The sequence below is a fragment of the Oreochromis aureus genome, linkage group 20 (genome assembly GCF_013358895.1).
Source record: "Oreochromis aureus strain Israel breed Guangdong linkage group 20, ZZ_aureus, whole genome shotgun sequence".
Classification (NCBI taxonomy): Eukaryota; Metazoa; Chordata; class Actinopteri; order Cichliformes; family Cichlidae; genus Oreochromis; species Oreochromis aureus.
In genome coordinates this window covers 4,537,348-4,601,496 of record NC_052961.1, presented here as the reverse complement: position 1 = coordinate 4,601,496, position 64,149 = coordinate 4,537,348, and the positions used below count along the sequence as shown (strand labels likewise).

The window sequence follows — 64,149 nt, the reverse complement described above, 5'->3', positions numbered from 1 at the left end:
CCCAGGAACAAACAGATGGACAGATGTAAAACCTACTCAGCCAATTAACTACATATCCACTCAGGTGAACAAGATAGAGAGCAGGAGAGGAAGAAAACTGGCAAGAAACAGAACAAAAGAAGAGGAGGACAGCGGGAATTACAAAATAAAACACGTCTAATTATAAGCAATAAATCCAGACCCTCATATGTGATACAAGATGGATGGATGAATGGATAAACCATACAGACAAACAGGCAGAGTTTGAAACTATGTGTTGACCGGTGTTTCTCTGTTTGAGGATCTTTTTTATTTCTCTTTAGCATGAAGACGTAGCTACAGACCTGAAGGACATCAGGAACTCTGCAGTCAAAAGCGGAGGAGCAGCCTGCAGGAAGCACACCAGAAGAGCCACGCTTTGAACTGAAGTCCTTACTTAACATTGCTGTGATGAATAAACTTTGTGAAGTATGCGTCACTTTGTGTCAACTTGTGAGTCTCTTTTCTTGTTTCATATCTCTTTGTATCTGTTTGTGTCATCCTTCTGAAGTTTCTTTGATCTTACTTTGTGCAATTTTGTCTCTTAGATGCATCAATTAAATGTGACATCAACACAATCCACAACCATTTATACTCCTAGAGCTGAAACCTACCACTAAATGCAGAAAAAAGGAAACAAAGAGTTTTTACAACGTTTACAGCAGTGCGTTTCTCCAGCTGCTGTATATTCCTCTGTAACGTCTCTGAATCTCTGTCCTCCCGTGCTCATATAGCTGAAAATACACACAGAGGCCGATGCTGCGCTGCATGTGGCAGGTTAATAGAGGTGCACGACAAGCAGTTGTGATGTCATTTTTGGCGCGAGCCTCTGTTCGCAAGGACGACAATGGCGAGGATAAACTGCCTGTTAAGCATTTGAACCCTGTGGGCATAGTCGGGCCCCTGCAGTGTTGCACAGAACTATCAGTTTATAGCTACGGCTCACACACACACACACACACACACACACACACACACACACAGAGAGAGTCATGTCACTGTAACCTCAAACCCAGTGTGAGTACTGAAATGTGATGAATTACATAATGAGGTTTTGGTTTTGTCCCCCAGAGGGAGCCGAGTCCCCACAACGTGAGCACGCAAACCGACTGATGTCCCCACAACATCACTAACACAAGAGCACACACACACATCAACAGTACACACAGATACTCACACTCGCTGATGTCAGCCTATTGCCCCCACCACACCCCCCACACATCACGCAGACTCCTCCCTCTGAAGGTGGAGCTCCCCACCACCACCACCGCCGCCCCTTACACATTATCATCAGACCCTCTTTCCGCTGTGTGTGAGGAGAGAGGGACGGCGGTAGAGAGACATTAACTTGTCATTGCCTTCACAGTGTAGTAAAGCTCCATTAAGCTGGTGCTGCTGCTGCACAGTTACCTGCGGGCATCACACACACACACACTCAGTCATACAGAAAGACACGTGTACGTTGCGCTCACTGTTTCCGTGTAACAGTGTGTGTGTGTGTGTGTGTGTGTGGTCTTCCACCTTTCAGCGCTTTGCATTTTTACCTGCAGTGGAGATCACGCACACGCCCCCCCCCCCTCTCACTCACTCTCTCTCTCTCGGCGCGCACGCTCCTCGCGCATGCACGCAGCAGCAGCAGCGGCAGCAGCACCGAGGGAGCGATCAATACGCTAAAAGCCCGGAGAGGATTTAAACCGGAGCGGAGAACCGGAGGGGGACGCGGCAGGAATTATGAAGGTAACGGAACAGCATAGGGGGGGGTCCCGGTTTGGCTTTTATTTGCTCGGCTCCGGGGCGCGCGCGTGCATGCGTGCGCTCGGCCGTTTTGACCGAGAAACCCGGTTTGTCGGAGCGGTTTCTCTTTTTTTGATTTTGTTCCTCTTGCAGGTACAAACGGCGGTGTCAGCAGATCCACAGCCGACCCATGCAGCCTGCTGTCCGGGCTCAGGGGCAGCGGGCTGTCGGTCACATCCTCCATCAGCACCACGTCTCTGTGTGTGTGTGTGTGTGTGTGTGTGTGTGTGTGTGTGTGGCACTGTGTAAAATCAGAACTGCGAGTGTAAAGTAACAGCTGGTTTGGGATCAGTGTGAGTGGACGGGTGACACCGTGTGTGTGTGTTTACATGGTGGCCAGCAGCTGGGTCTGCGCTATAGAAGCCGCTCTTTGTCTGCTCTGACCGTTTGTCATGAATGGCAGCAGGAGTAAGAGGAGGAGGTATATACATACAGGAGGAGACGGGTACAGTGGGGTGATGAAGAGTACATTAAGGAGGAGGAGGATGAGGAGTTGTCGTGTAAAGCACTCCACACTGCAGAAGGTGTTTTAACCTGAAGCTGATTTACTGCTGAGGATGGAGAGATTAGGAGGAGACCTGAGGGAAAATAACGTTTTGGGTTTGTTTTTTTTATCATTGTAGTGGAGAGGACAGGGTGTGTTGTCAGGGAGGAGGAGCTGGTTGTAGTATCAGATCGTGGGTGATGGTGTGTTTATGTATGTAATGCGTGGAGTGTTGCTGGATGCTGCAGAGCTGTGAGGATGCTTTTAATCTGAGCTGTTCTGATGAAGAGTGATAAAAGGGGGTAAAGTGGGGGGTGTATCTGGCAGCCAGCTCTAGGACACTCTGCTGAAGGAGCAGCTAAACAGAGAAGCAGTTAAGCGTTTCAAACAGCGCAGAATGGAAATGTCTCCACACTGGATAAAACTGCCATCAGTCAGCTCTTTTTCGTTTTCAGTGCTCGCGCTCTGGTCCAAGAAAAGTGTGCTCCAGCGTTTTTCTGTGGGGTCACAGTGTGGAGGGCCTGAGGTTTGGTCCTGGATAAATAACAAAACTGGACTTAAATGTAGGATTAATGGTATTAATGAATCAATCACAGATGCAGATACCAATGCGTTTTCATCCATGATCATCATGTGGTGCTTTTTGGTCAGATGCTTTTGTCGTCTTCGTCCTGGCAGCTCTGCTGCATCGGTCCGCACAGTAACAGTTTCTGAGAGACACAGTTTGAAGGTTTTGAAGCCTAATTTTCATCCTGTTGGCACTGTTGTGTTTTCGCACTTTTTTATTTTTACTCAGCTTTTACTTACACGTCCAGCCACTGGTTCGGTTTAGTGCCTACAAGCAACTCGGTGATTGTGAGGAAAAGGTCATGGTTTGGGTTAAAGGTTGGGCATATGGGCCATAACCTGAGTGTGTACCTGAGCTACACCAGCGGCTTTAATAAAATGGCACTAAGTGATGTCCCAGGAGTGAGTCGTACACTGAGTACTAATCCAAGTCACAGTTTAACTAACACAACATCAGGCTGGACTTAAACTTTGCTTTGTAAAATAAAATTAAAAATGTATTCCCGTTGTTGACATAATTTATTTGCGTTGCTTTGAGTCTTTACTGTATGTTCAGGTGTCTCCTTTACCTGCTTTCGCTGTGTTCACTCCTCACAAACACCCGACTTGAGGCAACTGAAAGTGAAACAATATTAATCAGGGTTACTCTTCCTGCATCCACCCGTCAATTCAGCCCCTCCCACAGTCCAAAGAGATGCACGTTCAGGTTAAGTTTGAAGTGGATGCAGGCATGCGTGATTGTCTCGTTATCCGTCTCTGCAATCAGATAATGCATGGTTCACAGAGGAAGGCTGAGTGACATTTTTCTGCTGAATTTGATTAGTTTGTGTTTTGTGTTGATCTGTTAAGAATGAATGAACAGATCAGCCTGGTCTAGCAATCTGAGCCATGATCAAACTGATATCCAGTCCAAATATACGATTGAATTTCTTATTACTACACTTAATCAAACATGTGATTATAGGCAAGTTCAAGCTAATGAATAAACACAAAAGTATGGGAAACTAATGAAAATGTCGGTCCCCCGGGTAAATGGACAGGGTGTCGGGAAGCGCATCTGGCATAATATTTAGGCCAAATCAAACATGTGGATCATAAATTTTATAAATCAAAATAAAACAAACTAGTAAAGATAAAGGTTTTTCCCGTTATGAAGGAAGGTTTATAGTCCCAGCAGATCAACATGGCTTTGCTCCAGCTGCCGTCATGGAGACAAAGAAATCGGCTTTTATGTCTTACATGAAGTGGAAGTAATTTTGTTTTTGGCACCATGTTGCATTATGCATATGTTTGTTTTCTGAAATGGGCATGTGAGAATGGATGACTAATAAATGAAGCCAAGCCTGAAAAATAAAAATGAAAAACATTACTAAAAATAAAGATTATAGAGACCCCCACACCACCCTCCACTACTGTTCAGGGACACTGGTGACCATCTCTGTCCTGTTTGTTTGAGAGCCGAGGTTTTCAAGTGTCTCTTGAAGCATTCTCTCAGCCTCACATGTTTAATTAATGCCAGTTTCTGAAGTCTTTTGCACACATGACGTCACATGGTCGTGTCCAGAGTGTTATTCTAGAACAATGTTCAACATTTGATCTTTTTTAATATGTAGAAAACAGGAGGAAGTATTCTGATTCGGATGGAAATGCTGCGTATGGTTTAAACGAGGAAGCTGCCTGTGTAAATCACACATAAGGAAGCAGACGTGATGCTTGTTCTGTGCAGCAGACTATTACCTGCTGCTGCTCTTACATTGGTGCAATAGGGACCTGGCAGGTAAAAGAGTCTTTAATGTCCAATCCAACTGCGTCAGGCCTTTTTGTTCTCATTTTCACCTCCATCAGATGATGTCTAGAAGACTTCAGGGCTACAGTGCATGTGTGAAAATGGCTTATAGAGCTGGTTCAGGGATTTTTAGGCTCTGAAAAGGACTCTGAAAAGTCTTTGCAGCCTTTTTATGTGCACTTCAGTAAAAGACGTGACGTACGTCAGAGGTATATTCCTTTCTAGCCTTCAGGAGCTGATGAGGCTTCTCAATAGGAACACCTGTATCCTCAGTAAACCTTTTCTCACAGTTTCCCTCTGTGCTCATCTGTTTTTAGAAACACTTGGGAACCATATCTGATGAGAAATTGATCGATTCATTGAGCTAGCATGTGTCGTGCTTCCTGTCTTTCACAGCAGGATGATGACTAGAGATATTTTCGTGCAGCTCATTATAAACATGGATTTGTGGATTCAAGCTGAAGTTGATGTTTGATCTTCGTCACTGTGCCTCGGTTTCGACCGGGTCACACACAAATATGTTGACGGAGAGGAACCTGTTAATGATGCCAGTTAATTAGGAACAACTCTAGACTTTGCTCCAGAGTTCCTGTCTTGCTTTTTAACAATATCAATCTTTTTTTTTTAAATTATTCCTTTTGTTTGTGCTGAGAGGGTGGAGCTGCAGAAACTCAATGAGAAAGGCAAATCTTTCGCAGTTGCATGAAATTCTCAGAGGCAGAATTTTAAAAACATGCTTGAAACATTTCTCAAAGATTTAGCTCTGTGTTGACGTGACAGAATCATGCAGCTGGTGCAGATTTGTGCACAGCGTCTTTTGCAATGGTCTGTTTGACTGAGATCTGGTGACTGTTGAGGCCATCTGAATCAACTAAACTCACTGTTATGTTCCAGAAACCAGCCCGATGTTGTGTCTGTGCATTTTTTTAAAGAAGCAGCATGGCTTCAGTGTGATAAAATGTAAGAGACCGTCTGCTGCTTCTAAATTTCTCTCCGAGAAATATAAATGCAGCCAAAAATCACAGCTCAGCCTAGGGATGGGCGGTATAAACGGTATACGGTAGAAACGATATGAATTTGGCCAACGGTAGAGATTTTGACCACACCGCTCTACCGCGATAGTGCATGTTGATGGTGTCATCATGCTGCGCCTGTTTTGGTCAAAAGCATCGCAGCGGCTACAAGCAATATCATCTGCAAATTATGCCGAGTGACAGTAATAGCAAAGAGACGAAACATGTTTTGGAATATGAGGAAAGCCAAAAACTGCGCTTCCTCTACTTCCGTACCATTGATTCATTAATGTTGAATTCTATTGCAGCTGCTCTATTCCCATGTTGTTGCAGTATATTAATAACTAACCTCGTATTGTGGATGGATTATCTCAGTTGTTCTCCTGACTGAAGTTTGGTCCATTTACAGCATCCTGCCATGCGATTGCATTTGTCCCTAACCATCGGGAACCCTCATATTAACGAGTGAAAAAAAGTTAGCATTCACCCTCCAGCTTCACTGTGTTTGTTATGCTAACATAGCTGTGTTGCTAGCGATCACGTAGCACATCATTATATCCCAGCTAGCCCAACTTCAGTAACCCTACAAACGTCACTGCTGTTTAGTTTTCTGTCTTCATTTATGTCGGAAGTGATAGCAGAGCTCTATGTTTTATTTTTTTCTGAAATCTCTCAGTCAGAACATGCTATATCATATTTAGGTGAAAACTAGCGAGCTAACTTCCTGCTACTCGCTAACGCCGTTAAATTTAATAAATCCTGTTTTCATGGATGCCTGGATGTTAAACTTAATTGTTACACCTGGTAAAGCAGCAACGCTGATCATTTTATTAAAGATGAGAGAATTTAGACAGTTTTTAACTCTCAGTGATGCCGAGGTGTTCATTTGACTTTGGGACCTGAAGCGGATGGAGTTTAGGACCCAGATTACTCCGCGAGGCTCCTGACTACTGTAGCCGTAATGCTAAGACAATCCATCAAGTGGTGCGGCTTCGTAGCTTACCAAAGTCATACTAAAACATTTTTGACAGATTTTTGAGCGCCATGTACCACATAAAATCAGTTCGAGGTCAGTAAGCACAACCAGAATTCATACATAAGGTGCACCGGATTATAAGGCGCACTGTCGATTTTTGAGAAAATAAAAGGATTTTAAGTGCACCTTATAGTGTGGAAAATACGGTATACAGAAGAAAAGAATATGTCGCGATATATATCGTTACCGCACATGCTTCAAATTATACCGCGATATGGATTTTAGGCCATATCACCCAGCCCTAGCTCAGCCTGTAACTCATGAGATGGGTGGTTCTGTCACATTTAAGACAATCAGTGAAAATTAAAAAAAGGTATGAGGTCCTGGGTTTGAAGCCCCCGACCAGCCAAGGCACTTCTGTGTCAAGCTTCATGTTCTTCTCATGTCTGTGTGGGTCCTCTCCTTCCTCCCACAGTCCAAAGGCTTAGTTTTAAATTGTAGGTGTAAATGATTGCCTGTCTCTATGTGATAGTCTGGCAACGTGTCAAGGGTGTCCCCTGCTTTTCACGCTATGAAAGCTGGGATAGGCTCCAGCTCCAGCAACCTTGATTAGATTGGCAGTATGGATGAAGAAAATGGTTGGAAATGACAAACAGGCTTTGATTATTGACTCTTCTCATGAGTGTTGAAGCCCAAAAACATCTTTCAGCACAGCTCTGTCAGAAATATGACATTCATGTTTACAGCAGTTCTGGGTTCTGGGTTTTGCTGTTTGAGTGGTTGGTTTGGTTGCAGAGGTTGTTTGGTGGTCTTTGCTTGAATGTGCACTCTGCTTTGGGACTTGGATGATGGAGTTTAACTATGGGTGTGCACTCTGCAGATAGATAATGGCATTGATGTGCATGTACGAACGCTGAGTGACATTTTTCTGCTGAATTTGATTAGTGTGTGTTTTTTCTACCCTGGTCTTGTCTTTGCACTCGTGCACAGATATATGCACTAGTGCAAAGACAAGACTCGCTGGTGCAGTATGGTGATATAAAATAAAAAGGAGAAAACACTCTCAGAACTAAATTGAATTCTCTGTTGTGCATGTCATCAGTTTTCTCCCATGCATAGCTCTCTGCGGCTTATTTTATTTATTTTATTGATCGTCAGTCATCCGCATCACAGGTGTTGCTGTACTTTCAATCTTGTACTGAGTTGCAGAAGTCTTTGGTTGCTGGAGTTTCAAATGTTAAATACAGATTATTACTTTTCTTTATTACTTTTCCATAAGTATAGAATATGTAACTTATTATGTAAACTTTGTACAAAAAATAATGTGTATTACTGTGTATTACATATTTTTTTCAGCAGTGTTCATCACTCTGTTTCTCAGTTTTCCCTCTTGCACCATGAAGGACAGTCACAGAATTCCATTGTACTCTGTGCAATGCCAATAAAGGTTCGTTCATTCATATGTTAATGACTCAAGTGTCTGCCTCACCTGAAGTCATTAAACTTTCCGCCAAAAGTATTAAAAGAGGAATGTAAAATGAGGTAGTGGGGTTAAGAGAGAACAGCTTTGTGAAGCCAGCAGAGAAAGAGTGTTTGAAGTGTGTGAGGTGAGAGCAGGCAAGGTGTTGCTCTCGGGTTAATATTTATCCAGGGCTCCAGCAGGTGACAGATTACTGAACTCATGAACAAATGTAGCAGAAATGCAACAGAACAACAGAGCCGAGTCAACACAGAAAACGGCCGAGCAAACAGAGGAGCGGACCGAAGAGCAGTGCCGGCTGTGTTCACAGGATGAAATATTAACACGATTACGATCATCACAGTCCTAATGAAAGTCCGGGGGCTCGACGAGTCTGAGGCTCAAACTTTCATTGTACCAGAGAACTAAACAGCTGAACGGATAATAAATGTCGAGGAAGCTTCGCTGCACAGTGTTTCATTTCACAGCGTGCAGATTAAAGCTGCAGCGGGCAGAAATCTGGAAACACCAGTGAGTCAGTGCAGGAGTTTGATGTATCGCATACTGCAGCCCAGTGTTACTGTAAAGTTTCCAGCTGAAGAACAGCATGCTGAGAATTTTATTGCCATGCTTTTTTCAGAATGTATACAACATGAATGCAGACACTGTGGTTTTGAACATCATCTTTTTAGAACCACGACTCGAAACAAGGGTGGAGAGTAGTGAGGTTATCCGCTAATGTTAGCAAAGCTCAGTTAGCAAGATGCATCCATCTATCGGCTGATGGATAAACAACAGATTAATAAGTCAGCTAAACACAACATTGTAACACAACAACTATTGAGATTTCTCGTGTGTTGTCATGCGTACATTACTTAAAAGTTGTTTGCCATATTGGATGTGGATACAACCACTGGTTGCTAGCAAAAAATGGGTATTCCCCAACTGGTTGGCAGTGGTTCCTGGAGGTTGCTCGGTGAAAGAAGTTGCAAAGAAGCCAAAAATCTCCTAATGATTGCTTTGGTTGCCTGTTGTTTTTCCATGTTTGTCTGAAAGTACTCAACAAGTACCAGAGTAGGAGTAAGAAAAAGTGTAACCCAAAGTGGAAATGGCGAGGATTCGCCTTCAAATTAAAAGTGCCTTAGGGCTGCAGCCAACATGTTTCATAAGGCACAACTTTTACCTTGAAGGAAACCGTCTCTGTGTCCAGTTTGTGTTGCACTTTTCACAGCTCACTACAGCTCAGAGGGTAGCTGGACAGTGTTTGTGGACAAGTCCATCATTTCTATTCAAACTATGACCACAGAGGTTTCTGCCAGCTGATTGGAGGAATACGCATTTTCCCTTAGCGACAGGTGGCTGCCAGATGGTCACTGACCAGTCTCTGAGCTTGTGTAACTGGGGCTTTATTCACTTGATCTTACATTGTCACTATGATTGGGACGCGTCCAAAATGGCAGCCAAGTAAAAGTCACATGATTAGTCACATGTTCATAAAACCTCAATGTACAATATGTAGCCCTAATAAAAGCGTAGCCCACCAAACCAGGATTCCTGCACTTAGTGTTACGATAGATGTTCATCAGTGACTGTCCACTCAGTCTTTTGTCAGTCATTGCATTCCTGAGATATGTGAAGCGCTATAAACTCTGACTTCTCTGTTTTAAAAAAGCGAAATAATTAAAAGATGGTTTTTTTTACTTTTAGTCACTTGCCAGTTTCTTGTTTGCTTGTTTACAGAAAAAAATAAACAAAACCCAACATCTCCAGACTGCTGATTATGCACCCAAAATGTTAACTTGGAAATGAGTTTAACAGCAATTATCCTTCTGCAAATGTGTTTGAATCACAGTATGAGTGAGATGATTCAGACACAGCGCAGATCAAACACATTAACCAAAGAAAGAATCCTAAGATCCAAGATCTGCTGATAACTATTGCAAAGACTGTATTTTCAAAACAGTGTTGAAAAATCTGTGCCTACAGGATTATGGCTGATGGCACCAATGGTATTGTTTGTCAGGTAGTTGCATTCAAATGACTCCAAAAAACGCCAACATCATGAACATGATCAACAGGTTCATGTGTCAGCAAACCTCAAAGCAGCCAGGCTCCTATTTTTAATCCTTACCAGAATTCACATGGCTGAAATACATTAGAAATATAACAGCACAGCTATTATGAATGAGGAAGTATCAACCATATTTTCTTGGACCATTAAAAAGCATTTTAGGTTTTAATTAAAAAGCATTAAAATGCTTTTTATTGCTTTAATGTAGGAATCTGTCTGGATTGATTGAAGTGGCCATCAGAGGAACTGCAGTTGCTACGTGGTCCATCATCCTTTCGTTGCCACGTTTTTCAGTGTTGGGCAGTTGTTGCCACTGCTTAGAGACCACCTTTAGATGCTGGATATTTCACCATTAAAAAGGCTCCCAGCCATTGGGGGGAGGTTAACAGCCAAGAGAGCTGTAATCGGCTAAAGTCTACTCAAGTCGACTCAAGTGTTGAACACAGCAGCTAAATTCTCATGAAATTTATATCACAATGTAGACAGAATACATTTTGCTAGATTTATTATACTTGGATGCCACTAAAACACCATCAGCAATGCAGAATATAATTCAGCGCACAGGATGAGGCGTGGCCAAAAAGTTCAGCTATCGCGCCTATAAAAAGCAAAAAGCTGTACTTGATTTAAATTTGGCTGCCCTTCCCTCTAAGGTCATCTGCAGCGCTCCCAGCACTTCAGTTATGTTTGGATCACTCTATGAAAGTCAGCATAACATAAATAAGGATGGGAGTTTTTTTTGAGCTACTCTAGTGGAGTCTCCGAATAAAAATATAGAGCTGTAAGTCATCAGAACGGGTCTTCTTCAAATTACCAGTGCCTCAGTTTTAACAGCAGCGCGCCTCTATAGGTCTATAGGGCCCACAGTTGTTGAAGTGCACATGCTACTAACTATATTTTTAGTAAAAATTAAGTGTGATTGACGATGTAAGGAGTTAAACTAACAACATGTTACATCAGGTTAGTAAAGGTCTGGAAATTCCTGCACACTTCAGAGTCTCAGCTTGTTTGAGACCACTGAGGAGCTGCGAACATTTTTATATCAGCGTAAATGTAATTGATCAAATGAACATAATTATAAATAGCGAATCCTTTGCAGGCAATGACTCCCAGAAGTCTCTAACCTATCATACAACAGCGTTGCCTTGCTAATGATGACTTGTGCTGCTGCTGCTGTCATCAGGTATCTGTGGCTCTTTGAACAGTTTTTGTCAGTGAAACTAATAAAGCAGGAAATCAAACACATTTTCAGACGTCTCTGAATCAAAGCGTCTGCCAGGTGAACAGCACTCTCCGGAGTCCCCATCACTTCAGTGTGGGGATCCGTCTAATCTCTGCACAGCTCCTGCCTTTTTCCTGGAGTCTGAGCTGATGGTTCTGATTGATAGGTCTGATCTCTGCTGGTTTCTGTTTCAGAATAATCAGCTGTGTTTTCTGGAAACAGTGAGATGGCTGTGCGTTTCAGTAGCAGCAGCGTCTCTGCAGTCTGACTCAGCCGATCTGATCCGACTCCAGCTGATCACTGCAAACAATCAGCTGATTTCCTGGATGTTTCTTCTTCTGGTTTTAGATTTTATGATTTTTGCTTCTGGGTGGATGAAGAGCTGTTGCCCAGTCAGAGCTCTTAGTCAGCATTCATGGTCATCATCCTGCAGAGAGCAGCTGCTACTATCCTTTAACCTGTTGGAGAGGTGGCGTTTGAGTAGGTAGATTCACGTTGGCTGTCTCCACAGCGATGGCCCACTGATGACATCATCCGAAAGGCTGTCCTGTCTTCTATGATGTCATCAGTAGCTGCAGATCCAGAGCGACAGCTGCTGTCAGAGCTGCTCAGCGTCACAGCGCGGGAACTAACAAACATTCCTGCTCCCTGGCGTGCAGCGACCTCTGACCTCTTCCCTGCTGGCTGGATGCAGAAACACATCACTCTGAATGTTTGCGTTCAGTGCAGCTTTAACAGAAACTGTTCTGCTCTCGGCTATTAATTAACTGATTCACGCTGTGAAATCTGATGAGACAGTGTAGCTGTCAGTTTGTCAGAGGTCCAAACGCCCCCAGGTCACTACAAACTATTCTCATACATGAACAGGAACGCTGCATTTCTTAAAATCATTCAAAATGAAAGGTTTTCCGTTGTTTCGGATGGCCTGAATACTATCTTCATGTTTTGTTGTATTAACCAATGCACCGCAGAGCCACAGGGTGTAGTGTTCAGTTGTGTGTCCTTACTGCAGAAGGGTTCTGGGTTCAGACTTGTTGGTCAGTTGGTGGCTTTTGAGTTTGTATGTTCTCAGACAGACATGCTGTTAGGTTAATTGGTGCTTGCTTGTTTTTCTCTCTTCTTCCTGAATGCTGTGCTCTCTGCTGGGCGCGACAGGAACTGCATTGCAGCCGTTTTAGCCACAGTTTGTGGTCAGATTGACTACAACACCTGTCCTCAGTCCTTACCTGCCCTTGATTTACAGTTGGTACCTTTAAAGGGGCAGGAGCTTAAACAGCTGTTAGGGACATCGGGTGAACTGAAAGGGTCCAGTTTAAGATGAATGAGAATTTGAACTGTGAATCATGTAGAACAACTCGAGAAGAGCCCTGGACTAAAAACACAGAGGAAAGCAGCAGAATCGGTCCCCTTTAGGACTGACATAAGCACAGCAGAGAGCTGCTGGTGAAGCTGATGTGCTTGCATGTTACCATGGTTACACAGACACAGCTCATGAACAGAAAGTGGATTTTATTTTCTCTCCCTATATTTGAGAAGTGGCCATTATCAGAAACACTGCATAGCAGAGCTTTTGTTCTCCAGCATGTGATGCAATAAGAAAAGCTTGTGTCCTACTGAGGTCAAACCAGAGTTTGTGCCTGTGTGGCGTTTCTGAGTTTTCTCTCATGGTCCAAATAACTTGTTTAGGTCAACTGATAATTGTAAATTAGTCGTGGGTGTGGGTGAAGGTGGTTGCCAGGGTCTCTTTCTATGAGACACATCATCTGGGATAGGCTACCCTGTGACTCCGAGTTGGATAAACTGATGGATGGTGCTTTCCGGCTTACAGACTGCTGAACATCCATCTATCCATCCATTTTTTACTGTTTATTTGGGGACAGCAGCCCAGACCTCCCCATCCCTTTCCAACATGTCCAGCTCTACTGGCGGGACTCCGAGGCGTATCCAAGCCAGCCGAGAGGTATAATCTCTCCAGCGTGTCCCGAGTCCACCGCTTGTTCTCCCCGCCCAGTTGGACATTCCTCAAACACCTCATGCCCAGTAGGTGTCCTGCTGTGAGTTACTCCCCATATCTTACACCATCCACCCTGTTGGAGGAAGGATGCTCATTTCCAATGCTTTTAACTGCAGTCTAATTCTTTTGGTCACTATTCACCACTCGTGGGCATAGGTGGGATTTAGGATCTTTAGCTTTGTTATGAGGAATTTGTATCTTTAGAAAACTGTTTTTTGCCCTGATGAACTTATGTGAAAACACCAGGTGACACTAAGAACTAAAGGGTTAATTAGTGAACTGATACAATTTAATGCCATTATTATTGCAAGTTTAAATGAGATAAGAAGGGAACAATAATGTTAATTATGGTTTGGGATTTTGAATTTGCATTGAAAAGATGCAGCTGCAATAATTTTAGAACTTCATTTCATCCTGTTATTGTGGGATAATGGGCTAATTTTCCCTATTTGTTGTGAGAACAACGTGTGTTTTTTGTCTAGTTGATTCCAATTATCAGAAAACAGCTGAGATAATGAGATGATTAACTTATCTGAAGCTCACAGGCTGATATAAAATGACAGTAATAACAGCTGTTTTCTAATTCTCCCCAAATCTGGGAGCAGAATGTGGATTTATTTAGTCAGGCTACATAAAAACACCAGCGAGAGGAGGGAAATACGAGCGGAGCTTGTTCTAGCAGCCCAGCGACTTTAACTCTGAGTCTACTGACTAACTGCTCGCTCTGCCCTTTGAAGAAGAGTCTCATTCAGTGCTTGTTATAACTCCAACCCGTTTCCTAGAAGAACTACAGAGCTTTCATGTTAAAGACTACAACTCCCAGTGGAAAACTCTGAGTTATGAATGATGTGTTTGAGATGAGAGCGGAGAGACCTGAGGAGACGCGTTCATCTGAAGCGGAGTCGTCTGTTGCTGATAAGTTGCCCCCACTGAGACAAATCAGTGCGCCGGAGGAGGCAACGCAAAAAAAGAAGAAGAAAACGCTGTGAAACTCAGAGGAAGCCTACACAGCTGCTCTCAAAAGTGATGGCAGGAGAATTTTGCTTTTTAAGGCCAAAACTCTCACCCTGATTTCCTATAAGAAATGCTCCAAAGCCCACCATGAAGTTATTTCATGTCACGGAGCATCTAGTCTCCAAGTCTGAGTAACACGGACTTGGAGACGACTTTGACTTCGATTTTTGTGAGTAAGCAGCAGCGTCTGTTGGTGTCTCTAATGAGGGCCACAAATACAATAGTGAAACACTAACATTGTTCTCCATGCCCCTTGGAGGTGGATGAGGTTGCACCAGAAACTTCTGCTCTTTTTCCTTAATTTTCAGGTTAATGGCTGTTCGTAGGTGTTACTGCTAGTTTTTCAGGACATGATGGGCATAAAAGTGGAATTTCTGGTAAACCCTGGGAGTTCAGCATCCAGCCCCTGGGCCTTAGAGTAGGGGTGGGGAACTCCAGGCCTGAAGTTCTGGTGTCCTGCAGGTTTTAGATGTGTCCTGATCCAACACAGCTGATTTAAATGGCTAAATTACCTGTATGGCCATATCTGGGTTCAGGAGATCTTGGAGCCTGAGGTCACTTTAATTAAGGTTTGTAAAGCTTTCTAGAACAGCTTCAGTGTCACTAAAGGTTTTTTTTGTTTCCGGCACAGGAAAATTTAGATTTCACAGCCTGCAAACAGCTTCTTACTGCCGGGAATCTGTGAGATCTGCAGGCTATCGTGCATTTTTGTTGATGCAGTGCACGTCCCCATTCAGCCCTCGTTTGTAGTTAAAGTGTAATTATGCATAAATTCACAGGGATGTTCCAATTTTGGGGCCTTCAACCAATAGAGGAGGCTTTTTAAAAAAAACTCTTTGCTATTGTTTGTAACTAAAGAAGCACTTTCAGAGTTTGATAATGAAAAACAGTGTTGTCTCTTTCTCCTTCCACCTGTTGGTGACAGGTGATAGAGAGTTGAGCTGATGACTGCTCCTGCAAAAGAGTCTTTCTTTTCTCTGAAGAAGGTCCTGCTGAATTCAAACATGGCTTTGTAAGAACAGTATTTAATGAATTCAATTATTTTTGGAGCCAAAGAGTGTGCAGATATTTCCCCTTTTGCACAAATGCTGTGGATCTTTGAGCTGGCACATTTTTAACTGGATGTGATTTTTTTTTTCTGAGAATGAAAATTGAGCCATTTCTTCTCCTGTTTGAATATTAGGACTGTTTTTCACTGTCATGGCTAGTTTTAAAGTGCAGAGCCAGAAGATCTCCAGCCTCATTAGAGACACTGAAATGTCAGTCAGCATCTACACACACACACACACACACACACACACACACACACACACACACACACACACACACAGACAGACAGGATGAAAATGGGTTACATACAGTTAGACACAAAGAAAAGGAAACGAGGCCACAGTGAAGCGAGCATCCTCACATCCCTGCACTTCAAGGATCTCAGTGAGTGACTGACCTACATATGACCTGCTGAATATTAATCCACTCACACAGAACATCACACTCCGAAACTGCAGGCAGAGGACAGCAGAAGGAATTAAGGATCAAATTAGTAATTTGTTCTCTCAAATGAGTTCCTTCACCACCAGCCTCCACACATCCTCGTTCAGCTCGCACGGAGACAGCGGGCTTTTCGACACACGAGCTGCTTTAAGGATATATCTGAAGCACATGACTCTGACCGTGCTTCAGTTATCAACATGATATTAAACTGACTTGAAGGAAGAAATGCAATAAAATTAATAATCAAACTGATTAATAATTCATGACTGCTTATTAGTTAGTTTCATTGCTGATTGCCAATTCCAATGCCACCCACTCTCCTTCCCACAACACCTACACTTGACCGTTGAGAAAAAGAAGACAAAATCAAATATCTGTGATTTTTTGCTATAAAGTGGATAAAACTTCCAGTTTCTTCTCCTTTAGCCAGCATGACACAGAAAGAGTACACACATCCGATGCTTTCATTTCATGTTTGTAGGATGGTGCTTTGTGTTGATTATCATTTTTTTGCTGACTTGTAATAGAACTATTGTTAGGGTGCCTGGGTCGTCGACCCAGTGTTTTGTGTTTTTGGTTCTTTGATTTTGTTTATTTCATTATGTTCTAATTTTCTTTGTCTAAAGGGTTAAAGGTATATTCTAAGTTTAGGTTCTCTGAGTGGTTTATGTTAGGTTGTTTATTTCTTGCTGTTAGTAATTAAGTTTACCTCCCTCAGAGTCTAGCCGTGTCTTGTGTTTTGTGAATCTCGTCTCGGTTTCATTCCTCCAGTCTCTAGTGTTAAGCTTGCGTGTCTTGAGTTCAGTCTATGTGTTTCCTGTCTTATTTTGATAGTCCCTGTCCTGTGTGCAGTGTGTCTGGTTTTTAAGTTCTTTTTTTTTTTTTTTTAACCTGTCCCGTTTGGTTCTTTTGCCATCAGAATTATTGTCTAAAGGCAAAGAAAGATGCCCAACGGATTTACTTTACCAAAAGGACCATCCCAGCCTTGCCGTAATGGTCCATTTGATTCACCTTTTATTGTTTATTTTATTATTTTATTTTCACTTGCTGAATACGGGACAGACTTGACTGGGGGAAGGAAAGGGGAGAAAGAAAGAGGGAAAGAAAAACAGCTGAGAAGAGGGACGGGGAAAAAGGGCAAAAAACCAAAAACCAACAGAATAAGCAGACAAAAAATACATATATCGATCACCTGGATCACCTGTTGAGAAAGAAAGAAGAAAGCAAGCAGAAGAAAACGAGAGTAATAAACATCATCACAATGATCTATGGGAATATGACAGTAAATACTAAATATTAAACATTATTGTGCAGCACGTAAGATCGACAGCGCACAGTGTGCTTTGAGGTAGGAGCCAAAAAGGGTGTCGTTTGTGTGTGTGATCACCTGTGTGTACACCTGTGAGCATGAGCGCGCTTGTTTTTTTTTTTTTTAAAGGTTCCTTCATGTAATGATCGGCCAGAGGGTGTGGGGGGGCCACTGCCCCGTCCTCCAGGGCATGACGCAGGTATGGAGGAGATCAAAACTCTAGACATCCAGAGGCCCCCAGAACACAAGAGACCAAGGAAGACCAACAGAGGGCAGCTGGCGTCACTATCCCAGAAAGAGCTGAGGAGAGTCCCAGATGAGGGGTCACTCAGCAGCCGCGGAGCAGAAGCCAGGGGGGGTTGCAGTGACGTGCCCGTGAGCTCCGCCGGCAGCCAGCTGTGCCTGAGTGACCGAGCTCCGGGCCGAGAGGCCGAGGGCACCCCGCCTCCGAAGTGGCCCGAGCGAGCCCCAGGCTCCAGGCCCCGATAAGCAGCCGCCAAGGAGTGAGCCGGTGTGTACCTGGGCGCCCACCCCCGGACACACAGAACCACCAACGCACCGATGTCTGAGGGCGTCTGCCACCGGCAGGGAAGTGGTGGGGGAGATGGGCCTCCAAACCTTGGAGGGCCTGAGATGTCCCCAGAGAGGTGGCGTCTGATACCCAACCTGACATATAGACACAGACATACAGGCACACACAGATACAAACATCCATTCCCACCCTCATGCTCTCATAAGCAATTATTCCACACTCAACCAACGCGGAGACAGACATAAAGAGACGCTGTACACACAATCACTCTCCCCAAGCGTATTCTAAGAACCGGGTCTGGGTACCCTTGCCCTGGAGGGGAAACTGCACCCAGACCCAGGTGGTGTTACCCTTTTCCCTGCGGGGGGGGAGAAGCAGAACGCCCCGACTCCAGTAGCAGCAGGAGGCCCCACATTCCAGACCCCAGTCGGACGGCCTACTCCTCCTCCCAGCCCCCCGCTCCAGCAGGCCGCAGAGAACGGGGGTGTGTGAAGACTCCAAACCTCCCTCCACCCGCTCATATGTAGTGTTGATGCATGTGTGTTCTAAGGTGCATTTAAAACCCAGGAGGGCATGGAGCTACCTGCCAGAGCAGCAGGTAAGCGCATAGCCCCTCCTGCTAGCCCTCAATGTCTACATGTATTTAAAATTGAGAGGTGGGCAACGACGCCAGGGGTGAGGTGTACACCCTGATGGTGATTTGGATTCTGTGTGGCGTGCCCACCCCCAAGATCCTATATGTATGTGTAATGAGAGTGTGAGTAATGTGAATGTCTAAGGTGTGGGATAAAATTGAGGCAGAGGCAGCCAGAAGGGGACAGAGGGGGATGCCTCCCTGCACCCTAGTGACACACCCCTACCCCAAGGCCCTGCATGTGTGGGTGATTGTGGTGGAGCGGGAAGAGGGAGGCAGCTGGAGATGGGGAGGAAAGGAAGGGAGGGGCAAGTAACCCGTCCCTGGGGCCAGCTCCCCCGCTGACCCCAGTAGGCACCCCCATACTCTGCAACCCGCCAGGGAAAGGGGGGCCCAGGCCCATCCGGACCGGGGCCCAGCGCGGCAGCGCTGCCCGCCCCACAGAGCCCGGGACAGTCCACCCGACCCCACCACAGAAAACTGCACCCATCCCATCATCCACTCATCTTCCAGACTACACTAGACAATAGACGCCCAGGCTGAGATCTTCCTCCACCTCTCCTGTATCTCCCCCTCCTGCAGAGAGAGTTCCTGAAGAGAGGAAAGCTCCTGCAAGATGTGACAACCTCCCCCACCAGTTGAAGAGCCCCCCAGGTGGCTCGATGCACCGGCGGCACCCTGCGCCAGGGCCGGGCCCCCATACACCCACCCGCCCACAACCCCGGCAACACACCAACCAGGACCCAGCCCCTGAGGCCCGGCCAGGGCCCGGCCCAGAGACGGAGCGCCCCAGAACCTCACGCCCGTCCCGGACCCACCCAGGGGCAGCCAGGCTACCAGGTCAGTAACCCACGTCCGTCAGCACAGACCCTCCCCTAGCCCTGCTGCACACAGCCACGAGGAAACCGTCACCCAAGAGCCAACAGAGCCCTTAATTGGCCATGACCGCTACCCCGGGTTGAGCCCCCCACGGAAGATGCTCCTGGGGAACCCCCCGATGCCCTAAGCCCGTCCCTGCCCCCACACCCATCACCAAACTATGACCCCCCCACCCCCACTAGGTGATGGAGCTGATCAAAGGAGCCCAGAGAAATTGATCTGATGTGGTGGCAGAGGCTGTATCAAGACTAATGTAATCTAATAGATAATTTCTATATTGGTTAGAATTAAGATTATTTTTATTTTTCCAGTTCATGAGGACTGTTTTCTTGGCTATGCATAGTGCAGTGAAAACCATATGGGCTATATTCTTTTCCGTAGTGACATTATCTAAGCTGCCCAACAAACATACTAAAGGGGAAGTTGGAATGTTACATTTCAGACACTTTGACAAGTCTTCACATATCTCGCGCCAAAACTTCTGAACTGGTGGACAGAACCAAAGAGCGTGGATATAATTGTCCGTGAATTGGTTTGGCAGTGTGAGCAGTTGTTGGTAGACGTAAAGCCCATCTTGAACATCCGATGACCTGTATAGTGTACTCTATGTAGTATTTTGTATTGAATTAATTGAAGACTGGGGTTTCTAATTAGATGAAAGGTTTTTAAGCAAATCTGAGACCAGAAGTTTTGGTCTAAGTTAACTGATAAATCCGCTTCCCATTTTGCAATAGGAAGTGATATTGATTCATCTGTTTTAGAAAGCATTCTGTATATTTTGGACAGTAATTTGGGGGTTTTAAGAGTAAGAAATTGAACCACACTTGGTGGTGTTTGTAGTTCAACTTGACCTGGTTTAAATCTCTTTTTTATTATGGCTTTAATTTGTTGATACTCTAAAAATCTTTTCTTGTTGATCCCATATTGTGTAACTAGTCTGTCAAATGAAATAAATTCTGTTCCTTCTAGTATATGTTCTAAATATTTGATTCCTTTACTACTCCAATTTGAAAAGTTTATCATATTATTGTTTTGTAATATGTCAGGGTTGTTCCAGATAGGTGTACGTTTGCATGGGATTAATGAAGACTCTGTCAACTTCAGAAACTCCCACCACGCTGTCAGAGAGGAGCTGATGTTGACGCTTTTGAAGCATTCATGTCGTTGGATGTTTGAGCTGATAAATGGTAGATCTGAAATCTCTAGATTATTGCAAAGTGCTTGTTCTACATCTAGCCAAGGTTCATCTAAGAGGGTATGTTTTGCCATCCTGAGATAAACTGAAGCCTGTTGGCTAAGAAGTAGTGCTGAAAGTTAGGTAGTTCTAATCCTCCTTTATCCTTGGTCTTTTGTAATGTTTTTAAGCTTATACGTGGGGGTTTATTTTTCCAAAGGAATTTGGACATATATGAATCTAGAGATCTGAACCAATCTTGCGGCGGTTTAGTTGGGATCATTGAGAATAAATAATTTATTTTTGGTAATACCATCATTTTTATAGCGGCAACCCTTCCCATGAGTGATATGGGTAGACATTTCCACCTAGCCAGATCGCCTTCTACTTTCTTTAAAAGTGGGATATGGTTTAATTTAGTTAGATCTGCAAGCTTGGGAGAAACATTAATACCTAAATATTTTATATTTCCCGATTGCAGTGGAGTAGAAGAGGAATTATGGAAGGAGCAATTAATCGGAAGGACTGTAGATTTTGACCAGTTAACTGAGTAATCTGATATTCTTGCAAAAGAGTTTATCAGTTCAATCACCCCAGAGATATTGGTTTGTGAATTTTGGAGAAAGAGTAACACATCATCCGCATAAAGGCTGATTTTATGTTCCACGTTCTTGCATTTTATGCCCTTAATTACTGAATTCTGTCTAATTGCTGCTGCTAGTGGTTTGATAAAAATTGCAAACAGTGAAGGGGAGAGTGGGCATCCCTGCCTGGTGCCCCTCAGGAGACAGAAGCTGGAGGATGTCTGGTCATTTGTTCTGACACAAGCTGTTGGGGAATTATATAATATTTTTAACCAGTTGATGAAAGAAGATCCAAAACCAAATTTGTGTAAAGTTGCAAATAGAAATTTCCAGTTAACTCTGTCAAATGCTTTTTCTGCATCTAAAGAAAATATAGTAGTTTCAAGGTTTTTACTGTATGAGTAGTCTATCAAATTAAGTAATCTACGTGTATTTGTTGATGAGTGCCTACCTTTTATGAAACCAGTTTGGTCAGGATGAATTAAGAGGGGGGTTATTTCCTCTAGTCTCTTCGAGAGAGCTTTGCAGATTATTTTAAGGTCTACATTTATAAGGGATATTGGACGATAGCTTGAGGGATATACAGGGTCTTTGTCTGGTTTTAGCAGGAGATTAATGTTTATTCGTATTTGATGGAAGTCTGCCATTTTCTTTGATTTCCAACAACGTTCTGTAAAAAACTGGTGCTAGAATCGTCCAGAATTCTTTGTAGAATTCTGCAGGAAAGCCGTCTGGACCTGGAGCCTTATTATTGGGCATACTTATCAGGGCTTCCTGGAGTTCACCTGATGTCAGTGGCGAATCCAGTGCCAATCCTGGTTTTTAAGTTCGCCTTCTGTTTGTGTACCGTGTAGCAGTAAATCTGAGTTTGAGTTTTTTTTCTGCCTCTGTGAGTCTGCACTTTGGGTCCACCATTCCCGCCTGCCGCACACAGTACATGACAGTTATAGAAGAAGGTTTCTGCTCTGTTAACTGTAACAGGAACCAGCACACATGGTGGAAACCCCGGCATTCTCTCTGTGGTCAAAACTGCAGTCCGACACCAAAAACTGAACTGTAGACGGACGTTTCCATGCAGATTGCAGGCATCAGACAAATGTTTAGTGAGGTCATAAATCAAATGTAGAGTAATTTTCTCTCAGATGACAGAAATTACCTTGGTAAAGATAACCAGCAACAGATAGCAGACATACAGAGTTTGTCCAGTTGTCCAACCAGAATACTGGTGATGGCTTTTCCACATTTAGAGTCATGCAGCACACTGGAGGCAGGGATCAAGCTGAAAAAGATCTTATATTTTATTAAAATATTTCAAATATCCTTTATATTTATAAATATGAATATGAAAATATACAGAGCCCAAAACCAAAGAGCGAACCAGGGAACACACAACCAGATATATAGGCTTGGACACTGGGAATACTGAGGTGGGAACTCTTGGCTAATGCAGACGATTTTCTTTTCCCTGTATTTTTATTTTAGGGTCTTCACCCTTACAATATAAAGCACCATGAGGTAACTGTTGATATGATTTGGTGCTATATAGATACAATTGCATTGAACTGATACAACACTGAACACAGCAGATAATGAAGAGTAAGCTTACAGGTGGGATGCAGAGCTGAAAACTATAAATATAATGAGGCAGGGGGAAGTAATCAGAACAGAAGACACAGATGACAACAATTACCAAAATAAAGCAAGACTGAACCAAGGACACAAGGGAGACAAAAATACAAAGACAAAAGTCAAGAATAGAGGAAGACAAAGGGGAATTTAATAAATAAACACAAGGATCTCCAGAACAGAAGGCATGAAATTATAGCATACAGCACTTATACAAGGTATCTGGCAATAAACATGACACGCAAACACTAAGAAATAACACAACGCTAAATTCCAACACAGCAGACACATAACCCTAATCCAAAGAAAATCAAAAATCCCAAACTAAAGCAACCCTAGAGCCCCGAAACTCAAAACCCTGCCTCTGAAACCAAGGGACGTGACAGAATGCGCTCTTTTCTTTCTTCTCTTTGTTAATTCATTGATATTGTTTTGTATTAAATAAATAATTACAATCAAATCCCCAAAGTTGATTCTGTTCATCTGGATGTAGCGTTTTCAGTGGGAGAAACGTTTCGTCACTCGTCCAAGTGACTTCTTCAGTCTCAGCTGACTGCAGGTTTCCTCAGTCTTATAAACAGTACATTTGCATCTTGATCACTAATATGCAAATTGTCATGGCCATTGATCAACAACCACTGATCAATGGTCATGAGTACCATTCACAGAGAGTTGGGGAATGGCTGCAATCACAGCATTGTAAGATGGTGACAGATGTACCCTTAGGCCCCCTCCTCGATTCAGAGATGGTCTTTCCCTTTTCATGTAGATGGCCTCCTTGACTCCGCGCTCAAACCAGCGTTCCTCCCTGTCCAGGATGTGTACATCCTCATCATTGAAAGAGTGTCCACTGGCCTGTAGGTGTAAATAGACTGCAGAGTCCTGGCCTGATGAGGGAGCTCACAGAGCCAAAAAGTAGATAAAAAGGAAAAAACTTGTTCATATTCTTTTCTTTAAAAAAAAGAAAAACAAATCTAATATGTGTTGGCCCTGCAACACACTGGTGGTCTGTCTGGGGTGTACCCCGCCTCTCGCCCTGTGACTGCTGGGACAGGCTCCAGCCCACCTGTGACTCTGATAAGGATAAACAGAAGATGATGGATGGATAGAAGAAGTTTAAATACATTTAAATAATCGCTTCTTTAACTGCTGCATAAATTTTACAATAGACAAACAAGACAATTATTTAGCTCATGGCAGAATAATTTCCAATGCTTGGGTCAAGGACAGAGAGAAGAGATTCTGTAAGAGACGTTAGAAACAGGGTCATAAATATTTTAACTACTGACAACAGAAAGGTGCTGTTACAGGAAATCAGCATACAGATGTAAGAAAAAATATTACATGTATGTGGGATTTGTAACTAAGGGTGTGTCTTACCCTGATTTACCTTCTTAGAAAACAGTTGAGCGTTCCAACCCAGGAACAATCTCCTAATTATGAATTATTCTCTGAAAAACTGAAACAAAACATTTTGTTTTTGTGACTAAAATAACTACCTGACAAAACTCTGACTGTGAGTAAACTGATACCAAATGCTCGCTTGCATACATCCCAAGTGTCCTACAATAAATCTGTAATAAAAGTACAGTAAATATCCAGCTGCATTATGACTGCTTTATATGGAGGTGTGTTTTGACTGATGTGTGTGTAAACCTGTTATAGTGAGCTGTGGAAAATTTGAGCTTCTCTGAGGCTTTAGCGTGAATAAACGATCAGTGAGGGTTATCTCAAGTGTTTATTACCCCTCGTTGAAGGTCACAAAACTGTTTGCTTGCCTCACCGACGCTTTCTTTAGAAGGACAGACATACACACACACATTCCTGTAAACACATGTACATAAAGCGAGCAATGAGTCCACTCCCTAAACACACTCTGACTTACATCACGCTGTGAACCCTGACCAGGCTTATCAGCGAAAGAGGGCACGGAAGTGAAAACGAGCGAGGGACACAAAGTAGAAGAGGATTAAAGAGGAAAACCAAGGAGCTAAGAGGAGAAAGAGACACCAACACAGTTGCTGAGATAGTCAGAGATGGCAGCTGAACACGCAGCAGCTCACGGTGTTGATTTGTAAAGGTACGCCACACACGCTCGAGTCAAACCATGGAGTGTTGGAAAAGGCTTTTATTTTGTACGACTAAAGCGAAAGAGGTGACAGCCAGGAAGTGAAAGAGAGAGAGGGGAATGGAGTAGGGGGGAGCGAGCATGTGTTAATGATGTGTTAATAGCGGCACATGTCGAGCTCACGCTGCGACGAGTGTCACCGCACATCCTGACAAACACGGCTCAGCCTCCGGATCCATTCACCTCAGCTCTGTGCATCCTCTTCTTTAATTCTCTCCTGCCTTATTTACCTTCTTACCACCTTCTCTAGCACCTTGCTGCCTTCTCTATCTCATCCTTGCCTTCTCTCCTCGCTACCTTGTTTACTTTCTTGTCACTTTATTTACATCCTTACTCTATTCTTTAATTCCTTACGGTCTTATTTATCACCTCACTAGCCTATTTACCTTCTCACTGCCTTCTTTACATCCTCGGTACATTTCTTACCTCTTTATTACATCTCTAACTCTGTGCTGCCTAATATGTCTCCTCACAACCTTCTTTACCTCATCGTTGCCTTCTTCAATTCCTCACTGCCTTTTTTTTTACCTCCTTGCTACTTTATTCACATCCTCATTTCCTTCCTTAACTCCTTCTTTACATTCCCATTACCTTCCTTACTTCATTAACTTCTCCGGCTCCAGTACCACATCCAAAGAGGTTGTGAGTTAGTTCAGGTAGTTTGTGAGTTGTTGTTTCTCTGTGATCCTCTTTTCCCTCCCTCCAGTCAGTCGCAGCAGATGGCTGCCGCTTCATGAGCCTGGTTATGCTGGAGGTTTTCTCCCCTACGCTCACCACATGCTGCTCACTGGGCTTCTCTCTCTAATGTTTTAGGGTCCTTACCTTACGTGATGAAGGTTTATTGAGACGACTGTGGCCATCTATTGTGTTCTGCTTATCCAGTTAAGGGGGCGCTGGAGTATATCCCAGCTGTCATAGGGCTAAAGGTGGGGTGCACCTCGGACTGGTCGCAGTCTATTGCAGACAATATGTTATATACACTTCGCTGTCAGACTGCAGGTTTGTAGGATATTTAAAAGTAGAATGGGAGGCAGAGCCTTCAGCTTTCACGCCCCTCTTCTGTGGAACCGGCTCCCATTCTGTAAGGATTCGTGAGACAGACACCTTCTCTACTGATCTCTACTAATGAACGAGCTGTAATCAAAAAAGTTATATGATTGAGCTTAAAACATCACTTTTTTTGGTCCTTGATGGATCTTCACCACTCGTCCAGAGGTGGCTGAAGTCACAGCAACTGAGAGGTGCAGGCGTCGAGATAGCATCTCAGTGCTCGTTTGTACTTAATGTAAAGTCGCCAGTCTCATCACTGATGGTGCACGAGAGCGCGAATTTCAAAATAACAGATGCTTGACTCCTCACCTTTGGGTGTAGAAAAACTGTGGATCTGAAAACTTCTCGGTTGTAGCTGCAGACACAGCTCTCATCAGCATTGATGAGCCACACGACACCCAGCTCAGGTCCATTTCAGTGTGAGGTCTGTGGTGAATTGTTGAACTGAGCGTCAGGACAGGACGTCGGCTCTGGACTGAAGATGACCTTGAATTGTGAGTGACTAAATTTAAATCAGCCATGGCTTTTTGAATTTTATGCAGCTATCCCTGGAACTTTTTAATCGCACCTTGTAAAAAAAATTGAATTGCATGGGTCGTTTCATATAAACATTTAGCTGAAGGTCTGTCTGTAATAACCTCATTAGAGTAGGTTTGTGGAGCTGCCTACATTCAAACCTCCTTCCATGCTTCCAAGCCAGGAAGCCTCGCTGGCTCCTCGTCTCCTTCTCTCTTTAATCCCTAAAATAAGCCGCCTCATGTCCTCGCTTCCAGGAAATCTTCCTTGCTTGTGTTTTTGTCAGTCAGATAAATTTTGAGGCTCAGATTGTGAATTGCTGCTCAGGGACGACGTTGTTTGTTTCTTCACTGACTCCCACATTCACATATGCTCATCCATATTTAATGTACTACGTCTGGTAGCCTGTGTATGTGACTGCGCGCGTGTGTGTGTGTGTGTGTGTGTGTGTGTGTGTGTGTGTGTGTGTGTGTGTGTGTGTGTGTGTGTGTGTGTGTGTGTTTCCCTGTGGGTATAACTGTGTATAAATGCAACGGTGGCAGTGACGAGTCTGTGTTTGTGCATACGTGAGTGTGTATATGATTGTGTTTAACCCTGTGACTGTGTGTGTGTGTGTGTGTGTGTGTGTGTGTGTGTGTGTGTGTGTGTGTGTGTGTGTGGCTCCCTGCTGTCTGCCACCATCTGCTGTTCCCTCAGACTGGAGCAGCGAGTTGATGAGTCTGTGGAGGAGCTGGTCTCAAACAGGAAGCTGAACTCTACCGATGACATGTTTTTCTGCTGCTCGGGGTCAAAATTAAAATGCGGCAGAACAAAAATGTCTCGCGGTCGGCAGTTTAGAAGTTTTACTGAGCAAGGATGCAAAAAACACAAGGTCTTTCCTTCTAGTAAGGGTATGAGGACGCAGCATCTTCTTCTTCTAAAGAAAACAGAGAAGGAAAGAAGTTTCTTAGACACCTTGTTTGGCCTTTTAAGTGAGGAGGCTAGGAAAGTAAGGGTAAAGAAGTTTCCTAGTCAAATAAATAGAAGAAAATAAGCTTCCTGTAGTAAGGAAATAAGAAGGTAAGTCGTGAATAGAAGGGGGGGAAAGAAGGTTCCTTTCCTATTAAAGATTTCGGATGCATCCTAGTTAGATAGCAAGAAGTTAAAGAATCAAAGTAGGACGCTTGTTAGGGGGTAAGGAAGCTTCCAATATGAGGAAACAACACTTCTGATTTTTCTGCTGGAAGGAAAACGCAAACTTGAGTTTTCCAGAATCAGCTTCTGGTCTGGTCCTTAAAATCCCGAGGCTCTGTAGTGGCTGGATGTCACGAGATGTCAGCTGCAGCACATTTGTAGCTTAAAATTAATAACAAGAAGAATTGGAAAAAGACCGCATCATCGTCCAAGTAAGATTCGAAAGCTATTTTTCCAAATTACTGTCGTCCTCTTCAATCTTTCCGAGTCCTCTCTGGCAGAAAACAGTGACACGGTGATTGATCAGTTAATTGGAAAACTGAATAACCGAATCTGAATTTTAATCCAAGAATGTAAATCTGAGTTGCTGTCAGGGCTGAAGTTAAATTATCAGTTTTTCTTGACGTGTGGAGATCTGCTTCTGCTTCACGGAGCAGCTACAGCTGAACCGCTCACAGAATAGTCATTCTGCCAGCGTTTAGTTCAGATGACCTGTCAGCATGAGCCGATGAAGTCTGCTGCTGGGCTCGCTCAGTGACTTCTTGTGTTCTTGTGTCTGCAGCTCAGCCGCCATGTCTAAAGCGACGGTGAAGAAGCTGCACTGGCGCTCCAAGGTACTGAAACGTGCAACGTCTGCAGTGAAAATGGAGGTGAACCATTTCCTGTGAGAACTTCATCCTCTGTGTCGTCTGCAGGTGCAGGAGAGCTTCGTCCCGCTGGGCGGCGGCACCGGCGGCTCGGGGGAGCTGGGGCTGGCCATCGGAGGCGGGGCTGACTATGGCGAGTTCCCGTTCGTCACGGCCGCCCCTGGGGGCGGGCCCACGGTGGGTGACATCATCCTGGAGATCGGCGGGACACCTGTGTTGGGAATGACCCTCGGTGATGTCAGAGGAGTCCTGAACTCCTGTCCTCATCCAATCAGAATCAAGACTGTCTCACCAGGTGAGAGAAAAGTTTGTTAATGACATTGGGCGATCGTGGCGCAAGAGTTGGCAGTTCGTCTTGTAATTGGAAGGTTGCTGGTTCGAGCCCCAGCTCCGACAGTCTCGGTCGTTGTGTCCTTGGGCATGACACTTCACCCGTTGCCTACTGGTGGTGGTCAGAGGGCCCAGTGGCGCCAGTGTCCGGCAGCCTCGCCTCTGTCAGTGCGCCCCAGGGTGGCTGTGGCTACAATGTAGCTGCCATCACCAGTGTGTGTAAAGTAAAAGCGCTATACAAATACAGGTCATTTACCATTTTACATGATGGTGATGTTTGATGTTTAGTTTGTTCAGTTGGAAAACATAAAAGAAGGAAAATTGGTCACTTATTTCACTTTTTATTTTTTTGTCTTTATTGGCTGAAATGGGCTCCATAAAATGTCTCATTAACTTGACACGTGTAATTTTCACATTAAGATGCTCAAAGGGATTTTTATGAAGCTAAAACAAATATATATAATAATATAAATTAATTACTGGCTGACTGAAAGAAGAGTAATTTGCACTGCTTAATAACTCTTTCAGTCATTTTTAATGCAACATTTTGTTGCCGTATGAAACAGTAAACAGAACTTAACAGTTCTGCGTTATGTACGTTTGTTGTGGTCTGTCTACCTTTGAAATGCTTCTTGAATAAAATACAAGGAAGGTTTTTCCTCAAATAAAAAGAAAAATAGAATAAAGATGAGTTTTGTGTAGTCAAACCAACAACTTACTTTATTGTTACTTTTATTCTTTCATTCATTTTCTGAATCTTGATCTCATGATTTGGTTTTAGCTGACATCATTTTTCAGCCCTCAGCTGTAAAAGGTGACCTCAAGGTTAGAGGTCAAGCTTTCTTAAATTCTTTTGAATGTTATAACTTGAGAACAAGGCAATGCAGGATTTTGAAATTGATACCAGATGTATCTACTGGGAGGCTGACAGGTATCACTGGCGAACGCCAGTATTTTTGTCATTATAATGAGCAACAAAAAAACCCCAAACAAACTGTGATTATCAATAATGATTTAGTCAGCTTCAGTCGAGGAGACACGGCCAAAGAGACAGTTCTTTTCGGTTATAATAAGCTAACTGTACTTTTTATGTAACATTTTATTCTGAAAAGAAACCACTTCCTGCAGTTGTCAGATCAGTGTAGTAGAGAAGGAGTATGCAGCAGTTTAAGATATAAGCAACAGAGCGAAATAGAGGTAATTCAAAACTGTTCTCAAGTACAGCATTATGGCACATGTGCTGTATGACATAACTGTGACATCATATCCTGTATTTCTGTGTGTGTGTGTGTGTGTGTGTGTGTCCCAGGCTCATCTCTGTGTAAAGACCTCAGGTTGTACCTCAGTAAGTGTTTCACGCCGGGCTCCATGGACAGTCAGCTGCAGCAGCTCATCAGGGAGAACCTGTACCTGCGCGCCGTGCCCTGTAAGACACACACACACACACACACACACACACACACACACACACACACACACACACACACACACACACACACACACACACACACACAGTCTGGTGTTGCTATCCTCGTGGGGACATGTCATTGACATAATGCTTTCCCTAGCTGCTACCCAGTGGTTCCCAAACCACTGTTCCCCCCCCCGCACAAACACATCCTCCAAACACACACGCCGATATTTTGTTTTCAAACTCCATTGCGGTTTATTTCACACCTCAAACATTTAGTAAACAATTAAGCAAATACAAGTAAACTGCAATAAATTACAGGTAGTAATAAAATATACTACTAACTCTTTTACGCTACGTCCACACCTACACCGGTATTTTTGAAAACGCAGCTGTTTCTATGCGTTTGGGCCTTTCGTCAACATGTAAACGGCGTAAAGAATCACTGAAAACGGAGATTTTTTAAAACTCCTTTTTTGCGTTTACGTGTGGACGAGGAATACAGAGTTTGTCACGCAACGTCCAAGGTATGTGCCTCTTTTCACGTCACGCTGTGCGCCACGTTATTGTTTACATGAGATGAATTGCAGAATGGCAGATAGAGACAAAACACTGTTACTGTTAATCTGACTATCATCAGGTTTTACACGCTTACATATACACACGCAGTTATTGTCCCTCCATTTAAAAAGGCAGAGGCGTCACGGTGTAATTATTTTATGTGTAGTTGTTTTTTTTCCTGTGTAATAATATTCAACATTGCTATCAATATATATTTTTTTAAAATGTCTCTCTGTGCAAAATGGGTTGTGCAGGTGAAGCCAAAGGGAAGATATGCTTCACCATATTTTCTAGTCTTTGCCTTGGAAGGAAGTTGGTTTGGAAACATATTTGGCGATGCTTCATCTCCTGCTTTGTGTGGGAGCCCCGTCAAAAATCTGTCCATTATGCTAGCAGTGTCCAAGCATTATTATTTTTTATTTTTTTATTTTCATACCACGCCCCCCCTGCAATGGCTCTGCATCCCCCCTAGGGGGGAAAATGCCTTCAACCCCACGGGCACTGGGACTTTGGTCCCCACAGTAAAACTTCAGATTTTGGTCCCCACCAAGATAGGAAGAACATACCCTCGTTTTTACCCTCATCTTCTGATTCACTTTCTCCAACAACACAACACTTGTCCAGCGTACTGACACCCAGTGATCACATGACTCTGTCCTCCCTGAAGGTACGACCAGGCAGCCTCGAGATGGAGAGATTTCAGGCGTGGACTACAACTTTGTCTCCATCGAGGAGTTTTTCTCTCTGGAGGAGTCCGGAGCTCTGCTGGAGAGCGGCAAATTCAAAGGTAAGGAAAACAAACACACCCTCAGGAATACTGCAGTGTAATGAAAATATACTCAGGTAATATGAAACTCCAGTGAATGATCTGAAAAGTGTGATTTATTCATCACAGTGTGATGTTTTTTACAGTGTGGAATGACTAATTTGGACTGTGTTTGGGTTTGGGTTTTTTTTTTTTTTGTTTTTTGGAGGAGGCGCGAGGAAAAGAGGATTTTGTGTCTCTAATCCTCCAAACCTCAGAAATGAAACCTGCCTCCCCCGCTGTTCTCCCCCCACACACCACTCCACCGTATTAATCTGATGGGATTAATGAAACTAAAATAGAAACAGAATTCACACATAGAGTCTGTTTCACACTGAACGATGCATCTCTGTGTCTCTCACTAATGCTCCCGAACATTTTAATTTGACAGTTTATCTATTTTCAGTTCCTGTTGAAAACCTTTCAAAACAAAGACTGCTGTGCCTTCACAATATTAGATGATTCAGTATTCATACAGTTTGATTAATTGTTTTGTTTAATCCTCGTATAAGAAACTGAAATTGTGCCGGTTGGTGTAAAGCTGAATTTTAAAAAGCTGATACAACAATAGGTATAAAATCTAAATTAAACACAAATTGGGAACACAGGAAGGCAAGCAGGTGATCTGACAAAGACAGCTCAAAGAAATTAAGGGATCACTAGATCATCACAGTCCAGCACAAAGTCAGGTAACTCTCAGGGACATCAGCAGGAAGCACAAACCACTCTGAATGCTTTTCAGCTGCTTTGGTGCGAATCAAAGTGAGAAGAGGCGCTCTGGAGAGCAACAACACGACGACGTTCAAAGAGGAAACGGTTTCGCAGGTCATTGATCTCTCCTCGTCCCTCCGGGCTGATTTTTCTCAAAATTTGCTTTCTGTTTGTGTCCTCGTCACTGTCGGTGTCACGAGACAATACCTGCAGACCAATCATGGTTACACAGGTATTCCACCTCATCTAGGATGAGACATCGATATGTGCCGCCACAAGGAAACACAGACCAAAGAGTGTGGAAGAGACACCAGGATAGTTAGGAGCACTGCCAGGTCCCTACAACAAGATCTCCAGCAAGCTGCTCATGTGCTTGTTTCTGACCAAACTGTCTCCAGACTCCACGCGGCCCTAACATCCTTCAGTGGGAGCTGTGCTCACCGCTCAGCAGCACGCAGCTCGATTAGCACTCGCCTTAATGAAAGAGAACGCTGTGGTGAACATTTTGCGTTCTAAACATCATTTAGCATGACCGCCTTGGCAGTTAGTGGTGGGGTGGGTGGGGGGCATATATTTGGTGACCAGCACTCTTACCACATAATTACTTTCAGGTCACTTCACTCATTTGGGAAACTTCCTAACAAAATCTGACTGAGAACTGCAGGAAGATATGAAATGTGTAAATCTCTAACTGACTATAAAAGTTCATAGAACCCGAGCTCTGTTTCAAACAGCAGTTTGTTCTGTTTCATCCAATCACAGGGAATTATTATGGGACGCCCCGGCCCGTCCACATTGGCCCAGAGAGTCCACCAATCACATACCAGGAACATCGAAACCTGCTGAGGAACTTCAGGACAAGGAGCAAGTCTCTGAGTAACCTGGAGAAAGCTGTGGAGGAAGGAGACAACAGTGAGGAGGACAGCGGCCTGACGGGTAGAGAAACTCACATGTAACACATCCCGGTCTTACCTGCACAGGTGTGTTTGCACGCTGACGAGATTCTCTACCAGCAGGATCAGCTGGAGCCCCTCCCACAACCCTGCCTCTTAGCCAGTCATGGGAGTCCACAATAGGAATGGAGAATGGAGGAGGGGGAAGAGGAGTAGGGAGGGGAAGAGCAGGAGTGGGAGGTCCGCTGCCGGAAAACTGGGAGCTGGCATACAGTGATTCAGGGGAGCCGTACTACATCGAGTGAGAAATACTTATCAGTTCTTCTTCTGGGCTCAGCTGATTTAATCAGTTTGATTATAGCCATCAGAAAAATATATTTAAGAAAGCCATGGACACTGTAATGCTGTTTAAACTTTAAATTTGCATTTTTTCCAATGAAGTCTGGCAAATACAAAATATTTGATCCTTTAAATTTCTTATTATGTGAACCAGTCCTGCTTGTTTTTGTTGTGTGAGTCAGTTTTTTTTATTTTCTTGCAAACTGAGACATGAAACCCACAAACAGGAAACTGAGGCATCTTTGCTGAGTGTTTCCTGTATTTGCAAAAATAATAATTTCAAATAGCAGGCAGAAAAAGCACTACATTTTAACCTATCCTCAATATGGCAGATTAAATGGTCCAGTGTGTTGATGATGATGATGATGATGGTGATGGTGGTGATTAGGATGTGTGTGTTTCTCTGTCCATCAGCCATAATTCAAAGACAACCAGCTGGCTGGATCCTCGAACTCAGAACAAAGAGACGACGTCTTCTACAGAACGTAAATTCCTCTTGTTTTGTTCATGATTATGTCACATAATTGCTTCTCTGAAGGACATTTAAAAAATATTACTGTCATAATATCCTCAAATGGTTATATGTTATTTTTAAATTCTAGTTAAATGCTCTTTATTTGAGCTGGTATTTGTGTTGAAACTTCCCATTTCTACACAAACTGCCTTGGATGCTTTAATTCTGGCAGCAGCAGCCAGCAGAGGGCAGCACTGACCCACAAACTCCACTTTTTTTGTTTTTATTGTCACACCAATCAGAAAGACAAAAAGGACAATATAGATGCATGTCTGTCCTCTGTGAGTTTTACACTGAAAGAAAGAGTCCACTTCCTCCCTTCCTGCACATGAACCTCTGGAGTTATACAAGGATCCTTCGAGGATAGGACTAACTTTTCCTCTCTCCCTTCTCTTCATCGTTTTTCCTCTTTTGCCTGCCTCCTTTCTTTGTCCTTCATGTCTCCTCTCGCTTCTCAGTCCCAGAGTTCACCGACCAGCCCAGTCAGCTGAAGGGCTACTCCATCCACACTCGGCTCTCTAAAGGTCCTCGAGGTTTCGGCTTCAACATAGTTGGAGGAAGTCGACCCCGAGAGTTTCTGCAGGTGTACAGCGTCACACCTGGAGGACCGCCTGCTCTCAACACAGGTACTGATCACAGTACAGTTTACCTTCAGTTATGTCACAAACCTGGATCTGTTTTTTTCCATGGTTTTGGAACCAGGTTTCTGAAATCCAGGTAAAATGTACACAAATGTAAAAGCAGGACGTTTCAAAACCCAAACCACAATCTGGACTCTCATAATCACAGAAAAACTGTCATAAAGTGGGAGTTGTTGTCGTGGGTCAGGTGGTCACGGGAGAGAGATTTAGATTCTCTCTCTGTGGAGGATTACGGTGCTGTTTATTTAGAAAAATAAAGAGCTGAGTACTAATCTCATGATCTACAACTAATCCACACACGCGCGCTCTCACACACAGTTTAATCTGACCCACGTACCCACGCCTCCTCCCTGTGAGGTGGTTCACATGCTCTGAGATCAGCGTGGAATCAGGAATGAAACAGAGCTACAAAAAAACAAGCTTAAGACCTGTTCACGTGTTGTGGTTTTCATTTTAAATGGATGAAACTTTGTCACCCAGAATGAGAAGATACAAAACATTAAATCTCATTTACACTTGTAGTCCTCTCGGTGACGTCTGCACACACTGTTCACACCTGGATTTTTAACCCGTCCCTGTTCGACGTGCTACTCACTGCATGGCAAGAGAACGTAAAACATCAATATTCTCACACAAATGATGAATTATGCTTATTGTGGACAGACAGAGATGCTTCAGGAAGTCAAACTGAGTGTAAACATGTGTTCTTCATGTCTTTGGATTCTAACTGTAAACTAATTTCTTTGGTAATCACAGATTTCAGCTGCAGCAGCTGCAGCAGCTGCACATATGCACTCCTGCATGTCCTGTTAGACATTAAGACTCTAACCTGTAGACTTTGCTTCCCCGAAGCGGACATCCTGGTCTACATCAACGACACCTGTGTGCTGGGTCGCTCTCACAAAGAAGTGGTGGAGATGCTGAAGTCGGTACCGATGGGTCAAAGCGTGGATGTGGTGCTGAGGAGAGGATACCCGATGCTTTATAACCCCGACGGCTGTCCCAAACTGAGCCTGGAGACGGTACAGCCCTATTTCTCCTTTAATTACTTTAAGATATAAAACTGTTTAAATATCAGTTATTTTAGTATGATTTCTACTTTTTTTCCCATAGAGGATGAAACCTTTTAGTCCTTTCAAGTTAAAAGATTCCCCATGGCTCCTCTTCTGCCTGCTGTGGGAAACTTTAAGACCTGTGTAAGAGATCAGTGGCTTCACAGCCAGTAAAAACAGGCATAAAATACAAGTAATAGCTGCCTTTTAGCACACACTGAAATTCCGTCTTCATGCAAACAGCCAGAGACAAAATTAAGCAGAGCCAAGATAAAAACAATGAGTTATCGTGTCTTCTTCTTGTTTTCCAAATGCAGACAGCCAATCTTTAATAATTGGGGATGAGAAGAATTGCACATTGACTCTGTCTGGCTCGCTCATTTAAAGACCTTGCAGCTTAAAATTAACAACAAAAGTTGTAAAAAGTGAGCCATTCAAATAATTAGACCCTTAAATCAGTGGTTAATCTGTGAGGTGGGCTCCACTCGTGGGACGTACACAACCAGGGGAAAAGTGTCTAACCTCATATCCGACCTTTCAGCAGCCGCAGACCCCCAGTGAGTCCAGCAACCTGAACCGAGGCCTGACGCACCTCACCTACAGCCGCACTCTGGACTCCAACGGCAGCACGCCAGGTCAGAGCAACCATGGAAACCACACGGTTTACGTTTGCAGTCCTCTACTCTCATCACAGCTGTGTGATACAAATTTAATTTAGAAACATTAATAATTTAATTTAGTTCACTGCATAATAATGTGGCACATTAACAAATAATAAAGCATTGTAAAAACACAACGATTATTTTGTAATTTTACTAATTTCTGCTATTTGTAGCCAGGGAGGATGATGTAATGAGCTGCAGGCTCAGGGGTCCCAGCGGGGGTATTTAACATTTCTTGTTGGAAAGCCAATCAAAGGCCTTCAAAGGCAGAACAAAAGCGCGAGAGTTTACAATGAAAAGTCTCTACAAAGTGAGAAAGTTATCAAAATAAGATAAACAAAACACAATGGCTTATCCTGCTGTGGGACCCGTTGGCGTGTCTGCGTGGAGGGTCCCATTGTCTCGCTCTCTGAACTTATTTATAGCTCATGTAAAAGAACACATCACATCAGAGTTGAACCTAAGAACTTTGTTTTAAAAAACAAATTAACAGATTCATCTTCTTCTCTCTATAATCCAGGCTTGGCACAAACCCCGCCCTCTTATGCCACTCAGCCAATGACAAATGGACTCACGGGCCCCCCCACCCCCACGTCTTCTGATGCCCCACTGGGTCCACCACACCCAGCGGAGAGGACGCTTACCAATCACAGTGACTCTGATGGCGGCCTATCCAATGCAGGAACTCGAAGGTCAGTGAGGGCATTAGCAGTACCTCACGCATCATGGTGGTTCCCTGATTCCTTTGGTGAAAAGGAACCTCAAAGGTTCTTCTGTCCTTTGGGAAAAGTCCTGCGCAGCTTTAGCAGTGATCTCAGATGTAATGGTGCTCACCCTGTTCCACTCTGCTCCTCCTCACAGGTCTTCTCTGATTCGCTACAACAGCAACACTCTCCCCGCCCTCTCTTCCACTTCCCTTCTCCAACATCAGAGCTCCAAGTCCTCAGAGAGTGACCTGTCCACGTCCACGCTTCCCATATCCTCCTCCACGCTCCCCATCACTTCGTCATCCTCACACATTCTTACCAAACTTCAGCTCTCTCAGCCCGAGACGGGCCTCCTCCAAAACTCCACCAGCTCCAGCACCACAAACAACACCCCCTCCTCTTCTACACCTCCTGGTCCGCCTGTGCATCGCCCACTGATGCCTCAGACCTCCCTCGCTCTGACCCCACCCAGAGACATCCCACCCTGTGGCTTTAACGGGTGCCCGGCCAATCACCAAGCACCCACCACAGCATCCAGAGGAAACCCGGGATTGGTGCTCCCCCTTGGAGCCGGGTCCCCGGGGACAGCCCACGGCGGGGAGCTCGTGCCGGTGGCTCTCGGCCGCAGTGAGAGTGGGGGACTGGGGTTCAGTGTGACAGCAGGAGGACATGGGGGTCAACAGGCAGTAGTCAGGCGGGTTTGGGATCGGAGGCAGTGCCTGTCGCTGCAGTCAGGAGACATTATAGTGAAGATCAATGGAGCAGACGTCCAAAGCTTCAGCTTCTCCCAGGTAAAAGATTTTTATGGCTTTATCACCTCGCTCGACCTTGATATTCCGACTGACGTTAGCTCAGCAGTGAACAGTTGGTCTTTGGGAAGAGGGAAGCTCTCATGGGTGCTCATGGGAGTTTTGTGGATATTTCCCCGTATATCCTAGAGGTGTTTTGTTTCTGTGTGTCGAGGAAAGAGAGATGGTCCTGTTTAACCTAAAAAACAAATCCTCATCACAGTAGTTTACCTGCCTCAGCCCTCCTTGTTACTACTGACAGACATCGCCATTGGTTAATGAAAACTAACCGATGTCTAATGTGAAGTGATGAGTGAGGAACAGATCTGACACTAAAGAAGTTCCATCAGAAGTAATAAACACGAGTGCTTTATCTTCCTCAGGTGCAGAGAGTGCTGCAGGAACACACCAAACAGGGAGAGGTTGTACTTCTGGTCTACAGAGGAGGTATATATCTGACAGCCGATACCCCAACCCAAAAACACCAATGCAAATAATAAGTATGTCGGGCTCAGGCTGCAGGATGTCTCCGTCTCATCAGCCAATTATTGTGTCATAAATGTTTTGACACTGACAGATTACCCACTGATCCACACCGGTTCTATTTGGTGCAAACTACTCAATGTTATTGAACAGCATAGGTTATCCAGCAATTCCTAGAATGGAAATAAGCATGCAGAAATGGCCAATTATGCATTTTCATTTTGAATGCGTTCACATCGGGAGGCTTAGACTTAATTTCTATTGTCACTCACTGTTTGGTTAACTTTAACTGGTTAACTGGTTTGATTAACTGCTTGACTTTAGAACATATCTATATAACATAATGAGAACTTAATGGCTTACTCTTTCCTCCATCAGCTCCCGTATCCTCTCCAGTCGTCACCCCCAACATCTACAAGCCCCTCACCATCCCACACGGAATGACCGTCCCTTCCTCCTCCCACCCCAACACTTCAGCCGACATGCCTTCCCCGTCCACGGGTGCCTTGGTGGGGGGTATTCCCCCACTCAGCCAGGCTGGCTTGGCCCTTGAGAGTCCCCAGGAGGGGCAACTACCAGCAGCAGGGAACCACCAAGGTAGAAGCACCCCAGAGTAGTAGTGACGAGTGCTGCTAAGTGAGTGGCGACTGTGCCAGTAGCTGTTTTTGTTGGTGTATAAGTGACATGATTTCCCAGTTCTGCCTCAGAAACAGCTCATGCAGAGGAATATAATAAATGTATTTATTATTTAACAAAAAATTGGAAAACAAAAGGCAGATATTTCTGCACTTTTCTGCACTTCTACATATTTCTACTTAACTATGATGGGCTGTGTAAATATTTGAGTAAAAGACTTTTTGTTGTAAAACGAGAAAGCCAGAAAGAGGCAAAGGAAAATCATTTATTAAGGGAATCATTTAACAAATCTTGTGCTCTCCAAGCAAATCCAAAATGCCAGGTTTCTTTAGAATAATGATTTTTAGATGATGTGGGTCCCGTTGCACCCACAATGTCGCCTAATTCTTGGCTGTAAGCATCTTGAGATGACAGATGTTGTGATATGTGAATACAAATAAAGCTGAACTGAATCCTCAGGTGCCCCTCCTGCCCAGACGCCTAACGGACCTCCAGCCTCAGCCCTCATCCAGAGCACTAGCTTCCTGGACTCAGTTCCTGTGACGCTGACCTTAGAGCCACGTGACTTGTTGGGCGTGGAGGAGAGCGCCGGCGGCCCTCCTGCACTCAGAGAGGGTGGACTAGGAGCCGTTCCTAAGGATGGAAGAGGAGGCGGAGGAGGAGTAAAGTCAGTGGATGTGGAGCTGAGGAGGCGACAAGGAGAAGGCTTTGGATTTGTTATCGCCTCTCAGGAAGTGAGTGGAGGTGAGTGGCAAAGAATCCTCCATATGTCCAGCTTCTGTCGGTGTCACCGCATGTTATATGATTGAGTTTTCCTGAGATGAACCAATTCTTCATCTGCAGACATGTTCAAGGTAAAAGTGCAGTGACCACAACAAAATACATATATTTAGACACAAAGAGGTCTAAATGTATAAAAAGCAAAGATCCAGCTGACGCCTGGTATTTTATCTCTGACTGCTGACACTGAACAGGTTGTTGTTGTAGAAGTCCAACAGTAAGTTTTGTTTAGTGTGCTGATGTGGAGAAAGCACAGAGACGGAGCCAGCCTACACAAATCAACAACAAACTCGTGATTTGGGTGAGCTGTATGATGGAACAGTTTATTTCTGATCTCAGTTCTTTTTAGTTGTTTTCTCATGTTGTTTTCACTTCTATTGTTTATAGGATGAAGTAATCGTGGTTTTGAGTTTTGTATTTTTCTCATCTTTTCAGGTTATATTTAAGTCCTGGAGTTTTCAGTTTGTTTTTACCTCTCCTGTGCTCCCTGTTTCCTCATATCCAGTCTTAGTCTCTGTGTTAGGTCTTTTTCTGTGTCATTACTTTGTACTGTATTTTGGTACACTGCTGTCTCTTGTGCCTTGTATTTAGCTTTATTTCCCCTTTGTCTCATTAGTTTGATTTTGTTCACCTGTGCCTTGTTTTCCCCAGCTGTGTTCTCTCTCCCTAATGACATCATGCATCTATTTAAACCCTCAGTCTGCTTGTGTTGCTTGTTAACCTTCCCCTTGGGCCCTTGGCCTGTGTTTAGTATCACAGATTCTTTTCCTCAGTTTATCCCTCCTGGTTTGACATTCCTGTGTCTGATGCACAAAGAAGTATAACAGAAACAGAGGATTCAAGAAGAATATACCTGAAACTGACAATAGGAAAAACAACTGCTTCAACTTATCATTAAGAAAATGTTATTTGGATGGTCTAGTGGTTAAATTGTGGCGATACTATTCTTCCAGCAAAATGAAAGTTTGACTGTTGCAATCGGTTTATTTCCATTGATCACTAGATGGTGACAAATCAATTAGAAAAAGCAGGCAGTCAATTAGTGGAGAGAGCAATTGGACTTGAAAGGGACTTTCATTGGGTAATATTTGTGATGGATAAGTAACAAACACAACCTCTCTACTTAGCCCGAGGGGAAGTGGGTAATTTAAAAGTAAAGGAATTCAGTGGGCTGGATCACAGAGGATGGAAATGTTACCCAATGACACTGGAAATGGGTTAAAAATAAAACCTATTGAAATCCTTCAATCTCTCTGAAGATGTAGGATGACAAAAAAATAAAAAAGAAATGGTGGAAACTTACTACTGCCTACTGTTCGCCAGCGATCCAGAGTTCAAGTTCATATTCAAATAGACTTTCAATAAACCAACATCTGATTTTTGAGGGAAGGGCAAGACTTTTTATACTGGAACATTTTTGGTTTCTGTTTGAACAAGCTTTGGTGCATGCAGATAAAATTTATCTGTATTTGTTAAAAAGGACCAGAGGAGAAACAGGAAGTTTTGAACCGGATATCCATTATGTTCCTTCTGTACATTCTGGCTACAATAGAAGCTCAGAAAAATGGCTTCGTCAGCCTCAGGCCAGTGACTTACCTGACTGATATTTATAAGTGTCTGCTGTGATTTTAAGCCACTCGGCTGCAATCAAACAAAAGTTACTTGTAATAATTACAAAACAAGACCACTTTGCTTATAAGTAACTATAACCCTGGGCACTAGATTTGCACATCACACAGTTTAGTTTGGGTTAATAAGCAACTCGTTTCACATGTAAACAAGCCGTGGGTGTACAGGGAGGAGTTAAAGCTTTCAAATAGAAGCAGCACAGTAACACAGTAGTACAATAAATGCAGTCCAAGGTTCCCCTTTCCTGAAACTGTGGTGAAGCTGGACACAGTACAGTAGCTGTGCAAAAGCACTGAGGGATTTTCCACAGCTGGGTTTGTGGCGAGTCTCTGGTTGATTTCAGCTGCACCTGAGCTTCTCTGATCGGCATTCAGCTGGAAGGAACAGAGCTGAGCGACAATGATAAACAGCACTCCACTGCACCTCCTCCTTTGGAAATATAACAATCATCTCCACTGTTAGCATTCCTCCCCCTCCACATGAGTAATTTCCCTCCCACCGCTATCTGCTCTGCATAAGCCCCGCCCCCTCTGACTGTCCCTCTATCACTCACTGCAGCTCCGCTCACTCAGTCCAGCGCTCCTGCTTTTAGAGCCACAACCTGCTTCCCGCAGACAGCACAGAGAGACAGAAGGACAGACAGTGAGGACAGAGAAACAAGGACAGTGCATTGTTGAGGTCTCGGCTCGGTTCAGGTCTGAATTATCCATCATGTTGGAGCGACTGCAGTCAGCTCTGAAAACTGTCAAGGACTCCAAATGTAAGTTTTAGTTTGGATTTTTAAGCTTTCGTCTAAATTCAAGGCTGGCTTGGTTTCTGGGAGGTCTGTCCATCATCGTGTGCCTGAGCTGTATTGATTTTAGAGTCCTGCTGTGTGTGGGTCAAAGGTACTCCTGAATTTATACGTGCACTGCTGTGGAACAAGTTTTCACAGCCTGCTCCTCTTGTGGTTTGTTCCCTAGTAAAGTTTTTTAAGATTGAGTCTGATTACAGGCTCTAACCAGATCGCCTGTGAACCATTTGTTGTTGGGGTTAGGTTGCATAAAAAGAATCATTTCAGAAACTACAAGTTGTTACCTTTCAACACCTGGCAGGCAGATTTCTACTTGGGTTTTCATAATAAGGGAAAAACCTACATGAAGCGGTACATTTGAACCCTAACCAACATTAGCTTATTAGAAAAGAAATAAATAAGCAACGTAAATGTTTTCTTTCTCATCTAAAGAGCCAGATGCTGCTTTTTCTTTATGTTTGATGATTCTCATCTAATGTGAGATTCTTCAAAGCTTCCTGTGGGTGATCTCTGATGTGCGATATAGAGATTGGGTTCTTATATTATGGATGGGAGATGAGTCATGTCATCATCATGATGATGTAATAGATAAAGAATAATGACAAAGGATAAAATCAAGGAAAGCTAATGGAACACAGACTAAACTTAATGTTTTGACTTCAGTTTTTCATCTAAATACACTTAAAAAAAGAACAAATTACAACAAGTAAAACAACAATGATGCGTAAAGTGTCTCAAAAAAAGAAAAAGACAACATTTGTAAATCTGAGGTCTTGTCAAGAAACTAAATCAGTGCTAAAACTAATACTTGTTCATCGGCATCTTAACATTTTGTCACTACCACATGTCCTTAAACTAATCGAGTAATTTGCTTATTTACCGTTGTTGTTCTCACTGTGTGACCTTTATCAGGGTTGTCATAGAGAGAGGAGTCCACTGACTCATGTTTGCCCACCACACAAAAAGTAAAGTGAAGTTTTGCGAAAATGCAATTGCAGTGGCAACAATAACCGTTTCTGTTTCTGGGTGTCAGTGGCATCAGAGTCCACAGTGTACGGGACAAAATAACAGGCTTATACACTTACTGCAGCGTCTGGAAGAAACACTTGAACCTACGTATGCAGTCAGTGCTGGTAACATGTTTATCTCCAGCTACTATGAATCTATTTCCTCCCTTCCTCCTCCTTTACTCTAAATCCTTCTCCCTTTTATTCCTGTCTCCTTGTTCTCCTCCTCAATCTGTATCAGCTCTCAGGAATGTCTGAAATAGTTTCACCTCATTGAAGCTATCTGCAGTTATTGTGTGTGTGTGTGTGTGTGTGTGTGTGTGTGTGTGTGTGTGTGTGTGTGTGTGTGTGTGTGTGTGTGTGTGTGTGTGTGTGTGCTTGTAAAGCTATCCTTGTGTGGACCACTTTGAGTTTAGACCTTTGTGAGGTGTCTGGTCCTCGCTGTGGCTCAGACTGTATGATGTGGTTGTGTACAGGTCAGCACGCCTGCAGTTCAGCAGCAGCTGTTTTTGCCATGACTGTCAGCTCTGTCAGTGTTTGTAAAGTTTCATATGACTGACACAGAGTGGTGTTCAGGATTAAAGGAGTATTTCACCATAAAAGTGAAAGATTCATTTATGGTAAAGGTTTGGTTACTGTCGGTGGAGCTTCTAGTTTTGGTGGAACAGTGGAGCAGTGGTTAGCACTGGTGCCTCATAAGAAGGTCCTGCGGACCAACTGGGGCCTTTCAGTGTGGAGTTCACTTGTTCTGCCTCGTTGGGTCTCTCCAGGTGCTCCAGCTTCCTCCCACAGTCCACTGACATGCTGGTTTGGTTTACTGGTGGTTCTAAACTCTGTGTTAGCAATGCAATAGACTGGTGACCTGTCCAGGTGTACTAAACCTCCGATGGCAGCTTGGATCCAGACAGTGTTTTTCAAATTGGATTAATTTTACATGAATTAACTAAATTTCTCATTTGTTTCTAATGACAAAGTATATAACTCAATTCAACTAACAATTGATTAATGATTATTTTAATAAGCTGCTCACTGCTCACTACTTTCTCTAAAACTTAGAAGGAAATAGTGACAATAACAATATTTTGGGGACTATTTCCAGCAGTGGAGTGATCCACATTTGAGGCTTCAGTGACTATTTGGTGTGGAAGTGTAGCGTTCTGTATGACAGCGTCAAATATTAGTCTTTTCTGGATAAAAGTAGGCTCTCGAACACAGAAGAAATAAAAAATATATGGCTCAAATACTCGATGCATTCAGCATGAGCTTAATATGCACATTAGATTTCTGGATGAGAACTCTTTGTTTCTTTGTCCCTTACGATTCACGTGATCAGGACTTGTTTTGTATTCTCACAAGAAAGTTGAGCCCCTTCAGTACAACAGTCTAAACAGATTTGTTCCCACAACATCAGTAATACAAACATGCACAGGGCTGAAGAATGACCTTGTTAGCAAATTTCAACTTTTAATGAAAAATGTCTTTAACTTTTATTACCTTTGCTGTTTTCTGACAATATTAAAACAATGTGTGCGCCGGTGTGTAAGTTATGTAATATTAAATCTTCATGACATAACCCTTTGAAATTCACCCAGAGCTTAGCTTCAACTGCCGGTCTGTTTGTGTCCAGATGTGCTGTCTATTTCCAGCTGTGGTTCACTGTTAAAGTAGTCCCAAAATAAACATAAGAATATATATGTAGCCTGTATGTATCCTTACAGTTCAACTATTCCTCTCGTTTTCCATCTCTGTGTTTTTAATTATGAATGATAGTTAAATAAAAGATTATTTATAATCTGGCCCTTTATGATGTGGTGAAAGAAGCAGAAGGTTCCTGACAAAAGTCAGTCTGAAGTTCTTGTTGTAAATTATAATTCCAATTAAAGTCAAAGGGACAAATGAATACATTTTCACCATGAGCGTGCAGCAGGGTTTTCAGTCACATGTGACCCTTTTATTGGCTTCAGCATCCAAAGATGGTAATAGCAGAATCAGTCGACACAAGGAGGGCCTCATTAACCCTATAATGCCCTTTGCATCATATTTGATAGATGAGTTTCTGAGACCTCTATCGCATCAACATGATCAATACTTGCCATAATTTCAAAATGTCATCGACAAAACTCTTTTTTTGTCTAAAATTAACATTTTTGCTAATAAAAAGTTGCCAAAAACGCCCAGTGTATCAAATGTCAAATCATAAACAACATGTTATAGAAAAAAAAAGCGGATTTTGTTATAAGGGTTAATAAACATCCCAGTTCCCAAAAATCTGAATTTTCTGGCTATTTTTTGATGGGTTGGGTCTTACAGGGTTAACCAATGGGTGACATCACTGTAGCCAGATCCATCTTTGGCTGGAAACAACCACCAAATAGCCAAAAGAACAGAAAATAATACATAGTAAAAATAAGGCTAAAGATTGATGAGCATTATATGTCCTTCTTTAAAAACTGAGCCGTTGTTATAGAGCTCAGCCAACTCCTGCATGCTGACTTCTTTCCTGTCCCATTCCAGTCACACTATGAACAGCAAAACTGACTCCCATTCCGCATGATTCCCAGGGGAATGCCGTGACTCAAAGGATTTCTGAAAAAAAGTCAGCCTGTGCTCCCGAGGCAGTCGTGTGTCGAGTGTGAATGCGTCTGTTCGTGCTTTAGCATTCGGAATAGGAGATGTTAAACTTTCTATTAATAGCAGCTTTAATCCATAATTCAGCAGAATTATGAGCTGGGCTGTGTGTGTTTGCCAAACTGGAGCGCAGGTGACTTCAGGCTTATTGGACTGTGAAATTGGACAGACACACACATTTGTCTTTCAGCACTTGTGAGGACTTCCTGTGCATGATGCATTAACGTGCTTCTTACCCTGAACCTGCACCTGAACTCTCACCTGTACTCTAGCAGTCTACTGTCCCATTGTGGGCTACAGACTCAACGTCCTCACAATGAGAAACGTCCTCATTTATTTAACCATTCACCTGTAAAAGTCCCACAGCATAAACCTCCAAATATTAGTACTCAGGCGTCATCAGCTTACTGTGCCACCGAAAATCTGTTTATTAGCATAATTCTGATTTTCTAAACACATAAAATTTAGTTATGTCATGCTGCAGAGACATGTGCTGTTATGACTTGGTCACATGTGGTCATATTTGAGTATTTATATTAAATTACAGAGCCCATAATCTGTATATATTAATGGGAAGAATCAATAAAATCACTGCAAACATTCTGATATGACACTGCTATAATCTGTCATAAAAAATATGACAAACATATTTTAGTTTCAGCAAATTAATCAGACAACAAAAATAAAAAAAACACTACGCCGTGTTGAACCTCAGGACTCTGTGTGAGGCTGAGTTTACAGAAACTGTGTGTGTAAAAGTACAGATTATAATTTGCCATTTCACGGTTCAGGCTCATGACCCATGGCGACAAGTGGGAGAGGCAAGACTTTAGCCAAAGTTGAAGGTTTATCAATTAACGTTATTGGATTCTAAAGTTTCCCTGAAATAAAGAGTAATAATAGGCGCTCCTGCTGTTCATGTGGTAACTTTACTAACCTTACTTTGGGGATGCTCTGACAGGGGGCCCATGTTGCTCTTTAGGGCTGGACCTGTAGGCTGGCTTTATACACGTGCATGTGAGCATTCTGAAGCCAGTCAGCAGTAGGGCTAAATCAATAAGCAGGGTGACGATAATGCTGACAAAAAAACAATTGGTTGTGGCGCACATAAAGGGATTCAAGCATCAGACTATATCACCTTCTGGGTGCCTCATAGGTGAGGATATTCGGGCATGTCCTACTGGGAGGAAACTCCGGGGTAGATGGAGGACATGCTGGAGAGATTACTTCTCTCAGCTGGATCGGGAATGACTTAGGAACTTTTCCCTACTATATTTTATTTATTGAGACTTCAAACTGCAATATTGTAAGGACTGATTCTTAAATAACACTTTCTACTCAAGCAGTTAAAGCACTTTGTACAGCGTGCATCATTCACCCATTCATACAATGAACACATCGGAGAGTGACTTGGAGTTCAGTATCTTGCTCAAGGACTCTAAGGCATGCAGACTGGAGACTGGAGCAGAAAGGTTGAACCACCAACCTTTAATTAGCGGATTACCTGTTCTACCTCGTGAGCTACAGCCACCCCTGATAGAACTGAAATATAGATATAGATGGATAGGAAATTGTGGAACATACTGAATATAAAAAAACTCAGCAGATACAAAATGAATTTAGGTTTTTGTTTTTTCCAAGAGCTCTTTGTGTGCTTCCTCAACATCTAAAGGCATGTAACTGTGCCTCCTGGGGTTGTTTTTCACTCTAGCTAAGGCTGGTTTAGAGCCAGAGCCTAATCTGAAATACAATTATTCATGTTTCAACAGTCAGAGCAGCGTCTCTTATCCGGGGGAAAAGTTCCAGTGTAGCAGGTCACTTACGTCAGGGGTGCAGGATTATTGTTACCAAATAAGACTTTATCAGTCCCACAAAAAAACTGAGTAAAAACATGAAATTAAAGCAGCATGTTTAAAAAAAAAAAGAAAGAAAGAAAAGAAAAGAAAAAGGAAAAAAAAAGTTTTTTCTCTTTTTTTCCATTTATAAAGTGCCAGCTGGTGATAACAAAACATCAAATGGGAGGGAAAATGTGATGAATGTCTGTTTTAACTGTTTTAACAGTGATCTGTTAACATGGCTCTATTGCGGGCCTCTAGCCTTTTAAAAGAAGGCAGAGCAGACTTGTTTGTGACTCTGCACCAGCAGAAAAAGCACCTGGGTTCATGTTGGCAGACAGGAGGTATGTGTGATGTTTGAGGAATGTGGAAAAGGTCTTATGATGAGGATTTGTTCTGTGTGCAGGCACAGGAGGGTCTTTTGGCAGCATAACAACGTCAGTAAATCATTTTTGGTATTATTTTCAAACCCCAAACAACCAAACAGCATCTTTTCTGAGCCATACAACAGTAAATAAACCAAAACACGATGAGCAGCCTGACCAAAGAGTCTGGATAATGATGGCAGTGGTACTGGTCGTGGTGTTGTGGTGAAAATCATGAATGTTTAGTTACTTTGAGGAGATGTCAAGCTGAATTTTTCCTCAACAGGTTAATATTTTATTGGTTTTCTTTGTGCAGCACATCTGGAGTCAGAGCTGTGGTTGGAGAAACTGTTCTAGCAAATGTTCTCATACATGATTCATCGAGTCAGACCGAGAGAGGCCTCACACGGAAGAAGGAAGTGTCCAGAAATACATGTTAGGAAATATGAAATAGTTGAATGTTTGAGCAGAAAAACGGCTGAATAGAAGTTTGATTTATGGATTTTTGGCACGAAAAGTTCTTTAACTTGTAGTTTCGGTCCCACACCTTACCCCCGCCCTACATCGAAAACAAGAGACGTGTGTGAAACTGTTGACGTGATGTTTCGAGCTGAAAAGGAGGTTGGGGTTTACTTAGTCTCTACTTTGTTTTTACTGCAAAACTTTACCAGAGCCTAAAAAATACATTGTTCAGTGGACCAAGAGGGAAGACGGGACACTGTCATTAGGAGCCACACAGGACTTTATCCTCTGGGATGGGGGGATGCTTTAAGAGTGGGAGCTACAGTTAAGCCTATGATTTGTAGAGGACACAGTTTTTGTATCTGTAAATCACCACAGTTGGCTTCATCAGACAATTAAGATGTGAGTGCAGACGTGTGAGTTTCAGCTGTATTTCAAGGGTTTTACAAAAACCTTTGCATGAACTGTTTTAGAATGTTTTGATTTTTTTATGCACCTCAAATTTTTCAGAGGCTTAAAAGTAGACAAGTTAAAATGACTTTGAATGTTTTTAATACTTGAATGAAAACAAGACCAAATGCTGCATTTTTACAGGTTTTTACTGCCGTCAGCTTCAGTTGCTGCTTGTTTGTGGGTCTCTCTGCCTTCTGTTTTCTATTTAATAACTGAAAAGCTGCCCTGTTGGGTTGAGATCAGCTGACTGACTGTTTATTCCGTTTCTTCACCTTGAGAAACTCTTGCTGTCTGCAGCTGCTGTCTTTGGGTCATTCACCATTTGCATTATGAGGTGCTGTACGATCAGTTTTGCAGGATCTGTCCTAATCTGAGCAGAGAGTACAACCATGTACACTTCATAATTCATCCTGCTGCTTCTATCAGCAGTCACATGATTAATGAACACCAGTGACCCAGTTCCACCAGTGACAATAACACGCCTCCGGAGTGTTCTTGACATGGTTAGATGTTGTAAAATTGTTTTTCTGAACAATGGAAAGAATTCTGTGATCATGCACTTCAGGCCAGTCCATTCATTGATTTTACCAGACTGTTGATTTGGCCACTTGTAAAGTTCTTGCTCTCTCTCTCTGCTTTACAGTGAAAAGCTAAAAAATACAAATTCAGCACTTTGAGTAAACTTCAGATGTCTGCTTCATTTGTAATGAAGTAACAAGGAAGCAGGCCTGACCATGAAACTGCTTTGTCCTCTGAAAATGTGAGACTGTGTATAGAAATTATGGAGCTGCGCATACCTGTGAGACCAGGCTGCTATCATCCTGTAAGAAGCAGCTAGATACGCATGAATGCAAAGGCAGGGAGGCAGATCTGTGCACAAAAATACAAAAGACACAAAGATTTGTAGTGACTGTTTATCAGTTTGGGGTTTTTCTCATCGCTCTCTGCCTGCAGCTGTCAGCCTGGATATTATCACACTTCTCCTCCTCTGCTTCACTGAAACATATTTCTCTCTCTGTAGCCTCGCGTTGCCTCCTCCACCGACTGAACACAGTGATCTCAGCACTTTCTTATCAGCTCACATGCTCGCATTCACCCTCCTACACCGTGTGTTTAAACAGCGTTAAATACACATTCTTTTGCCTCTTTGATATTTTAAAGCTTCTTAAAGTGACTTTAAAGGAGCAGGTGGGATTTTTTTCCTGCTTCAGTCCATTCTCTGCGAATCCTGTTTACATCACAGTCCTGCCGAGTGCAGGTCAGTTTATTTGTTCAGGCTGTGTGTCTGAGCTGCAGGCCGACGGCGGCTGTTCCTGAACAGCATGAAAAATTCTCATGCAGGTTTTCTCACGTCGGGGCAGCCTCTGGCAGATTAACGTACCACTTCAACTGAAGTTAATTAAACAGAGTCAGTAATAAAAGCCAGCTTTTTAAATTTTTTCTCTATATATTTTTTCATATCAGATTATATCCTGTCCATTCATAGTGTGCACTGAACCAGTCAACAGGTCATTTAGAAATATTATGTACATAAAAGTTCATTTCAGCTCATAATTTTCCAACTTTATAAATTTATATTCTACATAGGAATTCTTTTGCTCATTTTTGTACCTTTTCAAACTGTATTTTATTTCTCTATGACTGCTTTTTGTTGCTTTTTGGTAATCTTTGCCCATAATCCATATCTTTGTGCTCATTTCTTATTGTCGCCATTATCATTTTTTAATCTCCTTTTAGTCATTTTATGTCACTTCCTCATTTTATAAGTGGTTGCACCCATTTTTTTGCCGTTTTTATAGCTGTGCATCATAAGTCAGTCAATGTGCAGTGTTTTTGCTCTACATACCACTAACAGCTGCTGTCTTTGTTAAACTGGGTCATGTGAGCAGGTTACTGTAATCAGGTGAGCTCTCTGGCCTTCAGTCACTTCATGTTTTATCTCTTAGACTTTACAACCTGAAACTCTGCACACAGTCAGGGGTTGGGACTCGGTGGTGGTTTCAGGGTCATCGGTTTGTGTATTTGCTGGTCATGTGACCACGCAGTCTGTTCAACCGGAAACGTTTTTTTCTTTTTCGTTTGTCTTCCATTTTCTTTGTTCTCAGCAATTCAATGATTAGTGTCTCTGAGCTCGAAAATCTTTCTGAGAATTTCCCCCCATGCTCCTCCCTCCCAGAGATTTCAACAGTGGCATGGATCAACGTGTGTGTGTGTGTGTGTGTGTGTGTGGGGACTGTCACTTTAAAACAGACTTTTAAAAGGATTTTTAAGGTTTAAAATTTGGTTTTGAGATTCAGCTTTAGTTTATGTACATTTAGTATGCGTGTTACAATAGAAATAATACAAAGGCATAATTCTGTATGTGATACCACATTATGGGGACTTGAACAGGTAAATAATTTAATGCTACATCTTTGGTTTAATGTTAGCTTAACTTCTGACCAGTGTGAATCTCCAGAAATGACTTTAAACACTACATTGTCCCCTGAAGTGATAGAAACAAGATGTTTGTCTGTGAACTTGGCTGTTTCAAAAACAACCTCCTACAAATGTTTTTCCCTCAGTTTAGTGATTAAAAAGGGAAAAAAATGACTTCAGAGCAGGATCGAGCTGAGATGAACTGGTTCTAAACAAGTTTTCGTATTGGTGCAAAGTCCACCAGTGATTAATGAACGTGCTCAGATAGGCGCACCTCAGAGTGCCTCCATTGTGACAAATTTAAAATAAAAAATAATTTCTGATCTGCTTCATAGGACGGCTGCAGAAAATCGTCATTTGTGCCTTTCAAAGCAACAAGATGATTTCTATCTGCAGTAATTTATATTTGGTAGTAGGGATGGGAGAACCGGCGATTGTAGGAAACTGGTTCCCAGTAGTCCAGTTCCTCGAAATTGTTAGTCTGCCTGCCTATCGATCCCGCTTATTGGTTCCTGCACTCGTACTACAATCAGCTGATTTCAGTTCGCGTGCCAGAGGAGGAAAATAGTGACGCAGTCTGGAGCGTGGATGTGGACAATTATTTTTATTGCACAAAAGGACGATATAAATGGTAAAATGTAAAACTGCATCCAGAACAGAAACAACCGCATTATGATACTAACACAGCTTCGATGCAAGCATCTGCCGAGACAGCTTCTTAGAGACATGTGTGTCCTCATTAGGGACTTGTGTTGGTGTGGGGTTGTAGCCTCAGGTTTATATTGTTAAATGGTGATAATGAGACATCGTGCTTCAGCGATATTACAGAATAACATGAAAGTAACGAGTGTAATTAATTACTTTTTCCTGGGAGTAATTAACTGCATCATTTTTAAGAAAAGTGTTCTGTGTAATATGTGTAATAATGACTTTTTGAGTACGACTCCAACACCCTTCACAACAAAGAGGTGAAATAACACGCACAAACATTTGACCACAGCATGCAATTAATTTGCATGAATATTATTTCTTTATTGCTGCTTGGTGGGGGCTCAACCCAATGAGAATCGATAAGGAATCAAGTCAATAAGTGATATTGATAATGGAATCAGAATCACTACATTCTTATCAATTCCCTTCCCTATTTGGTAGTATGGCTCGATTATGGCTTCCTGCGCTGACATGGAAATGCATGACACAGGGAGAGCACGCTATCCTGCCCTTCCATGTACATATGTGAAAACCCCAGAGGCAAGGAGCGCAGAAGCACAGCACTCAGAAGAGGCGTCTGTAATAACACGACATGGATTAATTCAGAAAAGGACATAGTAGGAGAGCCTGGGGTGGAGGTGGGTTGCAGAGTGGATTGCACATGTGCAGCAACTTTACAAAGGTTAAAGCAACTCAAAGATTTCTTTCTTTCTAATTAATACTGTAATTATCTGTTATTTTTCAGATTAAAATTTCTAAGAAACATGAGATTCAGTAGATTGTGGACCTGGGATTGTTCAAGACTCTGCTGGGTAACTGTTTGCTTTGGATCCATGAATAAATGGATGGATGTCAGTATATTTGTTCAAAGTCGCAGTAGTTCTTGGAGTCTTTAGTGTTTGTTTTTAATCAACCACAGGCCAAATAATGGGGAAGAAAAGGTTCATGTGGATTTTCTGAAGGAATTAACTTTTTAAAGTGCATTTCACCACAAGCTGCATTTACATTTCCTTTTTTCTTTTTAACACATATTCACATAGCAATCACTGAAACTTTGTATCAACACCTAAAGCGAATTTAGAATCACCAGTCAGCCTAACATGCATGCCTTTGGAATGTGGGTGACACCCAGAAGAAACCACTATTGCTGTGTTACATTGCTGTGTTGAGTTTGTTAGATTAAAGAAAGCTTAAGGTGTTCATGTTTATGTTTAATCATGCAGTTCCCCTCCTCCCCACTAACACTGCTACTGGAATTGCCTGCATCACTTTCTCTTCATGCTAGAAATGGGAACTAAAGTTGCCAGAGTCTCAGTCTTTATATGTCTTGGCAGGTGGACAGGGCTACTTTAATCAGATGCACCATTAGTCTTAGTTTTGAGGACAAAGTACAATTATAGGCAAGTGTACATTATAGTCAAACGTTGCTCTGTCTAACCTCACCAACACGTTTCTGTGACGGTGTTTAGGCATCGATCCTGCCCTCACAGGACGCCTTTGGGTGTCATACAGGAGTGAAAACCAGATCACTGCTGTGTGCGAGTCTTTGTTTCTTTGTTTCTACTCTGTGCTGACAGACAACAGTCATGTGACCACCAGAGGTCATACCAACACCCTGCAGATGGTGTTAATGTGGTTTGACTGTGGGTCTTTCTGCTCCTTCATTTAACTGCACCAGCTGGTAGTTCAGCCAAGCAGAGTGAACAGGCCTCAATTATTAAAACTGAAGCACATGTATTATTACACAGCAGCGAGGAGAGAATGCACAGTGTCGGCTAAAGTCTCACAGTTCTGAGTAAATCCTGTCCTAATCGTTAATTGTACTTTTTGGAAAAATATTTGGGAGGTTTCAGTGTTCTTATTTGTCACTTCAACTCAGCAGTCTGTACCAAAAATACCACGATTTGTCCAGGTGATGTCTGACCACGTGACCTCTTTCTCTCCTTTCTCCAGCCCCATCGCTGATGTCTCACCGGTTCGTGACGGTGCGTCGTGGCAGCCCAGCGGCTCGCAGCGGGCAAATCCAGCCCGGAGACCAGCTGGAGGCGGTGGAGGGTCGGCCGGTCGCAGGTCTACAGCACCGAGACCTGGCCCAGATCCTGAGGAGAGCTGGGAACACACTGAGACTGAGCATCACTCCTCGACACCGTATGAAAAAACACAGATACACTAAAAACACTTAAACCTACAGTAAGGCCAGTAACTGTAAATAAGCCTTTTAGCTTCATTTGCTTCACTTTTAAGCCAGCTTTCTTCTGATTGGTTACCTGAAGTAAACAAAGCCACTGAGCAGCAGGCGGGGCTTCTGTGCAGCTGGTTCTGGTTTCTTCCTGTTAAAAGGGAGTTTTTCCTTCCCACTGTCGCCAAATGCTTGCTCAAAGAGGGTTGTGTGATGGGGTTTCTTTATAATATTATAGGGTCTTTACCTTGAAATATAAAGCACCTTGAGGGGACCGTTGTCGTGAATTTGCACTGCATAAATAAACTGAACTCTAATTACTGCTAAGCTGTGAAAGTGGAGGATTCATGTTTTGATTATTTTCTTGCACCTTGGACGTCAAATACTTTAGAGAGAGCTCTAACGTTAGGCACAAAGACATCACCGCAGCAGTATTATAGCTTATGCTTGTATGGCTGCTACGCTAGCCGTGTCTCTCCAGTCAGACACTAAAATATTTTCCTGATAATAATTTTGCTTCAGCCTTTAATATCTCTGCCTCTCCCTCTGACAGCTGAGGCTCCAGCCCCCCTGCAATCCTGAATTGGATAAGCAGTTACGAAAGTGGATGGATGATAAAATATTTTTCTTAAACTGCTTAAATGAACAGATTTTGTACTGAAAGATAACGCTTATCTTTCACGTGTTGATTTCCTAATTTTTAAATCTACTGTGATGGTAAAGAGAGTCATCTCATCTCCCTTCTCATTGTCTTTTTCACTTCTTCCAGATTCCTCTTCCCTGACCGAAGCTGCAGATCTGGACATAGATGGTCGGATGATAAAAGGACCCAGAGGGAGGTCAAAGGTCGGTTTAACTTTTGTTTTGTTGTAGTATTACTTTGATTGGCGACTGTCATCTTAAACCTTCTTCACACATGAATTGCAGCCCTGAATTTGTCTTGACATGTGGTGCACGTGAATGCACAAATGACCAGGTGTAGATGTTCCACTTCCTGAACATCCTACCGAGGACAGGATGTGCAGGAAGCACCACCTAAATCAGAAAGTGTTTCCAGCTGTGCAAAAGTGTCTGAAGCAGACCACTTCCTGCTGTGTGCTACATTTACCTCTAAATTGTCTGAAGTTTACACTGGAAGACAGCTGTACTGTGGGACTGTCATTAAAGAGGCAGTACTGGTTAGTATCAGCAGGATTGTTTGTCTGTGTCCAGCAGGAGGAGTCAAAGTTCTACAGCGTGGACCTGGAGCGAGGTCCTACGGGTTTCGGTTTTTCTCTGAGGGGAGGCAGTGAATACAACATGGGACTGTATGTACTCGGGCTGATGGACGGGGGGCCAGCCCAGCGCAGCAACAAGATACAGGTACACGTGTACTTGTACTATTTAAATACACATACAGGTGCAAAATGCAAAATCCTGTTCATCATTTTAGATTTAGGTTCAGGCTAAGGTGTCTCTCATTAGTTCAGCTGTTTCACAACAAAAGTCTTAGTAGGGAGACCGAATTCTTGTTTTTATTGTGAAAGAGGTGCAGGACGTCTTATTGGTTTTTTTCTTATTTATTTTAACAATAATCTAATCTGCTGATTAAAACCCTTCATTAATACTTGAATGCACATGAATCTATATAAGGGTAAAATAAAATCTGTACACCTTAAACATTAATGTGACCAAACGATCACAAGCATCCACTTAAAACATTTGGATATATTTGAGCATCCTGATGAAACGAATGCGATGGAAGTCTTTTCCTGACTCGGTAGAATAAACTCTGACAGTGAAACCATGAGCCTGATCCAGGATTTTCTCAGAGTTGATGGAATCAACTGTCCGATTAGTAGATGACACCTTCTACCTGCTGAGCTGGAGGAGAGAAGCCTCCCCAGTGTTACTGCGTTTGTGCTGTGCAGAGATTTAGAGATGCTCTATTAGATCTACTGATGATTCGTCTGCAGAAACTCTCTCTGTGATCTGTTAAAACACACTACACCGCTGAGCCAAAACACTGACCTCCAGGGGAAGTGAACATCGTTGGGTGTCAGGTAGGGACAGTCCAAGTCTGCAGTGGTGAGGACTTACCTCAGGATTGTTTAGAGAACAAGTCTGACAAACTTCTGGGGACTTAAAGGATCTGCTGCTGATATATGGAAGTCCAGTCCCACTGGAAAGCTCGGAAGTCTGTAGAGTCCAATTCTTGTTTGGTTCAAGGTGACGCCAGATTTGTGGAGAAAAAATGGAGACGCAGAGTTGGTGTGATTGATGCATGATCTGGTCTAAACGTGTTTCCTATATGAACTGAACTATGGGCACAGTGAAACATCAGGAAATGCAGTGGAGACGTTTCCACTCAGACAAACATCACTCAGGATCTTCGTCACATCGTTCTTTGTGATATTAAACCTTCTGAAATATTCAGAGCTTCACTTTGTGCCTGCAGCTCTGAGACTCCGAGCATCAAACATTCAGCATCGCAGCTGCTCGCATCGTTCTGCTTCCTTTTTAGTTGTTCCACAAAAAAAAGAACTTCACAAAATGCTCTGCAGCAAATGTAGCGCCCCCCAGAGGCCAAAACAGCCAACTATTCTGAACAGTTCAAATCCTGATGACTCAAACCACCTGAATGTGTCATGTTTGTCCAGCATCTGTCAACCGCTGGTTGAACGTTTTTAAATGTCACAGAATTGAATTATGAACTGGATAATAAACAGAAGTAAATTAAAGTAAATATCTAAACAGTTTAAGCAGCTTTAGCACTGTAAGAGGTAAAATGTTGGACTGAAAATAGTAATAATAGTCTGATCTGTAATTGTCTCTCTGATGTCTTGCAGCTGAATTTAGTTTCCAATACTGTCAGCTTCCTCAGCAATCTACACAAAGACTTTTTCAGTTCTGATGATTGCACATGCTCCTGCAGACTGAGGATGTTTGTCGGTGCCTGAAATGACTTATACTCAGTTTTATGCTTTATGCACTTTCCTCCTGATGGTAAACAAGGTGACACCGTGTGTTGCAGGTGTCCGACCAGCTGGTGGAGATAAATGGAGACAGTACAGCAGGAATGACCCACAGTCAGGCCGTTGAGCAGATCAGAAGAGGAGGACATCGAATCCACCTCGTCCTCAAGAAGGGAAACGGATACGTGCCCGACTACGGTGAGACTTCACAGGACGGACTTCAGCTCTGTTACACACGACACAGCTGAGAGAAAACTGGGAGACATTCTCTCTGCTAAGACTTCAGTTTCTCTCGTTTAAGTTCTTCTTGATCCTCTCTGAATTCTTTAATCTTTTATATCTTTTAATCAAAATGGCACACGGTGAAGTTTGGCCCCAAAGCATAGAAGGATCACTGAGTCACTCTGGGCATGTGTCCATGAGCACTCGGTCTCATTATCCATCTACAGCTTACAATCAGCAAGATTAATAATAATCCTGCTGACAAATACACAGATAAACCAGCAGCACTGAAAACTGCCTGGACTCTTTAGTGACTCACTTGCTATGTTAAGACAAGAGACTGAGGAAATAGCTGGGAAAGCTCTAACTTTCACAGCCTGCCCACAGCAGCTGAAAACTGACATGTTTCTGCATTTTCTGACCTCATAAGGTTGGAATTTGTGCAGGAAAATCACCTTTGTGTCTCTAGCAGCAGGGTTGCCAACAAATCACTACAGACCTTCAAACTTCATGTGGCCTTCCGATTAGCTCAAGATCAGTGCATAGAGAGCTTCCAGGAGTGGGTTTCTATGGTCGAGCAGCTGCATCCAAGGCTTGCATGCTTGGATGCATTGGTGTAAAGCATGCTGCCACTGGACTCTAGCGCATGGAGACATGTTCTCTGGAGTGACGAGTCACGCTTTTCCTACTGGCCTACTGATGGATGAGTCAGGGTTTGGTGGTTGCCAGGGGAACAGTACTTGTCTGACTGCACTGTGGCAAGCGTAAAGTTTGGTGGAGGGGGAACCAGCCAGTTTCTTGGAAACTCTTCTCATAGCTCAAAGAAACAGTAAAGGTTTAAAATAATGAGGTCAGTGAATGTGGAAGCAATCTGTGTAATTCCTAAAAGCTCAGGCTTCAGATTGCTCTCAGCGCTCAGCCTCAGAGAGTTTTTTTCTTTTTAGGCTCTCCATGATGTCATCAAAAAATAAAATACCCGTCCTAATATGGTCATCTCAGCTACAGAAGCCCTTCCCATCAGGTTTTATTAAAGGGGAGGGGTTAAAAAGTTTGTTTCAGGCAGGTTGAATTGTGGAGCTGTAGCCCAGCCCACTATAAGATAAATAAGGATTATTTTGAATTGAGAGTTATGCAAAGCTACTCTATTAGAGTTCAAAAATATAAATATTGAGATGGAAATGAGAAGATGTTCATGAAGATTCAGTTGAAGAGGCTTTTGTAAAGTACTCCCTCATCACTGACCTTTGACCTGCTTCCTCGGCTCTCTCACTGTTTGACTTAACTCTTTTTTTTGACTCTTTTTTTCCTCTCCTTCCTCTCGTTTTTCCTCCTTCTCCTCCTCCTCCTCAGTGGAGCTCTCCAGCTTGTCTCTCTGTATGACCAACTCTAAACAGGGGGAACCCTGCTTCTACGTGATTGGACGCACTGAAAACTCGCGGTTGGTAACGCCGTGTTTTCCCATCAGCTTTCATTTCCTTCACTTTCACTTCATCAGTCCTTCATCTTCCCTGATCATCATCAGCTGCAATCTGCAGCATTATAGTCACATGTGAATAGCCATCAGATTACTGTACTGAGTATTTTATTTAAGTATTACTGTTTGCATGTATAGGTCCAGTACCTGATAGTGAGTAACCTGACAGTTTTATGTTGTTGCTGTTTAAAGGTACATTACCACCATCTTCTGGTGGTAGTAGCGTATTACATCCAACCAGGTCCCAGTAAAACCCTGACTGGCTTCATGGCGTAGTGGTTAAAATATTTGTTACATGCAGAAGATCTCCGGTGTGACACGGAGAAGTGACAAAGACTGAACTTTAGACTTTAGTGCCATCGTGTTGGTCATTTACACCCAGATGAGCTAATGTTAGCGAGCAGATGTAGATACCTAACTACTGCTAATTAAGACATTTTTAAAAAATTATTGAATTTTTCTGACCAGAACTGGAGCACAAACTTCATAGACAGGCTGCACCTCACAGCAGGCCTTATTATTTGTCTGTTAATTTTATTAAAAGGCATCAACACCACAAACACAAATGAGGCTTCCAGTTCAGTGGCTCATGGTGGGAGAGGTGAGGCCCAGCAATCATTCGCTGGCCTCTGGTTACACGAGCACACCTGTCCACCAAAGTAGCCACGCCCCTAACTAAAACAGCAAGTTTCAAAGCAATTCGACTACTTTAGATTAGAGAAGCTGTAGCTTTGGCACCTGTGTATTCCAATATAATAGAGATATAAACCTCTATTCAAAAGTGCCAACATCTGAAATGTTTCTATTTTCATGTATTTTGGCTACATGATCATGAATTTCTGATTGAACCTCCTGCTTCATTTGTTCTGGTTGGTTTTGGTTCAGAGTCTGAACACAAAGCTTCAAACTTTCATATGAGACCCTGATTTTAAAAAACAGATTGGAAACATCAGCAGGGCTGACAACAGCAGAGGTGCCCGTTGGTCACTTTGGTAATTTTTTTGACAGAAGAAAAACCTACTTTTGAATAAATAAATAAATAAATTAATTAATAAAAGTAATAACCACAATAATTACTTGCAGATATTCAGATAATTATATTCGGTCTCTGTTTGTTCATCAGGCCCTGAGGAAGGAGCCCTCTCCCCCTCCTCCTCTTCACACACTGAGGAGCTGGATGTGGATATGATAACCATGACAACTGCCTCTCTCAGCCAGGAAATGAGACGAGGAAGTGGTGCGGGAGAAGGAGAGAGGAGGAGGAGAGAGAGAGAAACCAAAAGAAGAACAGGAGGAGTAGGATTAGGGCCTCCTGCTCTGGACCTGGACATAGTGGAGGAGGAAGCACGGGTGCTGGAGAGGAGATGGCAAGAGGAGGAGGAAAGGGAGGAGAGGAAGAGAAGAAGTCAGACTGTCAGGCAGATGAAGCAGGATTACCTCAAGGAGCAGGGGAGGAGGAGCAGGAGCTTACCCAGGAGCGATGCCCGCCTCAGGGACTCACCTCTATCAGAGGAGTCCAGAAGAGGAGGGGGAGAGAGGGAGAGGAGAGAGGAGAGAAACAGCAGCACCAACCGCCATGCAAAGCATGCTGGGAACTCGGCTGCATCTCAGAAGGCAGCGTTCTCCTTCCTCATGCCATTGGACGATGACAGCAGTGACAGACATCTTTCCGACAGCGAATCAACAGCCAGTTTTTCTGAGATGCACCTATCAGGAGCAAGCATCGCCGCTGCTGGCTTGAGGGAGGAGTCTGATTGGAGGAGAGCTGAGTTGCAAGATGGGAACGCCCCGGGCCCTTGGCTGAAGCCGAGCACGCAGAGACTGACGCAGGTGCTGACGAGCAGTCAGATCCGTGGGCGGGGACTAGTGGGTGGGCTCTCTCTCTGATTGGCCAGCTGTGAGGGCATTCTCCTCTTTTATTTGCTGATTTTTTTTTTTTATTGGCTACTTATCAAGGGCTTTTTTGATTGGCCTGCTGGAGAAGACCCACCTCCTTCTGTGTCCAACTGGATGACCACAGAAAACTCTGTTTCTAATTGGCTGGTGGGTGACATAACAGCTACACAGACCTGCCGAACCAACACCTTTAATATTACCCATCATGCCTCAGTACATCCTGAGACCTGTATCATGAAGCTATATTGGGCCGCCATCACCTGTCAGACAATTTCAACCATCTACTTATTTTATCTTCATCTCGGGATTCTGTTTTATTTTGACTTGATTCGAGTAACATACGGGTTAGGGTTAGATTACAGCGATTGAAACATTCACCAAATCACCCGAGCTGCCTGTGGACAGCTGAACTCTTTGTGATACAGGCTCCTGGTCTGCAGACCTGATGTGACGTTTCCGTGTGAAACATCACGTCTGCGTTTCATGGCTTCATCACGATCATCTTCACTCGCATCCTTCCGACTTCAAAATCGTATGCAAACAACATCCGAACCGAACAACGGCGCTGTTTCGTGATTCTCTCTGTGTAATCTGAGCATGTGAATATGACTGGAATGATTTTTTTATTTTTATAAAGCTGAACATGTAACAAAATTATTATTATAACGATATTAGAGATTAAATAGATCCAGAGATGATTTGATTTGCCTGCTTGCTTGTAACAATGAAAGGAAAATAACCTGATGATGTAACAGAGCCATACACACGCACACACACGTACAGATGTCAGGTCCAGCTGTGGTCCTGTCGGCTGTCGACGAACATAACATCACCATGGCAACATGGCTTGTCTCTATAGCGACAGCCGCGGAGGAGCAGGACGACCTGCAGCTTTGGATCATAACAAGTGCCTCGTTTTGTTTCAGCCTTCGTCTTGCAGACTGTTGCTTCACTGAAGCTGCAGGCAGAGACGCACGCCGTCGCTTCCTGCAACACGTCAAACAACGCCAAGACCTTTCAGACACCAAAATATCCCATCATGCAACAGCCAATACTGAGTTTAATGCTTTTATAATTGAGCTAAGAATCAGTTTGTTTGCCACAAAAACAAAACAACCCCTCATGTCATCTGAATGTGTCTTCGCCTTAACTCCAGAGGTCCCAAAAATAGGGCAGCAACTAATTATTTTCACTACTGATAAATCTTCATTGATTTTTTTTTCCCTATAAGATGTCAGAAAACAGTCAAAACATTCTGCTGTAACTTGTCCAACCCATGAATGCATCTTCAGAGGCCTTTTATGGGTTTTCTTGTTGAAAGATGTTTAATTTACATCAATTGAATCAAAGGAAATCATTAAATCCTGACTTCTGGACAGCAGAGGCATCAGAAAATCTGGCATTTGACCAACTAATTAAATTTATCGATTGATTTTGTAGCTCTGTTTAAAACAACAGGAACAAAATTTACACATGCAGGACTTTACACAGACCTCATCTGTAATCTATAAAATCTCAAAGTACAAATTAGAGTTTGTTATTTTTATCACAAAGAAAACGCATCAAATTCTGAGGTTAATGAAGTTTGAAGTAAACCTAATAATTCTAATTGAGCAAATTACAGAAAAGAACAGGAAAAAATCTTGTTTTTCTCTCAGATGTCAGAATTTACTGCTTGTCTTTGTCGTACTTGAAGGTAAATTAAATATAAATGGGTATATCAGATATCTGCATCTGTAAGACATTTGTTAAGAGTGTAGAAATAGTTCTGTCATTTTATAGACAAATCAGTGAGAAGCAACAGCGCAGCCCTGTGTTTGACATTTGGACTGAGGGTTAGTGTGCACTACAGAGATTTAAATAACATTAAATTAACAGATAAAACCAAAACACTGATTAATGTCCACAGGATAATGTGCAGTGATGTTATGTGAGACTGTCAGTGCATTGATACGTGCATGACGTTCAGAGAATTTCAGCCTAGAAGTTCAAGTTGAACAGTGCAAACAATCACGCACACGTCTCTGCTGAATAGAAATAGCAGAAGAAACAGCGTCTAGATTTTTCTTTTTGTTGTTCACGTAGCAGGTTTTTATGCCACATTTAAAATGTTTATTTTAAAGAATTATTCACGCGAGAGTACTTTATTTAAACAACTAATAACGCTAACATCACGGTAAGGCTCCTTTTAAGGGGGACCTATTCTGCCTTCCCTGAGGTCTTGTAACAAACCAAAGTATTAAACAAGTCGAAGTAAAACATGGAAGCCAAAAAATATTTAGAAGTTAGTAAAATAATTTATAAATTATTTTTTCTATTTTCACAATAAAATTGGCCAATCACATGGAAGTGGCTGTACAAAGGAACAGCGTAAGATCGGTAAAAGAAAACTATAAGTCGCTACGTTAGCTGAGTCCCCGAATAAAGACCAAGAGCTGGAAATGAGCAGAATAGGTCTCCTTTCAGAATCACACCTAAGAAATGTAAAGTTTTTAAAATAAAAGATTATATGATGTAAAAATAATAAAATGGTCGCTGCTCTCTGCAGACAAACTGCAGAACAGTGTTTTCACACCCTATTTGTTGTCATTTATCTACAGTACGTGCTGATGTGTCAGTTTGTGCATCAAAACTCATCCAAAGACTGTTTATGAGATGAAGAAGCTTCACTCTGTAACAAAGCTGTAAAACAGCTCATTTTAGACCAATGAATGAAAACTATTTGTTGTCCAGACCCAAAAATGAAGGTTTTTTTGTAAATGTCAAACTTTAGATTGTTGAAACAATATTTTAAAAACATAACTGTGAGCTGAGGAAAGTTATTATATAAAGTTATTATATTATATATATTATTATTATTATAGTTCATTTTCATAGACAAAACTATTAATCCAAAGCATTTTTGAGCAGATTGTTAATCAATAATAAAAACAACCGTTAGCTGGATGAGCTTCTTTTTGACAGAGTGAAACTTCCTCCTCCTCCAGCTGCTTGTGTTTCAGGACAGTTAAACTTGATGTCAGATCAATATTTGAGCTGATCAGGGTCACAGCTTTATAGAGGGAAAGGGAATATGAAGCTTGGGAAAAAAACAGGGTGTAAATATCAGATTTAAAAGCACCTGTTTTGTTTCAAAGATGAACAGTAACCTTTCCCTGTAACAGGCGTTTCTGATTTCACTGTTTGTTTGTTTTTAAAGCTAAATAACGTCTGGAAACAGCTGGACCATTAATGACTAACCTCACAGTACATTTAAGAATATTTTCAAATATGACTTCAAATACAGATTAACCAGTTATTACATTGATTATTGGCAGATGATTTGTAAGTAGCAAATCAGACTTTATTTTCTATTCAAAGCAAGCTCTCGCATTGAATCTATTAAATAACAGGCTTGCTGCTGCATAGAGGGGACAATAACCACTTAACCCTTTATGATTCCAGAGATCACATTTGCAACACTAATGCAAACGTTACATATATGCTAACTTCACTGACCTTGATTTGCACCGTAAAAATAAAAAAAAAAGAAGAAAGAAGTAAAAATTGTAAAAAGTATTTTTAATGCGTGCCCTGTAAGGGGTTAGTCTAAGTATCAGTTCACAAATACTCAGGATTCAGAGCCTCACTGAGGTCACAACAGAAC

General features: G+C 42.8%; 1 protein-coding gene across 1 annotated transcript; it reads left to right on the top strand.

Moving 5' to 3' along the window:
* The first annotated feature begins 24,652 nt into the window (after positions 1–24,652).
* On the top strand, positions 24,653–63,082 carry LOC116335467 (membrane-associated guanylate kinase, WW and PDZ domain-containing protein 3). The gene is made up of 21 exons (XM_039604533.1): positions 24,653–24,730; positions 28,080–28,131; positions 28,213–28,459; positions 29,804–29,920; positions 31,134–31,253; positions 32,745–32,918; positions 32,999–33,176; positions 33,629–33,699; positions 34,187–34,354; positions 35,222–35,391; positions 35,963–36,056; positions 36,604–36,775; positions 36,945–37,581; positions 37,962–38,025; positions 38,440–38,658; positions 39,157–39,441; positions 53,732–53,926; positions 54,727–54,803; positions 55,170–55,319; positions 56,971–57,109; positions 59,731–63,082. The coding sequence occupies exons 2-21, from the start codon at positions 28,090–28,092 to the stop codon at positions 60,492–60,494; spliced, it is 4,083 nt and encodes a 1,360-aa protein (XP_039460467.1). The 5' UTR covers positions 24,653–24,730; positions 28,080–28,089; the 3' UTR covers positions 60,495–63,082.
* The last annotated feature ends 1,067 nt before the right edge of the window (positions 63,083–64,149 follow it).

What these genes read in the sequence shown, in the direction of transcription:
- LOC116335467 (XM_039604533.1), top strand. Translation starts at nt 28,090, where the DNA reads ATGTCTAAAGCGACGGTGAAGAAGCTGCACTGGCGCTCCAAG. An exon ending in GTACCTGCGCGCCGTGCCCT is followed by an intron (nt 29,921 to 31,133) that starts GTAAGACACACA and finishes TCCTCCCTGAAG; the next exon opens with GTACGACCAGGCAGCCTCGA. An exon ending in AAAGCTTCAGCTTCTCCCAG is followed by an intron (nt 37,582 to 37,961) that starts GTAAAAGATTTT and finishes TATCTTCCTCAG; the next exon opens with GTGCAGAGAGTGCTGCAGGA.